This window comes from Anabrus simplex, chromosome 3, assembly GCF_040414725.1.
Source record: "Anabrus simplex isolate iqAnaSimp1 chromosome 3, ASM4041472v1, whole genome shotgun sequence".
In the NCBI taxonomy this organism is placed as follows: Eukaryota; Metazoa; Arthropoda; class Insecta; order Orthoptera; family Tettigoniidae; genus Anabrus; species Anabrus simplex.
The window spans coordinates 441,770,024-441,842,112 of record NC_090267.1 but is presented as its reverse complement, the minus strand read 5'-3'; the positions used below and the strand labels follow the sequence as shown (position 1 = coordinate 441,842,112).

At 41.4% G+C, this 72,089-nt stretch overlaps 1 protein-coding gene across 1 annotated transcript; it reads left to right on the top strand.

Annotated features, from left to right (window-relative positions):
- The first annotated feature begins 40,968 nt into the window (after positions 1 to 40,968).
- Positions 40,969 to 52,768, top strand: LOC136867416 (uncharacterized). The gene is made up of 4 exons (XM_067144614.2): positions 40,969 to 41,021; positions 42,797 to 42,866; positions 50,749 to 51,675; positions 52,575 to 52,768. Exons 1-4 carry the CDS (start codon positions 41,013 to 41,015, stop codon positions 52,586 to 52,588), a joined length of 1,020 nt encoding a protein of 339 aa, XP_067000715.2. The 5' UTR covers positions 40,969 to 41,012; the 3' UTR covers positions 52,589 to 52,768.
- The last annotated feature ends 19,321 nt before the right edge of the window (positions 52,769 to 72,089 follow it).

Genomic DNA, 72,089 nt, shown 5'->3' with positions numbered 1-72,089 from the left:
GAAATTGAAGGAACTTACTAGGAAATTGAATCTAGCACAGAAGTCAGCTAAGGATAACATGATGGCAAGCATAATTGGTGGTTATACAAATTTTAGTGAAAAGTGGAAGAGTATGTATAGGTACTTTAAGGCAGAAACGGGTTCCAAGAAGGACATTCCAGGAACCATTAATGAACAAGGGGAGTGTGTATGCGAGGATCTTCAAAAGGTAGAAGTATTCAGTCAGCAGTATGTAAAGATTTTTGGTTACAAGGATAATGTCCAGATAGAGGAGGTGACTAATACTAAATAAGTATTAAAATTTGCCTATGATAACAATGACATTTACAGTAAGATACAAAAGTTGAAAACTAGAAAAACGGTTGGAATTGATCAGATTTCTGGGGATATACTAAAGGCAATGGGTTGGAATATAGTACCATATCTGAAGTACTTATTTGATTATTGTTTGCATGAAGGATTATATCAAATGAATGGAGAGTTGCTATAATAGCCCCTGTGTATAAAGGACAGGGTGACAGACATACAGCTGAAAATTACAGACCAGTCAGTTTGACATGCATTGCATGTAAGCTTTGGGAAGGCATTATTTCTCATTATATTAGGCATGTTTGTGAAATTAATAACTGGTTTGACAGACGGCAGCTTGGGTTTAGGAAAGGTTATTCCACTGAAGCTCAACTTGTAGGATTGCAGCAAGATATAGCAGATATCCTGGATTCAGGAGGTCAAACGGACTGTATTGCGATTGGCCTATCTAAGACATTTGATTGGGTAGATCATGGGAGACTACTGACAAAAGTGAGTGCTATTGGACTAGAAAAAAGAGTGGCTATGGGTGGATTAACGCATACGACTGTGCTTCACATCGTGAAGGAACGCCTGGGCATGCGAAAATTGCATCACGATGGGTTCTTGGGCGAACTCACGAATCGTCTGGTTTCGATCACTGTCCAGTAACGCGGCAAGAGCATGCACTACTTCTTCACTGACGCTCGTAGGACGACCTGCCCGATGAATGTCCGCCACAGTTTGTCGACCATCGTTGAAGTCTTTTACCCAACGTGCCACTGGTCTGTAAGGCAATGCAGATTTCCCGCAAGCCTCTTGAAGACCTTGATGACACTCTCGGTGCTGTACGACCTCTGGCCCATTCAATCTTGATCCAACTATGTTGTTCCTGTTTGGAAAACATAGTGACAACGTTACGTTAGACCGCTAGCTCACAAGTGACTGTTTCTCTCGCTTGTGCGCACGCAGGTGATGTGGGAAGGGCGAATCCATTTGCTCTGAGGTAAGGTAGGTATGTAACCAACGTGTGCTATCAACGACAATATTAGATTCCATTGCATAGCGTCTCCAAATCAGTGTTGCCACTATTTAAGTTTAACCCTCGTATATCAATGATATGTGTAAAGAAGTGGAATCAGAGATAAGGGTGTTTGCAGATGATGTTATTGTGTACAGAGTAATAAATAAGTTACAAGATTGTGAGCAACTGAAAAATGACCTCGATAATGTTGTGAGATGGACAGTAGGCAATGGTATGATGATAAACGGGGTTAAAAGTCAGGTTGTGAGTTTCACAAATAGGAAAAGTCCTCTCAGTTTTAATTACTGCGTTGATGGGGTGAAAGTTCCTTTTGGGGATCATTGTAAGTACCTAGGTGTTAATATATGGAAAGATCTTCATTGTGGTGATCACATAAATATGATTGTTAATAAAGGATACAGATCTCTGCACATCTGACCCTGTAATAATTAAGAGCGGTATTCCTCAAGGCTGTGTTATTGGACCTTTTTTCAGTATAACTGTATATTCAAACAATATGTTAAAAACGAGTCTACTTCTAACAATGCGATCTGAAATTAATGAACTGTAGAACTTCGGTACAGATAAATGAACGTAATTGGTATCAGGATAATGTGCAACGCTTATTTCGATGGTGAGTTGTGTCCGATCATTGTGTGGACGTCTTGCTGGTAGGAAATTAAAGTCGGAGTAAGGGGACGGGGTGTTAACAATGTTTGTGGCGCCAAAAATATGTTTTGCACGGGTACGAACAGTAGCGGCGATTGGGAATTAGAACTGGAGAGCAAAACAATTTATAGACAACAAAAAGTGTCCAGGATTGAGTGATATAGCGGCCGGGTGTGGGGGACGTAAACATCAAAACTGATAAAAATAGCTACAACATGTTAAAGTTCTTTGACCGAGCACGATAGCTGCAGTCGCTAAAGTGCGGCCAGTATCCAGTATTCGGGAGATGTATGTATGTTCAGTCTTCAGCCCTAAGGCTGGTTGGATCCTCAACAGCTCTGCCATAAGCTGTCATAGATGGCCTAGGCATCACTGAAGAGGCGTACTAGGGAAATGAGGAGTGAGGTAGTTTCCCGTTGCTTTCCTCACCGAGCCAGAAGTTGCTATTACATATCAGTCTGCCAAGCCCACTGAAATGCATGCATCAACCGACCCTATGAGCAACGTTTTCACACCATTCATTGCAGGGACTGGCTGCACAAGAAATGCCATTACTAGCATCGCTCATACCTCCGTCACTTTCATATTGTCAAAGGCAAGGATAAGACAGAGACAGATGAATGAAAGTAACAAAATTGCTCTAGCCCATACCAGAAGACCTAGTGCACTGTAAACACTAGGTCCTGCCAGCAAAGGGAGATAGTGGGTTTGAACCCCACTGTCGGCAGCCCTGAAGATGGTTTTCCGTGGTTTCCCATTTTCACACCAGGCAGATGCTGGGGTTGCACCTTAATTAAGGCAACGGCCGCTTCCTTCCCAGTCATAGCCCGTTCCTGTCCCATCGTCGGCATAAGACCTATCTGTGTCGGTGCGACGTAAAACCAATAGAAAAAAGTTATCTGATGCTCTCTGAGCGAATTTCGACAGAGGCAAATGCTGACAGTCTACACACTGAAGTGCAGTAATAATCGTTTTTATTTTAGATTTGGATTCGATGCTATAAATAAAACTTTCACAAAAGGAACAATAATTAGACATGTATTACAATAAAATAGAAGTATGGCGTGATTATACAATTAAAATCATTTAGTATTTGACTACGGACTAACAAACTAACAGACACTAAAGATACTGCCAGACTGCGGCAAGTAGATGAATTATACCCATGTCCATGACCTTGGCAACAATATACCCTTGCTGCCCTTCCTCACAGTACATGCTACACGCAGCTGCGCGAGTCTGCACTTGACTTTCTTGCTGCTGTGTTGTAAGAATCGGTTAGTTGCGAAGAACGACATTTTGTGCATATTTCAGCAAAGAACGTTTTTAATAATTAAAGAAATGAACTGATAAGACAACGGGGCTTGTACAAATTATTTTTTTAAATAATTCCTATAATTCCTACTTTCAGGCGGCTAAAATGGAATAAAAAACATAGTGTTCTCTCCAAAAATTGGAGGAGGTGGGTCGCCCCTAATCGTTGCCACTGGGTACGAATATGGTCTCGAGCCGCCCCTCCTTGTGATCACAATCTCCCAAGGCCCGTACATGAGGCAGCAGCAGAAGTCTTGTCCGACTCGTTGGCTGAACGGTCAGCGTACTGGCCTTCGGTTCAGAGGGTCCCGGGTTCGATTCCCGGCCGGGTCGGGGATTTTAACCTTAATTGGTTAATTCCAATGGCACGGGGGCTGGGTGTATGTGTTGTCTCCATCATCATTTCATCCTCATCACGACGCGCAGGTCGCCTACGGGAGTCAAATAGAAAGACCTGCACCTGGCGAGCCGAACCCGTCCTGGGATATCCCGGCACTAAAAGCCATACTCATTTCATTTTTCAGCAGAAGTCTTTCTATCAACTTTCGCTCTCTTATTTTCACAAGCGTTACCGTGACGCCTTCGGTTCTAACAAGCAATTACAGAGCACAAGAGTCTTTGTGATTGATGAGTTGCATTTGTTCCTGGCGTTACTAATGTATCATAAATTGTACAGTAATGTGTGTATGAAGCATTTGTGAAACATAATAAGCAGTGTATTAACTACTCACTGTGAGAGGCTTGTGGAGATCTGAGCCAGCACTATACCAGACATCCCTCGTTGGTTACAGTCACTAATTGCACACAATTAATTGAGCCTTAAATAGTCAACAGAGCCGAAATATTACAAGGACTCATACCTGAACGGGTGTGAAAATATTAGTTTAAGTGGAAATCGGTTCACCTGGTCCTCAAAACAGGAAACATGCGGAAGAACACGCCTGTATGCTGGGCCCACGAGAGTTGGAGTCTGACATTAGAGCGGCGAAACCAGTAACTATGAAGTACGCTGGGTTGTCATAGTTACCTCCATCTGCAGCATATCATCCTTTCATACCGGCTGAGTGTTTAATAAAACATATAGGCCTAATGCAATTCAAAAAATTTGACCCATTCCTAAGCTCGTGATAATAATTCCAGCATTTAAGACAGAACACGTCATTACCGATAAAAATGATTTCATAATCACCAAAATCGTCAGTTTCTGACAATAACTTCAACAAATGGTTACATGTGCAAAATATAGAATAGAACTCTACAACTAGCCACTGATTAACTCGCAAGACAAAGAAACTAAGAACGAAAAAATATTCAGAAAATAAACACTTAAATACATAAAGCAGCAACAACTAACACAGTGCCACTCCAAATAATATCACAAAAGCGATTGAGAGCAAGCCAAGCCACGTGGCGATAGCTTCCTTAAATTTGGCATCGCTGTTATCGTTGCCATAGCAACAGAACGTTTTCGAGCAGCGTTAGTCAACTTTTTTCTCGCCGGTGGCGATAAACGTCGGACTCCAGCTCTCGTAGGCCTTAGTATAGGCTCTGTGAATTAACTATTGTCGCGGCCGGCAAATTAGGCGGGTGAGGAAAACTGCGCTGTCGTCAGATATGGGAACGGCAAAGCGACAGATGGTCGAGAGTCACTTATCTCCGAGCACGGATTGGCAACGCTGATCGTACAGTGCTGTCTAGTTGAAGCCCATCCGCTCCAGGCCACCTTACCCATGTCATTCCCTGTCATGCAGCTGTTGAGCTCGCACCCTAAGTGCAGTTAAAATGGATAGTGAATGTGAATTGATTTGGGCTCAAGTCAAGAGAGAGGTGGCAGAGAGGACCAAGACATTCAAAATAAAGGACGTAAAAAAACTCACGTCAGAAGCCATCCACCGTGTGACTGCTGCAAATTGGGAAAAGTGCTTCAATCGCGCGGAAAATCTTCAATCAGACGATTGGGCCAAGGAAATAGTAAGGGACGAAAGAATGGAGCCATTCATCATCAGTGTAAATAACGACTCGACAGATAGTGAGATGTGTGATGACAGTGACTAAGAAATCTTCGACTGCCTTGAAGCTAGGACCCGATTCTTAATTCATTGTAAATTAATGTTAACCTATTCTTTAAAGTAGTTCTTTTTCCATATTACTCATTACAATATACAGTATTCAAATATTTAAAGTTATAATGTAATAAAACTGATACGGATTAATATGTAGTCCGAAAGTATTTACGGCGTCCTGCAGCCTGTGCTGGCGCGCGCGCCCCGAACTGCCCTCAGCCAGCGACATTTACATGATCGCTTTCCGGGCCATTTTCCAGGAAAATTACAAGACTCGCGGAAATATGTTTCAGATAAAAAATATAAGTCAGACAATTTTTTACTTTTTTCCCGCAGACAAAATTTTATTGGCTGATAAAATAAAAACTTGGCCGCTTACTGAAATTTTCAATAACTTACATGATTCTACGGCTTTAAATTTACTCGTTCAAAATTTTATTTTTAATAATTATTTGAAGTGGTTTATATGGAAAATAGTTATACCACTGAAATCAGCAGTCTTTTCTGAATCTTGTAGTATAATTTGTTTTGAAACATTGCATCAAGTAACATCAGGAGCTTGAGAGAGAAAAACTTGCCTCGCGCTCCGAAATGATGTGTTCAGTTAGACATTTCTTCGCCAGTTGCTACATATCCTTGGCAACAGCGTAATTTCTCTGACCCGCCTAATTTGGTGGCCGCGCCAATAAAGGTCTGTTTTTCTTTTTTTTCAAGAGTTGGAGTATGACGTTAGCGCTGATGTTGCGAAAAACGGCGTCTTGTTGTCATGGTATCGTAAGCAATGTTGATATGTTTATGGCGTCAAACCGAGCGTTTATTTTTCATTGCCACTTGGTGTCCTTTCCCTTTTTTATCCGCTTTTATTACATTATTTTTGTCATTGTGTTTGCGTACAGTATTTGTATTGTGCGAGTTTTTATTTCTTTCCACGAGTGGAGTTATTCTTTTTCATCATCATCTGTTTACCCTCCAGGGTCGGTTTCTCCCTCGAACACAGCGAGGGATCCCACCTCTACCGCCTCAAGGGCAGTGTCCTGGAGCTTCAGACTCTTGGTCGGGGGATACAACTGGGGAGAATGACCAGTACCTCGCCCAGGCGGCCTCACCTGCTATGCTGAACAGGGGCCTTGCGGGGGATGGGGAAGATTGGAAGGGATAGACAAGGAAGAGGGAAGGAAGCGGCCGTGGCCTTAAGTTAGGTACCATCCCGGCATTTGCCTGGAGGAGAAGTGGGAAACCACGGAAAACCACTTCGAGGATGGCTGAGGTGCGAATCGAACCCATCTCTACTCAGTTGACCTCCCGAGGCTGAGTGGACCCCGTTCCAGTCCTCGTACCACTTTTCAAATTTCGTGGCAGAGCCGGGAATCGAACCCGGACCTCCGGGGGTGGCAGCTAATCACGCTAACCACTACACCACAGAGGCGGACGTTATTCATTTTACTATTCATAATTAGCTTACTAGTTATTAGTTGAAGGTTACTTTTAGGTTAGTTTAGTTGCAACTGGCAGTGATTGTCATTGAGTAACGAACTGGTTATTTTGGTTGTTCTTTTTTCGATTATGCTTTGCGGTTCCCAGCATTTAATTATGCTGTTCCACGTCAAATATTTCCGTCGTAATTTTGTGATTCACATCTGCGTAACTTGTTGATCGCAGGCAGCTTTTGAGGAAAGGCTATGTGAAATATTTGAACTTATAACTGAGTTTTATTCTCGCTTTAAGCTTAAAAGTGTTTTTCTTACATGTTATCATGTGCTCTAGTATTGAATATGAATATCCACAGCCTGTTTCCAGTCATGCGATCGGGTCAGGAATGGAATGTATTTAGCGGCGAGGATAGGAATTGTGACGGCTGCCGAAGCCTCTCACATTCCTCTGGGGCAATGATTAATGTCTGCCAGATGAAATGCAATGATATTGGAGAGTGTTTCTGGAATGAAAGATGAAAGGGAAAACAGGAGTACCCGGAGAAAAACCTGTCCCGCCTTCGCTTTGTCCAGCACAAATCTCGCATGGAGTGACCGGAATTTGAACCACGGAACCCAGCGATGAGAGGCCGGCGCGCTGCTGCCTGAGCCACGGGGGCTTAATTGCGCTCTAGCATTATGAAAAACTAATAAAGCTTTCGAGAATTAATTATGACTCAAAGCAACGATAGTGCGTGTGGGGGAGGAGGGGTGTGACACTGCCTATTCTTGGCAATGTTTGGCGGTGTTTGTTTTTCTGTAGTTCAGCGCTTTGCCACTTAACTGTCAGACTCCAACTCAGAAAAGAAAAATAGAAAAATGCCTCCCACACGTCTATTTACGACTAGCTCCTTTAGTTGTCCGGCCCCGCGGTGTAGGGGGCAAAGCGTCCGCCTGTTAGCCGGCGGCCCCGGGTTCGATTCGCGGCCGAGTCAGGGTTTTTTAAATGTAAATGATTAATATCCCTGGCCTGGGGACTGGGTGTTTGTGTCGTCCTTAACGTTCCTTTCCTCACATTCATCACTCTACACTTCCGCAATTCTAATTACACGCAGGTTCGTATCTTATGATGCAAGTAGGGGCAAACGATTTCTATAGGTCGACGCCCCTTTAGTTCGACTGGTCTTGTCTTTGAATCATTAGAAACTGAGTCTAACCATCGTGGCCTTGGTCTCCCTCTACTTCTCTTACCCTCCCTGACTGAATCCATTAGTCTACTAGTTAATCTATCCTCCCCCGTTCACTTAACACGACCCCTACACCAAAGCCGGTTTATTTATTCATCAATCGAGTTCATTTTTCTAAGTTATCCTCTATCTCCTGATTCTGAGTACCCTCCTACCATTGTTCGGATCTGTTTGTAGCAGCGATCATTCTCGCTACCTTCTTTACCTTGTTGTTGATGTGGTTGTTGTTTGGGTCATCAGTCCATAGACTGGTTTGATGCAGCACTCCATGCTACCCTACGCTGTGCTAACATTTTCATTTCGACGCAATTACAACATCCTACAGCTACTCTAATCTGTTTGCCGTTTTTTACCGCCTACACTTCCCTTAAAAACTAACTGGACAAGACCTGGATGCCTTAAGACGTGCCTTCTTCTTCTCAAATTGCTCTCCTCTCACGAATTAGATCTGCAAATCTCACCTTCAGCATTCTTCTGTAACACCACATTTCAAAAGCTTCTATTCTCTTTTTCTTCAGAGCTGAAATGAAATGGCGTATGGTTTTTAGTGCCGGGAGATCCCAGGACGGGTTCGGCTCGCCAGGTGCAGGTCTTTTGATTTGACTCCCGTAGGCGACCTGCGCGTCGTGATGAGGATGAAATGATGACGAAGACAACACATACACCCAGCGCCCATGCCAGGGAAATTAACTAATGATGGTTAAAATTCCCGACCCTGTCGGGAATCGAACTCGGGACCTCTGTGACCAGAGGCCAGCACGCTAACCATTTAGCCATGGAGCCGGACATTTTCTGAGCTAGTTGTCGTTCATGTTTCACTTCCATACAATGCCACGCTCCAGACGAAAGTCTTCAAAAATGTCTTTTAAAGTGAGAAAATGTATCTTCCTAAGAAAGGCCTTACTTTAACTTATGAATAAGATATCCCGAGTCCACCCAGCTTTCACTCCTGTGCAGCAAAATGAGTCTGAAAACAGACCGCTGTAAAGACAGTTTCGTCCGGGAGGCAAGTTCTTTCTTACCGAACACTGTTAATCGCAACTGTCTGACTCGTTGGCTGAATGGTCAGCGCACTGGCCTTCGGTTCATAAGGTCTCGGGTTCGGTTCCCGGCCGGGTCGGGGATTTTAATCGCTTCTGATTAAGTCTTCTGGCTCAGGGACTGGGTGTATCTGTCCGTCCCAACACTCTCCTCATCATATTAAGACAGACAACATACCACACTACCAACCTCCACCGAAACATGCAAAAGTGATTACATCCCTCCGTAAAATAGGGCCAAATCCATGTATGTGTGACGCAGTTCGCATCCGCGACCCCACAGGTGTGGGGAAAAGCGGTAGGAAAAGAAGAAGAAGAAGGAAGAACTGTTAATTGCAACTGTGAGTTCACTGCATTACCTATGCTGTACCTTGATTCAATCTTGTTTACTATACTACCATCCTGGGAGAATACACATCCTAAATAGTTGAAATGATCTCCCTGTTCCAATTACATAATAATCAGCTGAATCAGCTCCATTATGTTTTTACAATTTCTTTCCTATAGATTTAACACGTTGCGCACGCGTGGAAGGAACTCTATCCAGTCAGAAATGAATTTCAACAACTAGTACTCGCGCCTGCTTTCTCGTGACACACCGGCTGTGCCGACGCGCTCGTGCGAAGCTTGATGGTGTGAACTTAGCGGTACGTATGACATCACTCCACCAGGCTCAAAAGGAATTCGAGGAAGTCCGAATCTTACGGTAGCAGGTTGCCTTTCCTCTCTCTTTGTCTTCGTCACCTAGCACGTAGGAAGGGTGATGCTTCTGTCTCGTCTCGCCTCCTAACACGCACGCGAGCGAGCTGAATCCGACGTGGAGGAGGTGTGTATGATTTCTTAAACCTTTCTTAAAGTGACATTACTGATAGGAAATACATATTGTAACATATATTGATCGTTATTAAATTCTATTGTCCGCCTCTATGGTGTAATGGTTAGTGTGATTAGCTGCCACCACCGGCTTCGATTCCCAGCCCTGCCACGGAATTTGAAAAGTGGTACGAGGACTGGAACGTCAGCCTCGGAAGATCAAATGAGAAGAAGGGATTCGATTCCCGCCTCAGCCATCCTTGAAGTAGTTTCCCCACGTTTTCTCCAGACAAAATGTCGGGATGGTACCTAACTTAAGGCCACGGCCGCTTCCTTCCATCTTCCTTGCCTATCCCTTCCATTATTCCCATCCCCCTGTTCCCCTATTCAGCATGACAGGTGAGGCCGTCTTGGTGAGGAACTGGCCCTCTTCCCCAGTGCTATCCCTGCACTAAAGGTGGGAGAGGTGGGAGAGGTGGGATCCCGCGCTGAGTCCAGGAGAATAATCAACCTGGAAGGTAAACGAATTAAAAATAAATTCTATTCCGTACAGTGTGGTTCATTTACAGAAAATCTTGGTGGTTTTTTCAGCTGGCATTGGCTCCACTTACTTTCATATTTCCTATCCGACCTCCCTTGGTCAGCTCTTGTTCTCTTCTGATGCCGACGATATCAGGTTTGCGAGGCCTGCGGATTTCCTGTCCTATCGCCACCATAAGACCTATGTGTGTCTGTGCGACGTAAAGCAACTTTCAGCAGCTGGTGTTGACACTGTCACATTCTTTTCAAAACTGGTTCCCTTTTCCACAGATGTGCGCCCTATTTTCCAACCTTCACAAAATACCACAGCAATAAATGAAGCGCGATGAGCCACCTCGCCCTGCGGAGGCCTCGTATTTTGAACGCACGATTTCGCGCACTTAGTACGCTTCAGAGCACCGTACTGAGTGAACGCGTCGACAGATTTAAAGGATTCTTGTCCGAGCGAGTTGGCAGTGTGGTTAGGGGCGCGCAGCTGTGAGCTTGCATTCGGGAGATCGTGGGTTCGTACCCCACTGTCGGCAGCCCTGAAAATAGTTGTCCGTGATTTCCCATCTTTACACTAGTCACATGCCGAGGCTGCAGCCGCTTCCTTCCCACTTCTAGCACATCCCTATCCCATCGTCACCCATCGTCGGTACGACGTAAATAATAATAATAATAATAATAATAATAATAATAATAATAATAATAATAATAATAATAAAGAAAACCTACAACCTGTTTTCCAGTCATTGACCGGGTCAGGGATGGAATGAATGAAAACATATATAGGCTGTTATTACAATGGGGTCGCCAATCCCAAGGTGATTTATTAATGAGTGATAAATGCTATGAAATTATAATGGAGAGTGTTGCTGGAATGAAAGATGACAGGGAAAACCGGAGTACCCGGAGAAAAACCTGTCCCGCCTCCGCTTTGTCCAGCACAAATCTCACATGGAGTCACCGTGATTTGAACCACGGTATCCAGCGGTGAGAGGCCGACGCGCTGCCGTCTGAGCCACGGAGACTCAATAATAATAATAATAATAATAATAATAATAATAATAATAATAAGAATAATAATAATAATAATAATAATAATAATAATAATAAGAATAATAAATCTGGTCCCATTTTGTTCACAAACGGATAGGCTAACAAATTTAACATTTGCAAGAATTTTTTCACTCTTTCTATATCGGCAGCCATTCAACACTCGCCAGTCAGATTATACTCTGTGAAGAGAGCTTGGGAAGGCAAACACAATGGACCATTGTCAATGGTGAATAATCACGGAAATATGCCAATCCAATGAAGTTATGCGACGATGAAGTTATTCGTGGCGCACCGGTAAGTCAATATCACGACGCTTTTGCGTCATCATCGCATTCATCACCGCGAGAGAGCGACACTGAGGCACAATGGCAATATCAAACGCGCAAGAAGGATTTAGTTGATTTTTGTACAATATTTGCCTTCTTTATATGCCAAACATATTTGTAATTTAAGTACTTTAAAGGGTACTAGTCATGTAAAGCCTATTGTCTTTTTATCTTTCCGTACAACGACTTTGGTAAAAAAAAAATAAGTTTCTCATGTTATAGTCCAACTTAATCCTGGTAAAGTTGTTAAACATGTTTTAAAGTAATTATGTTCGCTGTAAGTAGCAAACAAATTCAATTGTAAATCGAATCTATTTTCTTTCAGGCAGACGTTGTCACGTTCCATACACCCGAAGTCGTGTAGAGCTACTTATTCTCTTTGGTGTAGAGTACACAGCCAACTTATTTTCTATCGTCCTTTTTAGTTATTGTGCGTGGATTAACCTTACTTCTTCGAAATTTAATCATTTTATTCAGTTTTTGTGTGTCTCCTGTAAACTTGTATCATTCGGAGCTTTCTGGTTCTTGCAGTGAGCTCTTCAATTCCTTCTTAAGGTAGGGAAGTAAAGGAAAGCGAGTACGGTACCTAATGAGCAGGATGAGTCGTGCCAGCTAAAAGGTACACGCGTGCCGTCAGCGGCTAAGGAGGCGAGTCATCACCGTGACGAAGTGTAGGAGTTATTAGGTAGGCAGACCCGCCACGTATACGTGCTACTGGAAAACTGGCCCGCCATGCACTTACCCTGACCATCTGGTCTATTGTAGTGAAAGTGGTGCCGTTTAACCAACGTAAGCACATGCATTCCAAGAAGCGGATCATTTGAGCATGATAAATCGATGGTATCGGGGTTAATGTCTGGGATTGACCTCAATGTCAATACTATTAATAAAATTATGTATAAATACAAATGAATAATGATAATTTGCATTGTATATCTCGGATTAAAACATCGAGAATATCTGGGCAACCTAACATAAACCTGTTTTTGCACTTAGATGCGTAAGTAGCAACAGGATTGCATATAACTTCACTTTTACTTTTCGAACTCTCAGACAAATTCCTGTCAAAGTGCAAAAAGGATCAAGACGAGAGAGAATCAAGATTTATGCGTGAAGACTGTGACGTAGTTCTCTGTATTGTTCCTTGTTTCAATGCACTGTACAACAACAAACATTCCAAAGTGGTTGTTTAAGAGAAAGTACAACTAGACAACCATCCTCTATAAACAATAAAGAGAAGGAAAATTGAAGAGGTCCAACACTTTGAAATATGTCCGGCTCCATGGCTAAATGGTTAACGTGCTGGCCTTTGGTCCAGAGGGTCCCGGGTTCAATTCCCGGCCGGCTCGGGGATTTTAACCTTAATTGGTTAATTCAAGTGGCTCGGGGGCTGGGTGTTTGTGCTGTTCCCAACATCCCTGCAATTCACACACCACACATAACACTAACCTCCTCCACAATAACACGCAATTACCTACATATGGCAGATGCCGTCCACCCTCATCGGAGGGTGTGCCTTACAAGGGCTACACTCGGCTAGAAATAGCCACACGAAATTAATTATTACTTTGAAATATTACGGTATGGGTAAAAGAAAGGAGAGGGTCACGAAAGGTGTCACAATGAAAGAGTCCCTAGACTTCGAAAACCTAATACTGTTGCGGTAGGAAGAGGACAAGAGGTCGGATAGTTAAGATAGAAGCGGGGAGCCTGGCACAAGTGAAGTCACTCTGCAGTGAACTGGATTTTCAATGTGCCAACTGAACCTAACGTTCCTTTTGATTTGTATTTTCATAGGAAATGTTTATTCTGCTATACTGGGTGATCCAAAAGTTGGCGCAGAACCTGCGTAGCCCATAGAGAGGTCGAAGTACAATACAGTAACTTCGGAAGAGGAACATATAGCACAGAATGAAACCCTGTGTCAAGTCAAGCCTTGGAATGTCTTGTGTGTATGTACGTCAGACTTTCTTTCTTTTGTTCTTTGCTACTGGTTTAACGTCGCACTAATACATCGAAGGTCTTCGGCGACGTAAGGGTAGGGAAGGGCTAGGACTGGAAAGGTACCGGCCGTGACCTTAATTAAGGTAAAACCCCAGCAGTTGCTTGGTGTGAAACCAACCATGTCACGAATGCAGCCTAACCACACAGCTCGGTATATGGTTGGTTGGTCGGTCGGTCGGTCGGTCGGTCGGTCGGTCGGTCGGTCGGTCGGTCGGTCGGTCGGTCGGTCGGTCGGTCGGTCGGTCGGTCGGTCGGTCGGTCGGTCGGTCGGTCGGTCGGTCGGTCGGTCGGTCGGTCGGTCGGTCGGTCGGTCGGTCGGTCGGTCGGTCGGTCGGTCGGTCGGTCGGTCGGTCGGTCGGTCGGTCGGTCGGTCGGTCGGTCGGTCGGTCGGTCGGTCGGTCGGTCGGTCGGTCGGTCGGTCGGTCGGTCGGTCGGTCGGTCGGTCGGTCGGTCGGTCGGTCGGTCGGTCGGTCGGTCGGTCGGTCGGTCGGTCGGTCGGTCGGTCGGTCGGTCGGTCGGTCGGTCGGTCGGTCGGTCGGTCGGTCGGTCGGTCGGTCGGTCGGTCGGTCGGTCGGTCGGTCGGTCGGTCGGTCGGTCGGTCGGTCGGTCGGTCGGTCGGTCGGTCGGTCGGTCGGTCGGTCGGTCGGTCGGTCGGTCGGTCGGTCGGTCGGTCGGTCGGTCGGTCGGTCGGTCGGTCGGTCGGTCGGTCGGTCGGTCGGTCGGTCGGTTGGTTGGTTGGTTGGTTGGTTGGTTGGTTGGTTGGTTCCTCACCAGTTTCCCCACCAGCTGTTATAGAGGTGATGGTGATTATTGTTTTAAGAGGAAGTACAACTATACAACCATCCTTTATATAACACTAATCAAAGAGAAAAATGGAAGGGATCCGACACTTCGAAAAATGAAGATATCGTCCAAAGAAAGACAAGCGCCACGAAAGGCGTGAAAATTAAAGACTCCCTAGGATTCGAAAAAACCTAATACCGTCGGGGTCGGAAAATAATAAGAGATGACCAAGAGAATTTGGATAGGATAAATTAAAGTGAGGAGTCTGGCACAAGTAAGTGGAAGAAATGCCAGGACTCAGCTAAGGGCCCCGTAGTCGCAACTCACGCTCCCAAGTTATGGATGGTCTACTGAAGAAGTGTAGGAACGACAAATAGGACAATTTCGATGGTTCATTTCAATAATAGTACAACTCAAACAAATTGATTTTCCAGTACAAGGTCAGCAGTTCCAATTAAAAAAAAGAGAAATACTGATTTTCAAATTATTTTACTAGGTTAATCCTATATGTAAAAATATGCAGGTGGTCGGTTTTGCCATACTGTATTTGCTTATTAAATATATTACATGGCTGTTGTACTATAAATGAGACAAACATTTCTCAGGTCATCAGAAGTTATATTTTCGGAATTGCTCATTTGCCAAGTGAATACTCGCAGGTTTCTTTACAATGAAGATAAAAAGAGTTGGGGTTTAGGGATATAACAACCTAAAATGGCACTTTTAGATCTGAAACAGTATTGAACTGAGCCGTCTATTTGTTTTATTTATTTTTCCAAAATGCCCTACATTTCTAGACTATGCAAAATTGACAGTTATTTGTGCGCACACACTGAAGTTGGGCGATATAGTAACGATATACAGTAGATTATTGATATTGCTATAGGACATAATAAGATTGAATGGTGCCTGCTCTGTGATGTGAGCCAGTGCTGTATTGTACAGATGATTTGTCATTGTGCATATTTTTCACATAATTTATACCTGTTTGTGTGATTGTGACTTAAGTGATCCGCGTTTTTTTCATTGTATAATTGAGAATTAGCGTGTTATGATATAAATATGTCTTATGACTCGTGGTCATCTGGAATTAGCAGCCGTTGCTGGATGGTCAGGACCGAGAGACATAATTACGACGAAACAACAATACGTCGGCCAACTTTGGGACAGATAATACATTCATAAAGCGGGACTAAAAATGTATGGGGGGTGGGAAATCAGGATTTACTGTTCCTCCTCACTTTAATACAAAGGATTCTTCGGTAGGACGCAGGAAATACATTTAAAAATTGTAAATATTTTCATTATTTATCGTCGTATGCTCAATATTTTTACTGTGCGCAAGATCGGACACTGGAAAGTATCAAATACACTTCATTATGATTAGGCAGAGATTCAGAAACCAGACGTTGGATTGCAAATGTTTCCCAGGAACAGACGTGAACTCTGACCACAACTTGTTGGTCATGAAATGCCATCTGAAGTTGAAGAAATTGAAGAAAGGAAAGAATGCAAAGAGATGGGATCTAAACAAATTGAAAGAAAAGATCGTGAGGGATTGTTTCAAGGAACGTGTTGCACAAGGACTAAATGAAAATGCTGAAGGAAACACAATAGAGGAAGATTGGGCAGTCCTGAAGATTGCGGTCAGTAGGGCTGCTGAAGAAATGTTACGAAGAAAGGAAAGATCACCTAAGACTCAGTCCAGCCCCATGGCCAAATGGTTAGCGTGCTGGCCTTTGGTCACAGGGGTCCCGGGTTCGATTCCCGGTACGGTCTGGAATTTTAACCGTAAGCGGTTAATTCCGCTTGCACGGGGACTGGGTATATGTATCGTCTTCATCATTTCATCATCTTCATCATGACGCGCAGGTCGCCTGCGGGAGTCAAATCAAAAGACCTACATCTGGCGAGACGAACTTGTCCTCGAACACTCCTGGCACTAAAAGCCATACGCCATTTAATTTACGTAAGACTCGATGGATAACTCAGGAGATACTAGACCTGAATGATGAACGACGAAAATACAAGAAGGTAAAATATGAAGAGGGCAGAAAAGAATACAGGCGATTAAAGAATGGATAAAAAGTGCAGGGCAGCTAGGGAAGAATGACTGAAGGGGAAGTGCAAGAATGTTGAAGGTTGTATTGTCCTAGGAAAGTTAGATGCTGCATACGGGAAAATCAAGGAAACCTTTGGAAAAGGAAAACTAGGTATAGCAATATTAAGAGCTCAGATGGCCGTGCGCGTAGAGGCGCGCGGCTGTGAGCTTGCATCCGGGAGATAGTAGGTTCGAATCCCACTATCGGCAGCCCTGAAGATGGTTTTCCGTGGTTTCCCATTTTCACACCAGGCAAATGCTGGGGCTGTACCTTAATTAAGGCCACGGCCGCTTCCTTCCAACTCTTAGGCCTTTCCTATCCCATCGTCGCCATAAGACTTATCTGTGTCGGTGCGACGTAAAGCCCCTAACAAAAAAATAAAAAGAGCTCAGATGGAAAACCACTTCCAGAGAAAGAAGAGAAGGCAGAAAGATGGTAGGAACATATCTAACAGTTGTATACAGATAAAGACGAAGATAATATGGTTCTGGGATAAGAAGAATTTGTTAATGCTGACGAAATGGGGGACCCAGTTTTGAGGTCAGAATTTGGCAGAGCTTTGAGAGACCTAAATAGGAACAAGGCACCTGGCATTGATGACATTCCCTTAGAATTACTGACTGTCTTAGCAGAAACCATCATGCCGAGGTTATTCCATTTAGTGTGTAAGATGGATGAGACAGCAGAGGTGCCATCCGCTTTTCGGCAGAATATTGTTATACCTATTCCCAAGAAAACCGGTGCTGATAAGTGTGAAAACTACCACACAATTAGTTTAGTATCTCACGCCTGCAAAATTTTAACACATATTCTTTAGATAAGTTGAAACTGAGTTGGCAGAAGACCAGTTCGGCTTAAGAAGAAACGTAGGAACACGTAGCAATCCTGACTTTACGTCTGATCTTACAGGATCGAATTAAAAAGGACAATCCTACGTACATGGCGTTCGTAGATCTAGAAAATACATTCAATAATGTTGATTGGACCAAGCTATTTGAGATTCTGAAGGTGATCGAGATCAGATACCGAGAACGAAGATTTTTTTTTTTTTGCTAGGGGCTTTACGTCGCACCGACACAGATAGGTCTTATGGCGTAACGAAGAATTATCTACAATCTGTATAAGAATCAGTCTGCAGTGATAAGAATCGAGGACTTTGAAAAAGAAGCAGCAATCCAGAAAGGAGTGAGGCAAGGCTGCAGTTTGTCCCCCACCTGTTCAATATTTATACAGAGCAGGCCTTAATGGAAATCAAAGAGAATTGGAAAGGGAATCACAATCCAAGGAGAGGAAATCAAAACCCTGAGATATACCGATGATATTGTTATTTTATCTGATACTGCAGAAGATCTAAATAAATTCCTGAATGGTACGGACGGAGTCTTGGATAAGAAGTACAAGATGAAAATAAATAAGTCCAAACAAAAGTAATGGAGTACAGTCGAACGAAATCGGGTGATGCAGGAAATATAAGATTAGGAAATGAAGTCTTAAAGGAAGTAGATGAATATTGTTACTTGGGTAGTAAAATAACTAATTATGGCAGAAGAACGGAGGACATAAAATGCAAACTAGCACAAGCAAGGAATGCCTTTCTTAAGAAAAGAAACTTGTTCACCTCGGACATTGATATAGGAATTATAAATATATTTTTGAATGCTTTCATCTGGAGCGTGGCATTGTATGGAAGAGAAACTTGGACGATAACTAGCTCAGAAAGAAAGAGAATAGAAGCTTTTGAAATGTGGTATTACAGAAGAATGCTTTTTTTTTTTTTTTTTTTTTTGCTAGGGGCTTTACGTCGCACCGACACAGATAGGTCTTATGGCGACGATACAGAAGAATGCTGAAGGTAAGGTGGTTAGATCGAATCACAAATGAATCGAATTGGTGAGAGGAGATCGATTTGGCTAAATTTGACGATAAGAAGAGACATAATGATAGGGCGCATCTTAAGACATCCAGGTCCTGTTCAGTTAGTTTTTGAAGGAAGTGTAGGTGGTAAAAACTGTAGGGGTAGACCAAGGTATGAATATGACTAGCAGATTAGGGCAGATGTAGGATGTAATAGTTACGTCGAAATGAAAAGGTTAGCACAGGATAGGTTGGCATGGAGGGATGCATCAAACTAATCTATGAAGTGATGACTCAACAACAAACAATGTCTGTGTTTATGTAGCATTTATCAGTTGGGCCATCATTACGGAGATATTTGAGAAACAATTTTAGACCTTACCTTAAACTACGATTTCATCCAGCATAAATAAAAGTAGTTGTAACCTAGATATAAAAGCTATACTTAAGATTAATTTTAGATTAGTTGATAATTTTTAGTAAGAAATTCCTGAATGGTACGGACGGAGTCTTGGATAAGAAGTACAAGATGAAAATAAGTAAGTCCAAACAAAAGTAACAGTTCCTCCTCTCCGGACCTTACATACCGATTTTTCATTCAAGTCTGTACAACCATGTTCTCGTGATATGTGCGTATATACAGATAAACATGACCGAAGTTTAGACATCGAATTTCCCCTTATTCTGGACATGACCGACATACAAACACCATTTCTTTAAATCTGACTGAAGTGTAGACAAATTATAACTTTATTATTATTATTATTATTATTATTATTATTATTATTATTATTATTATTATTATTACAATATTGTCACGTCACTTGCCCATGCTGTGTAACTACGCTACTCTAACTTCTCGTTTGCAGGAGGGGAGACGGATTTACTGCGTGTTCTTACACCTCTGTAACGTTTCTTCACCGTCATGTTTATGCCATAAAACGTGATCTGAGAAACGTTTCTCCTTTGGCATTTCATTGGCTTCCGTATGGCGTCTATGATGAGCATGTTGTACTTACAGTCACCCAGTATTTATCAGTTCCCTTCCGATATACTGTAGTTTGCAATCGAGGCTCAATGGCGTTTAATTATCTAATAAGTTTCCTTTAGGTCTTTCTCAGATAAGGGGGAGGTACACTTTCATGAAAAAAGTATCACTTTTATTTTTACGGTCCATACTTCCCTCTTTAACAGGCCTAAGATAGATATGTTTTTTTTTTTTGGCTTCCTTACTTCAAAATACACTGACTGACAGAGCAAATGCAACACCAAGAAGGAGTGGTTCGAAAGGGATGAAAGTTGGGGAAAAAACAGAGACGGCACGGACGAATAATTGATGTTTATTTCAAACCGATATGCAGGTTAATGCGCACGGCATCGACTCAGTAGGATGTAGGACCACCGCGAGCGGCGATGCACGCAGAAACACGTCGAGGTACAGAGTCAATAAGAGTGCGGATGGTGTCCTGAGGGATGGTTCTCCATTCTCTGTTAACCATTTGCCACGGTTGGTCGTCCGTACGAGGCTGGGGCAGAGTTTGCAAACGGCGTCCAATGAGATCCCACACGTGTTAGATTGGTGAGAGATCCGGAGAGTACGCTGGCCACGGAAGCATCTGTACACCTCGTAGAGCCTGTTGGGAGATGCGAGCAGTGTGTGGGCGGGCATTATCCTGCTGAAACAGAGCATTGGGCAGCCCCTGAAGGTACGGGAGTGCCACCGGCCGCAGCACATGCTGCACGTAGCGGTGGGCATTTAACGTGTCTTGAATACGCACTAGAGGTGACGTGGAATCATACGCAATAGCGCCCCAAACAATGATGCCGCGTTGTCTAGCGGTAGGGCGCTCCACAGTTACTGCCGGATTTGACCTTTCTCCACGCCGACGCCACACTCGTCTGTGGTGACTATCACTGACAGAACAGAAGCGTGACTCATCGGAGAACACGACGTTCCGCCATTCCCTCATCCAAGTCGCTCTAGCCCGGCACCATGCCAGGCGTGCACGTCTATGCTGTGGAGTCAATGGTAGTCTTCTGAGCGGGCGCCGGGAGTGCAGGCCTCCTTCAACCAATCGACGGGAAATTGTTCTGGTCGATATTGGAACAGCCAGGGTGTCTTGCACATGCTGAAGAATGGCGGTTGACGTGGCGTGCGGGGCTGCCACCGCTTGGCGGCGGATGCGCCGATCCTCGCGTGCTGACGTCACTCGGGCTGCGCCTGGACCCCTCGCACGTGCCACATGTCCCTGCGCCAACCATCTTCGCCACAGGCGCTGCACCGTGGACACATCCCTATGGGTATCGGCTGCGATTTGACGAAGCGACCAACCTGCCCTTCTCAGCCCGATCACCATACCCCTCGTAAAGTCGTCTGTCTGCTGGAAATGCCTCCGTTGACGGCGGCCTGGCATTCTTAGCTATACACGTGTCCTGTGGCACACGACAACACGTTCTACAATGACTGTCGGCTGAGAAATCACGGTACGAAGTGGGCCATTCGCCAACGCCGTGTCCCATTTATCGTTCGCTACGTGCGCAGCACAGCGGCGCATTTCACATCATGAGCATACCTCAGTGACGTCAGTCTACCCTGCAATTGGCATAAAGTTCTGACCACTCCTTCTTGGTGTTGCATTTGCTCTGTCAGTCAGTGTAAATTTGCCAATATTGATGTATGTGTCTTCCCATGCACTCGTCTTCTTCTGGGCCATTTCTCAATTTCTTGGGATCAGCATTAGTGCGAATTTGACCCAGTTTTATGGTCGGATGCCCTTCCTGACGCCAATTCTATTCGGAGGTATGTATTCACTATTGCGTCTTTCTGTGATGGTTGTGGTATAATATGTTGTGTGTAGAAGAGATGTGTATTAAGACGTACACACACACGCAGTCCCCAAGCCCGAAGAATTAACCATGCGCAGTAAATACGCCCAACCCAGCCGGGAATCGAATATGGGACCCTCTGAACCGAAGGGAACGACGTTGATCATTCACCCAGGAAACCAGACTTCTCTTACAACGACGCAATCTGAAATAAAAAGTTTGTTGTTCATTTTCCGTAACTTTTTTCTACAAGGTTTTCATCATAATTTTTTTAAAAGCTATTGAAGACATTTGTATGGTAATGTATTTCCTTTAGAACCTCCCTGGCTCGGGCGGCCTCCCATCGCTGGGTTCCGTGGTTCAAACCCCGGCCACTCCATGTGAGATTTGTGCTGGACAAAGCAGAGGCGGGACAGATTTTTCTCCGGGTACTCCGGCTTTCATTTCAGCAACACGGTCCAATATCATTTCATTTCATCTGTCAGTCATTAATCATTGCCCCAGAGGAGTGCGACAGGCTTCGGCAGTCGGCACAATTCCTATCCTCTGTGCTAGATGGGGCTTCATTCATCCGATTCCTGACCCTGTCGAATGACTGGAAACATGTTGCGAAGTTCAATTTTCAATGTATTTCCTTTACATAAATAACACATTCTAGGCTATTTTCTTTGACACAAGTAATTTAACTTTTAAAAATTAGAAAAACTGATTGAAATGTAACGATAAAAAATAGTTTCTGAAGATATATCATAGAGATTCTTGAGTATGTTATGTTATGTTATGTTATGCTGAGTACTCAACCCGAAGGTTGGTTGGATCCTCGACCACCGGGCGAGTTGGTGGTGCGCGTAGAGGCGCGCGGCTGTGAGCTTGCATCCGGGAGATAGTAGGTTCGAATCCCACTATCGGCAGCCCTGAAAATGGTTTTCCGTGGTTTCCCATTTTCACACCAGGCAAATGCTGGGGCTGTACCTTAATTAAGGCCACGGCCGCTTCCTTCCAACTCCTAAGCCTTTCCTCTCCCATCGTCGCCATAAGACCTATCTGTGTCGGTGCGACGTAAAGCCCCTAGCAAGAAGAAGAAGGATCCTCGACCACCGTCGTCGTCATCATCATCTCTCTCACTCTCATCCTTGACTTTGATAATATGAGAGTGACTGGGGTATGAGCGATGCTAGTAATGTCATTCCTTATGCAGCCAGTCCCTGCTATGAATGGGGTGACACGGTTGCTCATAGGGTCGGTTGGTGCATGCATTTCAGTGGGCTTGGCAGACTGATATGTAATAGCAACTTCTGACTCGGTGAGGAAAGCAACGGGAAACTACCTCACTCCTCATTTCCCTAGTATGCCTCTTCATTAATGCCTAGGCCATCTATGAGAGCTGATGGCGGAGCTGTTGAGGATCCAACCAGCCTCCGGGCTGATACTAAACATGCATACATTTACTCGAAAACAATAATTATCTTCAATTTAAGACAGATGTAATAATGAAATTCTATGGATACGATTCATTCACATAACCAAAGAATCACGTAAATATTCGATGAACTGTTGCATTTATAACGCAAATCTCATTTAACTGGAAATAATTAACATGGAAATATATTAAAAACAATTACATTTAATTAGTAGTCATTTTGAAAATGTGAACAGTGTTTCACGAATTGTAATAAATTGTGTTACGTATGAAAAAACCCTGCAGGCAAGCAACTCAATGATGAAAAACATCCTAGGGGTATGAGCTACGAATTTTAGGCAAATAAAATATAATACAGTATGAGAATATATTCTTTACTTATTCCTAAAAATTACAATCCTTTTCTTAATCATCGTTATCCGATGATTAGATTAGCAAGTTGCCTTTTTCTACCACTACGAGCGCTAATGTGTGTCAATGCATTGTTTAACTTAAGCCCTTATAACTACATTCGGTGTGGTCATTAAAAAAAAACAAGGAACCAAGGAACACATTACAGAAATAATTTTGCAAATAAGTTAATTTGGCTAGGATATGAATAAGAAAAGAAAACGAGTTTAAGAAACGATTTTAGGCTGTTTTTCCGGAGCTGCATTTAGGCCGGAAGTAATTTTCGAATTTTTTCTTAGTTTTTTAGAGATGTCCAAGACTCACAATTTGAAACCTTTCCAGGCCCTTTACCCCTTCAACTTTTGCCACAATTGAGGAAATTATTTAATGTTACGTTTTTCATAGTATGGGGAGTCCTACTTTGCTATGAAATTTTTTCAAAATTAAAATTATGTATTTAACATTTATAGCTGCTGAGCTATTAAAAAAGCACCCCCCCCCATCATCCCCCCTAATTCAATTTTCCCCATCCCTATCAAGGAATATTAGACTTGCATTCTCTTATCTATTCCAGATCAAGTCCTGTTTATTTCGTACAAGCTACTGTAACACTTTCTGTCTTCCGTCTGGTAGTATCAACTTAATTCCTCTCGTGGTATGCGTTGTTGAAAGCTATTACTTCATAACATTTATAGTCTATAACAAAAATCGCAAGCTTTTCTGTGTGGTAAACCTCGTTAACGAACTTTCACTGACATTTCGAGAACCGCAGCCCACAGTGTCATAGAGTCTCATCTACGAACCATTAACCCAGCAACATAAGAGGCAGTTCCTTGCTGAAATGAATTTACCTACATATTTCTGGAGGTATGTTGGACAAGGGTTTAGTAACACTGGAATAGGATTCTTAGGCCAGAAACTCCATTTCACGTGTTAAATGGCAATCGATATGTTTTGTACCAACAAGAAGCAAACTGTTCTTGTACACTGAGGGAACAACAGAAGAATAGAATTGGCCAAAAATCGAATGATGAATTCGTCCCATCTGTGTACGGATCGCTCTTTCGTTATTACTGAAGATGGCAGCAATATGCAGTCTGGTATTTAGAGTTTTCCTATATGGAGCCGAAAAGAAGACACTATGTGCTACATGCCCGAGGAAAATATGTTCTTTTGAAATGCGGTGCCGGCGAACAACAGTACGCATACCATTTTACTACTACTTTCGTTATTCCTACTAATTATTTTATCCATGAGAGTTACTCATTTCTTCCATCTGTTCATTCCTATTTTCGAGTAATTCTTTCATGTGTTTATTCCTACTTTCGTAGAGCTCGGTCATTCTGGCCATGAACAAATTAACAAAATCTTGGTTCATCCCCGCCCCCGCGACTTCCTTTTGAGTTTCAGTATGCTTCTCAACTTCTATTCACCTGCTCCCTACTCCCAATTTCACCTTGGATATCCTTGGAAGCAACAACCTCGTCGTCACATGACTTCTTATTGTCTTCCTTGTCCATCTTTGGTTCACTAGTGATAGTACGCGATCTCAAATTAATTTCCCTCTTCAAATCCTTTGATATATCCCCAAAATGCACATATATATCACAAAATTACACTCCTGACATTTACCGGTAATACTTCCGCTGGCTTTAGTTGTGCTACTCCTCCCAAAATGAACCTATGATATGCTGTCATTCGGAACAAGTTCTGAATTTATTCGTGCACCACGTTGCGGAGACAAAATGTAATGGTTCCTAACTCGCTGACCATCTTTTGAAACATATAAAACTGCATCTATAATGAAAAATATGAAAATTAATATTCATTGAATAAAATACACAATCGTCGAACCTTGTACTCACACTTACTTCTTACATGCTTACTTACACATACGTCATTTGATGGGCGCCAGCTACAACTCAGTGCAGCAATAATAGAATGAGAATCTTGACTATCTCTAGAGTGTGGGGTAATAAGCTTACTTTTGACAGCATACCATATAAGTTCTAGGAAAAGGAGATTGACGTTCGGTTTCCCCATTAAATTTGAGGTTAATTCTGTTATTGAAATAATACGATGAATTCATGTGTTAGAACAAAATATATTCTTGAAATAATTTCAATAAAATAGTGAGAACTGCTGCGATTTAAAACAGATGAGAATATGAATTTATGACATTGCAACTGAAAGAAACTAGGCATGAATTTGAATTCTTCTTGACCGGACATTTAACAATTTATACGAAATCTATCCCTCACTGGTTCACTTGACTGTACCTTCAACCCTTTAAGTGTAATTACGACGTATTCCTTAGATCTGGTGTTTACTGTAGATGTGTCACGTCTAATTTGGTGATGTATCCATGTGACTGCTTCCCATGTCATGTGACTTATTGGTAAGTCTGCACGGTATGACTTCATTGCAAGTGTATCCTTCCATGACTCCATCACTGTTCACCATCCACTTTACTTCTTCTCTCTTCACCTTCCGTTTAACTAATGACTCCCGTTGACCGACTGAGACCACTCCATCTCGTTCACTTAATGGCCAACTGTGGCCTCTCCTTCCAGTAGAATAATGACTGACGCTACAAGATACAGCCACCTTTTATAGACATTGGTTGACGCATCTACGTAATCTTCAGAAATAACTATGATCTACTCCCACCTCGCGACAAATATTACACACTATGGGGCTCACTACGTAACTCCAAGACCGTGAGCGCATCACTAAATAAGCACGATGACGTAGCCATGACGTAGCGATGACTTGCCAGTAACGCCAGCAGTATTGCACAATGTAGCAATGTCATATCCAACATCTGATATGTAGCAATTCTCACTGTACATGTTTTTAGTGTTAATCTACACACATGTATATATGCATACATTTAACTACAATCACGCAAGCGACAAGCATTGCAGATTGAATTGAATAAGAATGATAATACAATAATAGTAATCTCAAAAATAAAATAATAATAATAATAATAATAATAATAATAATAATAATAATAATAATAATAATAATACGGACATAATAATAATAATAATAATAATAATAATAATAATAATAATAATAATAATAATAATAATAATAATAATAATAATAATAATAATACAGATATCACCTTGTAACGGGATTTGAACCGTTACAACACACATAACATACCACACTAGTAAGCACGAGAGAAACACGTAATAGTGAATACATAAGTCAGGAAGGGCATCCAGTCGTAAACCACGGCCAAGTCCACATGTGCGATGCCGTTCGCATCTGCGAACCCGGCAAGGTGTGGGGGAAAGCGGCGGAAGAAGAGGATCAAAATAAAACTTGGATAGTTGTGGGACAACGTATTTTCTTAATATAAGTCAGTGGACCTACAGTTTTATTTGGATTCAGAATGACAAAAGGTGTAAATCTCATTTTGGAAATTGCACATTAACCAGCATTCGAACCTCTGTTCCACTTCAAATCAACCACTCAGCTATCACGCACACATCCGCAGAAAACATGAATTCAGATTTATAAAATAGAAACGTGCTAAATATACTGTATTTAGTTCGCACTAGCAGTTAGGGATTCTACGGGTATTCGTCCCAGTTTTTCCAGTACAGTTCAGTTTTCATTTAAGTGTCCTACTGTCTAGACATGCCTTTGCTGGCAGGACCTAGTGTTTACAGTGCACTATGTCTTCTGGTATAGGCTAGAGCAATTTTGTTACTTTCATAGGTCTGTCTCTGTCTTATCCTTGGCTTTGACAATATGAACGTGACTGAGGTATGAGCGATGCTAGTAATGCCAATTCCTTATGCAGCCAGTCCCTGCTATGAATGGTGTGAAAATGTTGCTCATAGGCTCGGTTGATGCATTTCAGTGGGCTTGGCAGACTGATATGTAATAGCAACTCTGGCTCGGTGAGGAAAGCAACGGGAAACTACATCACTCCTCATTTCCCTAGTACGCCTCTTCAGTGATGCCTAGGCCATCCATGACAGCTGATGGCAGAGCTGTTGAGGATCCTACCAGCGGAAGCGCTGATGGACTGAACATACACTGTCTAGACAAACTTCATGCGGGACGTAAATGGTCTCTGTTTTTCATAACTATCGGTTTTAAGTTTGCCGCTACATGTGACATAAACATGAAAACAGCTAACATATCGATCTTTATTAGGTCGAGATCGAATAAATCGATTGTGAAAGTATTATGAAGAAAGGTGGCTACAGTTATTCAATGTGATGAAAAACGAACAAATTAGCAGTGAAAATATAAATACAATATTGTTAGTTTCCACTTGACAATATTAGGACCAAATGCTTCAGTAGAAAGAATGTTTAAGTTGTTTAAGAATGTTAAGTTTAAGTACGCAAACCTTTTCTTGAGCCCTAGTTCCCATTCTGCACTATGGAGCTCAGGGCTCAAGAAAAGTTTCGCGTACTATATGTGAAGTGATGTAAGAAATATACAATAATAATAATAATAATAATAATAATAATAATAATAATAATAATAATAATGGTCCGCCTCTGTGGTGTAGTGGTTAGCGTGATTAGCTGCTACCCCCGGAGGCCCGGGTTCGATTCCCGGCTCTGCCACGAAATTTGAAAAGTGGTACGAGGGCTGGAACGGGGTCCACTCAGCCTCGGGAGGTCAACTGAGTAGAGGTGGGTTCGATTCCCACCTCAGCCATCCTGGAAGTGGTTTTCCGTGGTTTCCCACTTCTCCTCCAGGCGAATGCCGGGATGGTACATAACTTAAAGCCACGGCCGCTTCCTTCCCTATCCCTTCCAATCTTCCCATCCCTCCACAAGGCCCCTGTTCAGCATAGCAGGTGAGGCCGCCTGGGCGAGGTACTGGTCATACTCCCCAGTTGTACCCCCCGACCAAGAGTCTGAAGCTCCAGGACACTGCCCTTGAGGCGGTAGAGGTGGGATCCCTCGCAAAGTCCGAGGGAAAAACCGAACCTGGAAGGTAAACAGATGATGATGATGATGATGATGATAATAATAATAATAATAATAATAATAATAATAATAATAATAATAATAATAATAATAACGCAAAGAGTTAAATTCTATGGACATATTTCAAGAATGCCCGACGACAGACTCACTAAGAAAATTTTGAATCATTTCAACAAACCCAATAGGAAAGACAACTCTTATAACAAAGGGTTTGTTCCAAGAAGGATCTGCAAGAAATGAACATCATGGATCAAGACATCCGTAAAAGAACCGCTTTCAGAAAGAAGATACACACATTTGAGGGGACCCTAGAGCGAGAAACAGCGACCGAGAAGAAACAGCATCGGATGGCTAAAAAGAAAAAAGCTGTAAGCAAGAGAATGAAGGAATAAAGCGCCGAAATCATGAAGAGTTATTTTAAGTGGTACATAGTTGGCCAAAAATCGAGTGTGAATAATAATAATAATAATAATAATAATAATAATAATAATAATAATAACGTCCGGCTCCATGGCTTAATGGTTAGCATACTGGCCTTTGGTCACAGGGGTCCCAGGTTCGATTCCCGGCAGGGTCGAGAATTTTAACCATCATTGGTTAATTTCGCTGCCACTGGGGCTGGGTGTATGTGTCGTCTTCATCATCATTTCATCCTCATCACGACGCGCAGGTCGCCTACGGACATCAAATCAAAAGACCTGCACATGGCGAGCCGAACATGCCCTCGGACACTCCCGGCACTAAACGCCATACTCCATTTCATTTGATAATAATAATAAATTATTACAATTAGTATTTCGTGCGGCCCTTGTAATGCAGACCTTCTGACACCAGCCGTGTAACTGCGTGTTATTGTGGTAGAGGATAGTGTTGCGTGTGGTGTAGGCCTATGAGTTGCAGGGATGTTGGGGACAGCATAAATACCCAGTTCTCAAGCCAACGGAATTGATCATTTTAAGGTTGAAATTCCAGATTCGGCCGGGAACCGAACCCGGGACCCTCTGAACTGAAAGCCACTACACTGACCATTCAACGTAAGAGCCAGGCAAGAAATACGTTAAAACCAGAAAATAATTATTTCTTTATTATTCGTGAAAACTTGTTTTAAGGTCATGCCATGTTCTGAGTTGTTTTTTAATTTTTTTTTTTCCTCAAGATAGAAGGTTCCTCGAACAGATTCATTCTTCAGATAAATAAAATAAACCGAGCGAGTTGGGCGTGCAGATAGGGCCACACAGCTGTGACCGCTTCCTTTTCACTCCTAGCGCTTTCCCATCACATCGTCGCCGTAAGACCTACCTCTTTCGGTGCGACGTAAAACAAATCGTAAAAAATAAATAAAAATAATGCAATATAAGCAAGATAATGTAACTGCATGTAACTTCTGATATGTGTAAAACAAAATAGTTTTAATAATTTCTCTTTCTTAGTCCGTTCACCGTCCAGGGTTGGTGTTTCCGTCAGACTCAACGAGGGACCACACCTCTACCGCCTCAAGGGCAGTGTCCTGGAACATGAAATATTTGGTGGGGGATAAAACTGGGAAGGAGGACCAGTATTTCGCCCAGGTGGTCTCACCTGCTATGCTGAACAAAGGCTTTGTTGGTAATGGGAAGATTGGAAGAGATAGACAAGGAAGAGGGAAGGAAGCGATCGTGGCCCTAAGAACAAGTGGGAAACCACGAAACACCACTTCAAGGATGGCTGAGGTGGGAATCTAACCCCCCTCCCCCACTACTCAGTTGAGCTCCCAAGCCTGAGTGGACCCCGTTCTAGTCATCGTACCACTTTTCAAATTTCTTGGCAGAGCCGGGAATCGAACCCGGGCCTCCGGGGTTGACAGCTAATCACACTAACCACTAGGTACATTACAGAGGCGGACACAATTTAATATTATTGTTTTATATTTGAATTTCGTATCTGTCTGTTAGGTCATCAGCCCAGAGACTGTTTGGATCCTCAAATAGCACCACCAAAGGTTATGCGGTTATAAGGAAACGCCCAAAACCAATGGCAGCACCAAAATGAGGCGTACTAGGCAAGATGAGGAGTGAGGTAGTTTGCCATTGCTTTCCTCACTGGGTCAGAAAGTACTATTGCAGCACGACTGACCCTATGAGCAGCACCCTTCATAACACTCAGATGCACTAGTCGTGCTCTGAATGTCATTACTCAGCACTACCCATACCCCAGCAACTTCCATATTGTCACAGCCATGGATGTTGACTGGAACTTTGGTGGAAGCTGCACTTTACTCTGGCCTGTGCCAAGAGATGGATGCAAAAGAACTGTATCCATCAAGAAATGACAATTTGTACGTTCTATAATTCCATACGCTGAAAATGTTCCAGTTTTTTATTTCATAAAATGGAATTCCTATAACTATCTACACTATCTGTGCCTAGGTTACTGATATTTCGATGTCAGTGATGCGCACTGTCGATGGACGGAAACCAGCCATTCCCAAACTATGGTCCGCGGACCCCTGGGGGAGGGGGGCGGGGGGCGATAATCCAAGGGGTCCGCAATAATAATGTAAGTTGTAAGTTCTTAAAGTGCTAGTTGCTTTACGTCGCACCGACACAGCTAGGTCTTATGGCGACGATGGGACAGAGAAGGGCTAGGAATGGGAAGGAAGCGACCGTGGCCTTAATTAAGGTACAGCCCCAGCATTTGCCTGGTGTGAAAATGGGAAACCACGGAAAACCATTTTCAGGGCTGCCGACAGTGGTGTTCGAACCTACTATCTCCCGAATACTGGATACTGGCCGCACTTAAGCGACTGCAGCTATCGAGCTCGGTAAAGTTCTTAAAGAGGGACATTTTACTGTACACACACAATCCATAGACCATTATTCTAAATTTAGTAATTATGTCTTCACTGCTGTATAGCTTACATACAGTAACTTGGCCGATAGATAGGACGAGTTAGCAGCGGAACAAGAAGAAATACTACAAGGCAGTATAAGTGATGTAACTGAGACACACTTGGAATTGCTAGTATCCACACTCAGACCATATTTTCCGCCTATGGTTGAAAAAATCTCGTGAATCAGAAATCCCTTCTTTGAAACTGAACATGCACTGCCTCCCTTGAGGAAGATCAACTAACCGAAGTCTTGGCAGGAAGAATGTGAAAAATAAATTGAAGTATGACGTGTGTGAAGAATCAGATGGAGTGGCAAGTTTAGCTCCAGGAAGTTCCATGAATAATTTCGTGTGGCTATTTCTAGCCGGGAGCAGCCCTTGTAAGGCAGACCCTCCGATGAGGGTGGGCGGCATCTGCCATGTGTAGGTAACTGCGTGTTATTGTGGTGGAGGATAGTGTTATGTGTCGTGTGTGAGTTGCAGGGATGTTGGAGACAACACAAACACCCAGCCCCAGGGCCATTGGAATTAACCAATGAAGGTTAAAATCCCCGACCCGGCTGGGAATCGAACCCGGGACCCTCTGAACCGAAGGCCAGTACGCTGACCATTCAGCCAACGAGTCGGACTTTTGTGTCCATGACATCCCCTTTACCCTACAATTTCTAGAAAGGAAATGCTGAGTTTAATGTCTTTCATGACAACATACCTGTGTGAGTGTACATTTTCTTCTCTCATACAAATGAAAACGAAGAACAGAAACAGAGCTAATGTAGAGGCTGATCTTCGGCTCGAGTGACTGTGCTTGTAAAACGTTTCGTCTTTGGAAAACAGCACCATAGATCCATCAACCGCAACAATGGAATTGTTTTATAATGTCTGTGCATGTATAAAGTATCTTTACGTAAACGAAATTAAATTAAACGTTGAAAGGTAGTAAATACTACTCCTAAATGTATGTGTATAAAATAACAGTTTTGTCTGTACATTGCTAAGAATTTTTAAAAAGATGGTAGGGCCTATTTCTGAATTAGTCATGTCCACAGTAACAAGGAAATGCACTTTTTAATTTTCCGCAATTTCTGTCTCTGTCTGTACACGCATCACCAGAAAACAGCTGAAGAGAATTTAATGAAAATCGGTATGCAAAGTCAGGAAATAAGTCACTACAATCTAGGCCATAAATAATTGTATTCACGCTGAGCGAAATGGTAGTTTAGGGGAAGAACTAAAATTTAATTCTTAAATATTTATGTTATTAGTGGTCGTATCTTATTGAAAATCGGTAGGCGAAGTCGGGGAATAAATTGCTATAATCTAGGCTATAAATAATTGTATTCACGCTGAGTGAAATGGTAGTTTAGGGGAAGGCCGTAATTTTCAAATATTTATGTTATTAGTGGTCGTATCGTAACGAAAGTCGGTAGGCGAAGTCGGGGAATAAGTCGCTTCATACTAGGCCATAAATAATAGTATTCACGCTGAGAAAAATGGTAGTTTAGGGGAAGGTCTAAAATTTAATTCTCAAATATTTATGTTATTAGTTGTCCTGTCTTAATGAAAATTGGTAGGCGAAGTCGGGGAATAAGTCGCTATAATCTAGGCCATAAATAATGTTATTCACGTGGAATGAAGTGGTAGTTTAGGGAAGGCCTAAAATTTAATTCTCAAATATCTGTTATTCGTGGTCGTATCGATAAATACTACATAATTAAAGTTAAATAATACTATTTTTCTGATCATTTAAGTCGTATATATTGTTACCGTACCGGCTATGATCACAGAGATGTTCATGAATTTGGATTTTGGTTTCTAAGTCCATATCAGCGCCGAGTCACGAGAAAATGGGTAAACAGAATTTAATGAAAATCGGTATGTAAAGTCGGAGAGTAAGGAAACTACAGTCTACGATATAAATAATTTTATAAGACGCTCTAATATCACAGAGTCGAAAGAAAACTACATGTGAAGGCCTATAATATAGAAAGCTCATAAAATTGATCAACAACAACATTGCATTGGCCATTGTTTGTTGTGTTGTGCTTTGTGTCTTCTGTTGCCACTCATCTTAGATAGATAGGATTACTGCTGCGTACAGAGATATTTTATTTTTATTTTGCCATACGTCGCACTGACACAGATAGGTCTTACGGCGACGATGGGATAGGAAAGGGCTAGGACTGTGATAGAAGCGGCCTTGGCCGTAATTAAGGTACAGCCGCAGCATTGGCCTGGTATGAAAATGGGAAACCAGGGAATACCATCTTCAGGGCTGCTGACAATGGGGTTCGAATCCACTATCTCCCGGGTTCAAGCTCACAGCTGCGCGCTCCTATCCACACGGCCAACTCGCCCAGTCGTACTGAGTGTAACAGCCTGCCTGAATACTGGCGGAAGGTAGCTGGGTAGTTAGATAACTTTCTTCTTTAGCATGCCATTCCCCTGGTTCATAAATTTTCTGATACTACTGGTACGTAACACACTGGTTCATCATAGCATTCGAGCTATTCAAATCCCTACTCTGAGGCACTGACTGGAATGCGCAGTGTGCATATTTAACGGAATCATGGCAGAGGAGTGTTCACGGCAATCTACGGCCTGGTCAATTTCAGCTCTGGAACTGTGGACTGTTAGATCGGCACCGTAGGACTGTTCGTTAAAAGTGAGAAAATGTGCGGTTTTTCATTTGATCGAGTATTTTGTATGATAACATTGCCTTTAATCGCTACTTTCCTACTGACGTTTTTGTAATGGCCTATGTTGACTTCAGTTAGGAAATCCACAAGGTCAGTCTTTCTGAGAATCCCGTAACGAAGCACGGGTACATCAGCTAGTTATACGAATAAAATCAAACATGGTGTCATTACAAAATTCTGTTTTTTGTTCTGTGGCTAGGGGTTCTTGGACATGCCTGCGATATGCTCAGGGATAAAAAGTTTTGGGAAACCCTGGACGAAGCAATAAAAAAATTTATATGTCTTCATCTCCGTTATCACAGCTCATACCGTAGAAATGCATGGGACATAAAATATAATAATTGCATTTCATAAAACTTTAGTCCCGTACAGATAATAGATAGAACTGATTTCCAAAGATAAAATTGGACGTATGTGAAAAATATAATAATCTCCGTTGCTATTCCTCTTAGGTTAAGAGCACCTCTTCTTAATCTATTTACCCTCCAGGATTGGTTTTTTCCTCGGATTCAGAGAGGGATTCCACCTCTACCGGCTCAAGGGCAGTGTCCTGGAGCGCGAGACATTGGGTCGGGGATAAAACTGGGGAGGAGGACCAGTACCTCGCCCATGTGGCCTCACCTGCTATGCTGAACAGGGGCCTTGTAGAGGGATGGAAATATTGGCAGGGAGAGGCAAGGAAGAGGGAAGGAGGCAGCCGTGGACTTAAGTTAGGTACCATCCCGGCATTTGCCTGAGGACAAGTGGGAAACCACGGAAAACCACTTCGAGGATGGCTGAGGTGGGTATCAAACCCACCTGTACTCAGTTGACCTCCCGAGGCTGAGTGGACTCCGTTCCAGTCCTGATACTACTTTTTCAAATTTCGTGGCAGAGCCGGGAATCGAATCCGGGCCTCCGGGGGTGGCAGCTAATCGTGCGAACCACTATACTACAGAGATGGACCGTATTAATTATTAATGTAGAAATTTGACACTGTTTTCGCCCCTTAATATTGTTATACCAACTAAATGATAGACAGTGTTATTCAGTTAAGTTGTCCACCTAAAATTTGTAACTCGTGAACGGTGAAAATATTGATATTCTGTTTTTATTTTCAGTAATGGTACCAAGGGGCTCATCATCGGACTTACAGTACTTCTTCATGGTCTAAGTCCGGCTCCATGGCTAAATGGTTAGCGTGCTGGCCTTTGGTCACAGGGGTTCCGGGTTCGATTCCCGGCAGAGTCGGGAATTTTAACCGTAATTGGTTAATTTCCTTGGCACGGGGACTGGGTGTATGTGCTGTCTTCATCATAATTTCATCCTCGTTACGACGCGCAGGTCGCCTACGGGGGTCAAATCCAAAGACCTGCACCAGGCCTCCCCGGAGACCACACGCCATTATTATTATTATTATTATTATTATTGTCCGACTCGTTGGCTGAATGGTCAGCGTACTGGCCTTCGGTTCAGAGGGTCCCGGGTTCGATTCCCGGCCGGGTCGGGGATTTTAACCTTAATTGGTTAATTCCAATGGCCCGGGGGCTGGGTGTTTGTGCTGACCCCAACATCCCTGCAACTCACACACCACACATAACACTATCCTCCACCACAATAACACGCAGTTACCTACACATGGCAGATGCCGCCCACCCTCATCGGAGGGTCTGCCTTACAAGGGCTGCACTCGGCTAGAAATAGCCACACGAAATTAAAAAAAAATTAAAATTATTATTATTATTATTATTATTATTATGGTGTCAAAAATCTCCTGAGATAATGGTACTAACTGTTTTTTAAATGGAACTACACGGTTTTCTACACATACCCTCAGAATTTCGCACCGTGATTATTTTGAAAATCGGACAAATACTTCTCGAGGAAATGTAATATGTTCAAACGTGTTTCACTTGCCAGCTGGGGACTGCCCTGTTCGATTCGTACCGAGCGAGTTGACCGTGCAGTTATAGGCGCGGTAGATAGTGGGTTCGAACCCCACTGTCGGCAGTCCTGAAGATGGGTTTCTGTGGTTTCACATTTTCACACCAGGCAAATGCTGGGGCTAAGCCACGGCCGCTTTCTTCCCACTCGAAGCCCTTTCCTATCCCATCGTCGCCATAAGACCTATCTGTGGCGGTGCGATGTTCGATTCGCACTATGAATGAAACATGAGGTAGCTGTTGTCATAAGAATTACCTTCTTCTGACAGCTGGTGGTTATTCGCTATATTGAGCCCAAAATACACCATGATAACATGTATGACTTAACATCTTTAATGTTATGATAGGTAACAGATAAAATAAAAATGGATATGTGACGGGTTCTGTTCTGCAGGATGTGATATTAAACCACATAGGAACGAACGAGCTAGCTGCGCGGTGTGGGCCGCTCAGCTGTTACCATGCGTTCGGGAGTTGGTCGGTTCGAACCCCACCATCGGCAGCGCTGACGATGGTTTTCAGTGGTTTGCCATTTTTCACTTTAATTAAGGACATGGACGCTGCCTTCCCAGTTCTAGCCCTTTCCTATCCAGCCGTCATCGAAAACCCGACTAAGTTAGTGCTAACACTACGAAAAGTATCGCGTAGATATAGACGTCAGGAAGGGCATCTGTCCGTGAAACTGGGCCAAATCGCCATATGTGTGACACGGGTCGCAATACATCCCCACTATGGTGTGGGAAAAGTAATAGAGAGAGAAGGATAAGATTTATCTGTGTCGATGCGACGTAAAGCAAATAACAAAAAAAAAAAAGTATGTACTGTTTCCTGTCTTCTAAAAAGTTACTATAATAAGTGTTATAATTAAACTGATGGCGTACAATAGAGAGAAGGAGAAACATTAACAAATAAAAAGAGCTGAGTACAGACGACCGGTTTCTCAAAATTCGAGTTACAGACTATTTTTGACAGCTAGCTCATGTTTCATATGTAGCGCGAATAGAACAGGGCAGTTCCCGGCTGGCAAATAAAGCAAATTTGAATACATCACATTTTCTCGAGAAGTGCCAGTCCGATTTTGAAAATAATCACAGTGCTGAATTTACAATATTTCTAAGTTATAGTTCAGGTATAGAAAATACCGTAGTTCTATTTGAAAAATCAAAGTTAGGGCCATTATCTCAGCAGATATTGACACCCTGAAAAAGTAATGCAAGTTCATTAAGAGCTCCTTGGCATCATTACTGAAAGTGAAAACAGAATGTACCGGGCTGAGTGGCTCAGACGGTTGAGACACTGCGGGAAAACTTGACAAGCTCGAACCTGGCTCAGTCCGGTGGTATTTCAAGGTGCTCAAATACGTCAGCCTCGTGTCGGTAGATTTATTGGCACGTAAAAGAACTCGTGTGGGACAAATTTCCGGCTCCTTGGCGTCTTCGAAAACCGTAAAAGTAGTTAGTGGGCCGTAAAAGAAATAACATTATTGTTATTATTATTATTAATATTATTATTATTATTATTATTATTATTATTATTATTATTATTATTATTATTATTATTATTATTATTATTATTATTATTATTGAAAACAGAATGTCGATATTTTGAACAGTTCACGAGCTATTGGAGGTTGATATCTTAGATGAATAACACTGTACAGCTAAGTGCACAACCCGGCCGTCCCCGAACTGACATACTAAGTTTCGAGACGTTTTATTCAGCCATTTTCCCGTGATACCGTAACACATCAACAGACTGATCAGGGGCGAAACGAGCTGAATATGGGTCTGCCAGCTAAAATAAAAATTCGAGCATCCTCAAATAAAAATGTAAAACCCATGAATAATTAATATAGGCCTGCCGGTAAGTGTAATTACAGCAGGTAGAAATAATGTAATATATTGTCAAATTATATAAAACTAAGCCAAACTAAACCAAACCCCATGGCACTACAGCCCTTGAAGGGCCTTGGCCTACCAAGCAACCGCTGCTCAGTCCGAAGACCTGGAGATTACGAGTTGTCATGTGGTCAGCACAACGAATCCTTTCGGCCGTTATTCTTAGCTTTCTAGACCGGGGCCGCTATCTCACCGTCAGATAGCCCCTCAGTTCTAATGACGTAGGCTGAGTGGACCTCGAACCAACCCTCATGTACAGGTAAAAAATCCCTGACCTGGCCGGGAATCGAATCCGGGGTCTCCGGGTAAGAGGTAGGCATGCTGTCCCCCTATACCACGGGGCCGGCCAAATTATATAAACAAAGGGACTATTCATTATCTAAGATTATTAAAAAATGTTTAATAGGTTTTATTTGACTGCCTCCTTGGTTTAACGGTTAAGCTGCTTAGTTGTTCGTAATTAAAATTGGTTTCATTTTTCAGTAACTTCAGAACTATACACTGTAACCGATACCGACGTCTCAATTATAATAATATATTCAATGACAATAGAGAAAAACGAACAAAATTAAAACAGTTCAAATAAAGTTTGAAAAACATCAAACAGCATAACAGATAAGCCTTCGCGCAAAAAAGGCTTGTTCGAAAATGAATTGACTGAGTGTTACTACACCATTATTATTATTATTATTATTATTATTATTATTATTAATATTATTATTATTATTATTAAACATTGTTGACGAATAATTGTGTGATAAATGTTCAGCAAAAGTTGTGCATGATACGATCTCAGATGCACTACACATAAAATAATTATCCTCTTCTAACGAAAATATGATCTTTTGATATCAATTTTCATTGCTGTGATTATTTTACGTAATTTGGTGCAGTTCTTTTCTGAGGAAAACGTAGTGGTGTTGCGAGAGACGGCAAGGGCAAGCATTTTGTTTTCAGCTGTGCTGGGTTACACTCAGTACAATAAACTGCTGCTAAATACGACCAAGTGGCAATTATTCCTCTACCTACAAATTATAAAACAAACTATTTCGACTGATTATACAAAATTGCCCCAACCATTTTCGTGCAGAGTTACATTCGGCTAAATACATAACATTTTTTTTTTTTTTTCCGAGGAGTCTGCGGAGTTTCTTAAAGGACTGGGCCCGTCTGAAATGCAGGCCCTGCAGGCCCTAACGTAACGCCCCTAAGACAGACAAAAATGAACTAAACCTAGTTTCGACTTTAGTATACCCAATGCGAGGAAAAGATAGATACTGGGTCATTTTCCATCTACAATGTGCAAACACTACATAGATTGAAACTAGAATTGTATATTTGGAACCGTACACTAAATATATTTAATGTAGATTTTGGAAAATACGTATTCGGCCATTTTAGTTCAGGATCTCAGATATTCCGTTTTACACTACAGGGGCAGAAATATTTAAAGTGTAATTTTTAAATTTGCCCTCTCTCCAGGCCTTGTCCATAATCGCAAACGTTTACACACAATGGAGCTTTGAACGTTATATGGATATTCGAAACTACTGTTTTTTCTGTTTGAGTCTGCCGGGCTCAAATGTTCTCACAGAGGTTTTTCTTATAGATGAATAATTTGAGGAAAATGGACTTCAAGTAAAAGACTATGAAGTAAATTTTGTTGTCGAAATTTTTTTACAAGGATCTTACTTGCCCAAAGGAACTTGTCCTCGGACACCCCGGCACTAAAAGCCATACGCCATTTCTTTTTTTACTTGCCCAAAGGTTTGAAATGATGTCTTCTGATACCAAGCTCTTAAAAACTATTGTCTTCAATATAAAATAAATAAATAAATAAATAAATAAATAAATAAATAAATAAATAAATAAATAAATAAATAAATAAATAAATAAATAAATAAATAAATAAATAAATAAAATGCTAGCCTTTCAATCTCCGCATCATCAACTTTACCTGAAGCTAAGGGCTGAGATTGGCCCATGGATCGCGAATGTTGAGGACTTAAGAACACTGGGTTTACTTTAGAAAGGTACGTTAATGTAAGTATTTTTTTATTCTGAGCTGAAGTTATTTTTTCTAGTAGTTTACAGGTTGCTTTATGTCACACCGACACAGATAGGTCTTATGGTGACAATGGGATAGGAAAGGCTGGGAGTGGGAAGGAAGCGGCTGTGGCATTAACTGAGGTACAGCCCGAGAATTTGCCTGTTGTGAAAATGGTAAACCACAGAAAACCATACTCAGGGCTGCCGACAGTGGGGTTCGAGCCCACTATCTCTCGAATGCAAGCTGACAGCTACGTGACCCAAACCACGCGACCAGTTGCTCGTTTGCTAGTGGTTTACGTTTAACGTCACACTAACACGCTGAAGGTTTTCGGCGTCTCAAAGATGGGAGGGTAGCGGGCCATAGCCTTAATTACGGTAAAACCCCAGCATTTTCCTGGTGTGAAACCACGGAAAATCATATCTAAAGTTGAAAATAAAAACATAAAATTAACTAATTCCATTATTTTGCATTTAGAAAGTATATCCTACACTATTTCAAGGTTTGTATATAATAATAATAATAATAATAATAATAATAATAATAATAATAATAATAATAATAATAATAATAATAATAATAATAATAATCAAAACAACATACCTTCAAAACCCAAACATTTAAATATAAGCCCATATATTAAATGGTAAATCATTTTGCGAACTTGCAACGAAGTGTACCAGTTTTGCATTTTGAAAATCTAGGATCATCGATCATTGAATACACTCACACTACATATATTTAATTCATATTTTTAAAAATCGGTATTGGGCCATTTACAACACACACAAACACGCACCTCCGCTAAATATTTCAGTTCAGACTTCGAAATTAGAGCTGGATCATTGAACACACTCACATTAAATATATTTAAATCAATTCTGGAATTAATATCAGATCAATTAAAATACGCACACAAAGCAGTAGCATTTATTCTCCACAAGTGGGCTAAATTGTTCATACACTCACGCCGGCCGTAATTGTAACAATCTGTTCACAGCCAAACCTCGTAATCTGCTCTAGGCAACAACCCGGAGCACGGAAGTTATTTGGGTGTCGAGCTCTTCATTAGTACCTGAGTCATATGCAATGGTTTCGAGCGGTTTCACTTTTCATTTAGGATGACTACACATCCTGCCGAGATGGAAGTGAAGGTGCGATGCCTCTTCCTTTCGTTTTCTCCCACGAACAGCTTAGGCGACCGGGGGTTAACACGGGAAAAGAAAGCTCACGTGAGATAAACCTGGAAACCAGTTCAGTAGTCCGTATCCCTGCCCTCACCACGTGACCCTAGGCAACAGAGGAAAGGGAGGGGAGCGCACTTTCCCTCACGTCATACTGAAGATGCGTTCTCCGCAAGGTCAGCATATATAATCCAGTCCGCCGTGTATGGCGGCATCATTCGAGAGCAGTAGCTCCACACCGAAACATTTCTAACCAGCTCTTTTCTTCACCATGGGACGGGTAAGCATCTGGTTAAATATTCTACAGCGATCTTGACAAAGAACTGAGTGGAAGTCTAGCGACACTTCGATATAATAGGTTTGTTTTGGTATTTTTAAACGTAAGCCGTGTTTCGAGTAATTCCTGGGAATCATCAGATTCTCACAATTTTTGTCGTAAGAATGTCAATTTAATATCCCGTTCTGAGTACTCCAGCCGGCAGTTTTGAGTATCTTTTCCCTGACTTTGAATAATAGAGAACTCTATCGTGAAGGTTTTCTAACCGACAAGTAAATATACTATTTTCTTTCTATTACCTACAAGGAGTCGTACACAAGAAGATATTCATGCGTTTCATCTTCCGTTTACCGAAGTTATTTCTGAATTTGCTAGAGCTATCATGGTTTGTTTTGGGTTTAGATCAGAATTTTTAAAGGACAGCTGGCATTCTTGATCATTTTTAGGGATTCGACTACAGGTCATCAGAGTGAAAGGCCAGCTACCTAGGCTTCTGAGCTAACCGCGTTCTCCATTCTTTGAATATCAAAATGAGTGAAAAAACATAGCAATAAGAAAGCAGTAACATTTAGAAATGATCAAAACTATTTTACTGCAAGGAATGAAATTAACAATAATTTAGCACAATATGCTTTTGTTGTTAAGTAGTGTAGAACATTTAATTTATAAGCTCAATCCTGTTGACGTATTGCGTCCAATGAAGTTCCATTAAGAAAAATAATTTTTAATAGATTAATTTTCTAATTGCACAGATCGGAAAAGAGATACCTACGTCTTTTAAGTACGTTCAAGGAATATAATCTTCTTAGAGACTGTATCTCCTAATTAATTCTTATAAAATGACCACTAGTTTCATAGAGTAGATTAAAATACTAACTTCCTCTAGCAGAAACTGATGGGAGAGTATTCGTTTTTCTGCAAACCAAATTGTTTGATACATGCATTGTATAACAATGTTTATTGTTATAATGCAACAGTTTTATATTTGGTTACTGACACCGAATTACGTTTAATTCTTTACACAGTTTAGCCATATTTGTATCTTCAAAATGGTTTCGAACATAAATTAAAATTTTCATTTTATAAACACTACGCGTTTGCAAATGTATACTGTTCTTTGAGTGAAAAAAAAAAAGTAAGCTACTTAACAGACTTCTCTCTTTTCCAGTCTCTGCAACCTATATACGCTTATGCATAGAGAAATCGGTAGAATGCCATCATTCTAATACCTGGAAGCCTCAATGTCATGCCTTACAAAATACAGATAGTCTCCTTAACATTTCAGAAAGTGTAAACGTCATTGATAAGATATTTTCATAAACAGTTAAGGTAAACCAATTAATATTGCTACGAAAAGTACTATTTTAAACAACAGAGTTCAATTATTGTAATTTACGAGGAAAGTCGAATTTAGAATCCCCTCCTTCAAAAATCTGCAGTTTTCCTAGATTTAAAAGCAATGTTGTTAATTCGTCACCATTACCTTGCAAACTTTAACTAAACTTCTTCCACAATATCAAATTCGAATCCTCTCCAAGAGATTACCGTACATAAAACTGTCGAGGTAATCAGCTTGGTTCTATCCAAAGACCCTGTAGTAAATACGATAATGATGCCGACAGTTCATTCAACAACTAGTATAGCTTATTTAATTTTTTGACTTGCATTTTAAGGTAAAAATTCATCCCTCACTTGTATTGTTTCTCCTGTGTCTTATCCCAGGGTAACTTCAAGATGCAAGTTATATTTACGGATATGCAAACCCTGTATTGTTGCAGATATCACTGGGTTTAGTCTGCATTGCTGCCGTTATCAACTGGGCCGCTTCGGAACCTCCATCTCACCATGGTAAGTCTTTTAACATCCCAAACAATATGACTAATAGCAAAAATGTAAGAACTAATTTATGATCAAAGCAAAGATATCACCAGGTATTACACTGATCTGGTCAGACGGCAGCGCGTCGGCCTCTCACCGCTGGGTTCCGTGATTCAAATCCCGGTCACTCCATGTGAGATTTGTGCTGGACAAAGCGGAGGCGGGACAGGTTTTTGTCCGAGTATTCCGGTTTTCCCTGTCATCTTTCATTCCAGCAACACTCTCCACTATCATTTCATTTCATCTGTCAGTCATTAATCATTGCCCCAGAGGAGTGCGCCAGGCTTCGACAGCCGGCAAAATTCCTATCCTCGCCGCAAGATGGGGCTTGATTCATTCCATCCCAGACCCGGTCACTGACTGGAAAACAGATTGTAGGTTTTCATTTTCATTACACTGACCTGCTGCAGTGATCGTAGTTGATTCTTATTATTTTATACCGCACTATATGGTCAAGATGGACAATAGTTACAAGTCGAAAATACTCCTGGAAGCATGAATTTCTCTCGAATATATCAAAATACACAGCCAATTGAACAAATTTTCACTTTTAGCAAGTCCTTGGCTGCAGGTTGAATTTTCACGACTCCCAACAGCTTTCATAGATAGCCTAGGTGTCACCGAAGTACCAGGTGGGCAAAATAGAACTGGACGGGAAAATATTTACAATAGGACTGACCGTTGTTAATGAACATCACAGAAGATATTGGAAATGGCATCATCTGAAGAAGTGAAAAACTGAGGATCCTAAAGTCCTGACTCCACTTCACTCAGAAACCACCGGCAGAACTCAAGACGCGACGGTTCGTCCGGACGCTTTAACGCATATACAACAATAAATTTGTAAGGATACGGTTTCAGGTCCAATTTGATAATGTTTCGAGACAACGATCTCTTCATTCCCACTTGCACAGATAGACGGCGTTGATATTTCGTCAACTTTCCTTCACTCAAGCAATATTTTCTGCTGTTCGAACTCTTTTCGGATAGTTACTGTTCTTATTTGCCACAGAGCAGGTTTCATGCCATTTTGCCACAAAATTTTGCATTGCAGACTTTGCTGGAAGTTTTGCCAAACACTTCCAGTCTTAAACTCTTGTTCAAACAGTTCCACACAGGTTATCCACGAATCGTGCATCGCATAAAACTCGGCAATGAACACGCACTGTTTTATCGTGAGCACCATTTTGTGTTCGATTCAACTGGTCGCTAAATACGTCTGTTTATCTCACTCACTCACACGTAATGATACAGTGACGTACTCGGGAAATACACATGCGCAGACATGTCACAGCAACCGATCGGTGCATCGAAATCATGGTTCCCAGCATTTCCTGTGATGGGAAGTTCTCCTACTCATTAACAAGGGTCAATTCCGCGTCAGTCTTGTTATTCCGGGCCAGTTTTATTTTGCCCAGTTGGTACAAAGGAAATGAAGAGTGAGGTAGTTTCCCGTAACGTTCCTCACTGAACCTAGTATTAGGCCTACAGTATTGCGTATCAATCTGTCATATCACTGAAACGCACACACCAACCGATCCTATGAGGGAAACTTCCACACCATTCATCAGAGACTACCTGCATAAGGAATGGCATTACTGTTATAACATTGATCATACCTCAGTCACTTTCATATTGTCAAAGGCAAGGATGAGATTGAGTCGGGCCACCGAAAGGAACACATTTGTTCTTGCCCATATCACAAAACATCGTGCGCTGTAAACACTATGTCTAACCAGGAATGAACAGGCCAAACTCTTTTTGAGTTCATAAATCTTAATTCGGCAATATATGCCAGTCCCTCTTTTTTTAATATTTGTTCGGGGCGTCGACCTATAGAGATCTTTTGTCCCTACTTGCACCATATGATATGAACCTGCGTGTAATTGGAATTGCGGAAGTGTAGAGTGTTGAATGTGAAGAAAAAAAACGTTAAGGGCGAGACGAACACCCAGTCCCCAGGCCAGGGATATTTATAATTTACAATTCAAAACGCCTGACCCGGCCTGGAATCGAACCCGGGGCCGTCGGGTGATGGGCGGACGCGTTGCCCCCAACACCGCGGGGTCGGACATGCCAGTCCCTTACAGCGAGGAAAGATTTTGAAGACCAAGAAATTTAGTACGCTGAATTATATATAACACACTGAGACAGGCGAATCACGGTCTGGCAATTTAGTTTCCTTCTAACGAACGTAGCTGGTGATCAGTCCAGTTGCCAATTGTCATGAATCTAGTTGTAACGAAAACAGAGAGAGCACAGTATAGCAGAGCAAATTATCATCACAGATGCAAAAATCTTCGTCCCATTGGTATTTAATCATGAAATAAACTATAATATCGATGAAAGACATTTTGATTGGATAATACCTTCACTCACAGACTTTAAACAAAGAAGTCTTCAAAAGGTGACGTAGCCAGAACCATTTCGAGGTTGTTTAAATTCGCTAACTCCTGTGTTGCTTGTTTCCGCCGGGTTAACGAACTCCGGCAGGACAAAATTCCGACATCCCAACGTATCTTAAAATCTATAACAATTGAAGGTATGTTACACAGATGTAAACAGCCAAAAAGTAAAAATGTATTAAATTGAAATTATACGCGGATGTAGATTCTGTGAAACTGCTTTTAAGAAACATATTCTTGGAGTGAAGTCGTATTTGATAAATCATGTACCGTATGTTGTCCTATATCCTATACACAGTGCAATAGCTGCGATGTACTTCATGTTAAATTTCGAGTATCATTTCCCAGTTACAACTCCACGTAACTAGAAACATAAACACGTCACGGATATGACTAAAATGTCATAGCGCTTACTTTTTTTTTTTTTTTTTTTGCTAATTGCTTTACGTCGCACCGACACAGATAGGTCTTATAGCGACGATGGGACAGGAAAGGGCTAGGAGTTGGACGGAAGCGGCCGTGGCCTTAATTAAGGTACAGCCCCAGCATTTGCCTGGTGTGAAAATGGGAAACCACGGAAAACCATTTTCAGGGCTGCCGACAGTGGGGTTCGAACCTACTATCTCGCGAAAACTGGATACTGGCCGCCCTTAAGCGACTGCAGCTATCGAGCTCGGTATAGCGCTTACTCGAACGTAAAGTTTGTGTTATGCACGTGGTCTGAGATCAAAATCACGAAAGAAATCTCGACTGGTCATCCAACTGTGAGTTAAATTGCGATGTATTCCAGGATATTAAATAAGACAGTAGGCCCTAACCCAATATATGCCACGACTAAATATGGAAAATTGTAAAGAGAAACCAACTTAAGATGGTCGCGGTCAGACTGGAATTCGGGCCTCCGAACGATCCAGCTTCCTCATTCGAGTGCGCGACAGGAGCTAAAGCAGTAGGGTAAGAAGAGGTGTCATCTTAAATATATTAACTGGGGTAACTATAACAGGCGTACAGGCAGCATTTCGCCTCCAGTGAAAGGTTTTCGAGTCGGCATTTACTTGGGATAGGTTGGACTTCGACTACCTTTGCCAAAACACATGATTGGTCGTTTCCAGTGAGATCGCATGTGATCCGGAGTTTCACCTTTGCATTTTGATTCAAAACTCCTGAGAGACGAGACTGCTGACCTGAAGTCAGAGAAATGTAATTACCTCCACTCTATTATGTGAGATGGATAATGAAAGGATATCGTGCTCTCCAAGCGTAAACAATGCCCATCCCATAACTTTCGCTTTCTCTACCACAAGGTCAAGGAGCGAGTCTGCTTTCCCCATCGACTCTTCAGTGGGTTAGCTTAGGTTAGGTTAGGCCTATAGGGCAAGAGTACCTGTCTCTACTTTCCCGTAAGAAAGCGCCACCACTGGCCAAGATTGATCACCACGAGTTGCATTATACATATTACCGCTACTTCCTTCCCATCCTCACTGACAACGCTCTTTGCATTCCAGGATTTATATTTTCCGATGGTTAAAAGTGCCGTAATGAGTCTTAAGATTTTTTATTGGACTCCAAACTAGGTCATCATTCCCAAATATTGAAATACACAGAATTAGACTTGGACTGATCCACTTGTGTAGCTAACATTATTTTATACGATAGTACAAGATGGGACTTGGACCTGCACGGCTTCGGAAGCCCATGACTCTCTCACCGAAAGGTTTCTTCAACAGCCATTCCAGACAAGACTTTGGAGGGTATTAACTCAACCCATCTCACCCTTCAAAAAAAGTTTTACGTCCCACCGACACAGACAGGTCTTACGGCGACAATGGGAAGGAATCGACCGTGGCCTTAATTAGGTACCTACAGACCTGGCATTTGCCTGGCATGAAAACAAGAAACCACGGAAAACCATATTCAGGGCTGCCGACAATGAAGCTCGAACTGATTATCTACCGAATACAAGCTCACAGCTATGTGACCCAAATCGTTTGGCCAACCCGCTAGGTAAATGATAAGCCTAACCCAATTCTAAACACAAATACTTACAACACCTCGTAATAACACAGCCTCTCATTCATTTTACACAAGCAAACGCATAGAGTTGATCAAAGATATTCCGAGCCCAACAAAGATAGTAATTGGAACACAGCCAGGTGACTGAAAAAGAAAGGACATATTTTTTAACTAGGCAAGTTTACAAGGCTTAAGTGCTATCATTAAGGGCATTTCTAGCAAAACTGATTTTTCGCCATATTGAAATTTATGAATATGTCCCAACATCCCATTTTAAGATACATAGCCTATTTAAACAAATAAGGTATCTAATGTGTAGACATCTGTTTGCTGCAGTTGGTATACTATTCTGCCCAATAATCGATAGCCTTTTTTTAGTTGATTACTGTAATAAAATCCAACAAAATTGTCACTGGTCACTAAACAGAAGAAATACTCACCAGACCGACTTTTTGCAAAGAAACCAAATTAAAACGGCAACTCTGTGCACACGTGTCTTCTTACGAAAAAAGGCACGAGATACTACAGTGGTGTGGCGCTTATACAGTATTGTATTGTACGCTTCTCTACTGGATTACACGCAATCGCCATGTCGAAATTGGAGCGTAAGGCCGTCTAAATTGCATCAATTCAGAAGGCCTACAACCCTGTATCTGAGGTCATACTTATAATTGTTATCCCCGACCTTTCCCTCGATTTATTAGGACTGCCACTAGACGTCAATTTGGCGCAGTTTTACGACCAGATGGTCTTCTTGACACCACCCCTATATTGTATTCAGTATAGCGTGTTCCTATGTGCTTGTTGACAGTGTAGTATGCAGATAAGAGAAGTGTATTACGATGAGCACAAACACCCAGTCCCTAAGCCAGGAAAATTAACCATACGGTGAATTAATTCTCGTCATTCCTGGAAATAACTCACCAGCGGAAATGATCCCCCACCCAACCACTTAATGAAAAAAAAAAGCAAGCTCGTAGTTTTACGTGACAGCTCATATCGTGATCATAGCCACGGGATCTGAAGTAGTTGTTTTATGTTGGATCCGAAACCACAGGGGCATACATTTTCATTTTAAAAATTCCACCTTGATTGTCGGGGATTCGAACCACAGCCGCCTTTGTGAGCGGCCAGTGGACTATGTCCTCCTTCCCCCTACTTAGCACGTTCCTTATTTCTGTGCATTTTGGAACAATGTTCTAAGAATAACATTATTGGTTTTACGGCCCACTAACGACTTCGACGGTTTTCGGAGACGCCGAGGTGTCGGAATTTTGTCCCACAGGAGTTCCTTAACCTGCCAGACTGGCACATTTGAGTACCTTCAAATACCACTGGACTGGCCCGGATAGAACCCGCCAATTTGGTCTCAGAAGGTCAGTGCTTCTACCGTCTGAGTCACTCAGCCGGGCAGCAATCAAGAACTTCACCGGCATATTTCAAAGCGCTTAGTGACATAGGGTGGACCAGTACCACAGTAGGTCAAGTTCGACCACTTTCACAGTCAACTGTATCGAAAGAAAACCGTGAAGATAGCCGGTAAAAGTGGGAGTGACTTAACAATAGTGACTTTCAATTCAGCAGAAGACATAGATCGGCTAATTGTAATTTTCTCTTTGCTCACCAGGTCACAGCAGACGACGATTATCTCAATCGACTTTCCACCTAGAAGTTAGGAGTTCCAAACCGGTGCATGAACTAACAGCCTAATGCACGTTCAAGGTAGAAAGTTACTTTCCCTACAAACTTATCAAGTACCGTACACATGCAGCGCCCACCCACCTGCATTCACACTTTTTAACGCTAAACTCTTTAAACAGAACTTAGTGACATGTGATGCGTGGTTAAGAGAAAGTCGGTACTGAACTCCACGAAGTTGCTGGAATATCAATTGGGTAATCACTCTAATTGGAAATATTTCTGCTCTGCTCTCGTACGATTTATTGTTATTTAAAGAAAAGAGGTGGGGCAGGAAACTACGGTCTCTTGAACAAAGAATGTATCGGAATACGATCCCCTTGAAAACTTTCGCGCAAATTTTCTGCATCATTCCCAGAAATTCCGGAAAAACTCTTCAATGACCGAGCCTGATTTCAAGCTGTGAAACACTTTTTTCAATCCTGGTTGATTACCATGAAGTTTATTTTTTAAACAAAGAACTAAAATAAACAACAAAGATTTATGGCATGAGAGCCCTCGGAAACTTAGTAATGTCGAGGTTCAGGTAATAATAATAATAACAACAAAGATCCCTTAAACTGGTACATATTTTTTAAGGATACTGTGTTGTCAGAATGTTATCCCACAAGAGTTCTTGTATGTATTAGTAAATCTACCAGCACGAAGCTAGAGAATTTGAGCACAGTCAAGTAGCACCGGACTGAGTTGGGATCCAACTCACCTACTTGTGTTCAGAAGCCCAGCACTCTACCGTCTGAGCTTCTCAGCCCAGAATGTAAAGGCTTCTTTTAGGTTTCGTATCTGTTTAGCTCCTTACAAGGAATGAAAATGCCTAACAAATCTTAACCAATCTCACTAACCCACGCTACCAAGTTGAAAGTAAGCTTATAATTTTATGTGACTACTGATATTGTGCTCACAGATACGAATCCTCCAGTTTTACGTGGAATCCGAACCTCAGGCACGTGAATTTTCATCTAAAAAATCCCACGTGCACTGACTGCGATTCGAACGACGATCACCCTGGTGAGAAGTCACTCGGCTTTCATGCTTTCCTACCAAGTTGAGAACACCTGGGGAGTCCCCTTCTAGTTGCATCTTACAGAAGGAAGGAGATACCATGGATGTATTCTATCTCTCACTCATAGGGGTGATATTGCATTAAAGTAAGTCTCAATGGGCTTCTTCTTTAACAGTTTTCATTCCTCGCCCTGAGGGGTGAGGCGGGCCACCTAAAGAGTTACGCCCTTTCTCTGGCCAGGTCGACGGGCAGTCAGTCAGAAACTGCATGTGATCAATGACGCTCTTCAACCAGCAGTGCGTCCAGCTCTGTAGCTATTTGCTTCCGTCTTCAGAGGTCTGGGTTTGAGTCTCTGTACTGCCCAATATTTAAAATTGACTGCTATGAGATTAAAAAGTATATGCAGTTCACCTCCATCAGGGGTATGCCTGAAAAGGGCTGCAACAGCGCAGCATGAGGATATGAATCTGTTCATCTCCGTACTGTAACGATTAGTGTTTTTTAGCTGGTGTCCCGGTACTGACAGAGATTTACGATTGGTAGGAGGGCTGGTATGTTGTTAAAGAGGTATACACAGCTGCACCATTTCGAGGAATAAGAGGACACAAGATTGTTGTTTTTTTTTTTGTGTGTGTTTTTTTCCAGCAGTGCAACTGCAAACTTATTTGAAAATGAAACATTATTATAATGTATTTAATTTATTGTACTGTATAAACCCTTTCTGTCTTTCTAGGTGGAGGGGGAGGAGGTTATAGCTACAGTGGAGGAGGAGGAGGCTTTGGAGGTGGAGGACATGGAGGATTCGGGGACAGTTACAGCTCTGGCGGGGGCTATAGTGGAGGAGGATTTAAAGGCATAAGCAGTGGAGGATTTGGAGGATACAGTGGAGGTGGAGGTCATGGAGGAGATGGAGGAGGATACAGTTATAGCAGTGGAGGTGGATACAAAGGAAGTGGAGGTTTTGGAGGAGGAGGCTACAGTGGTAGTCTGAAAGGATTCAGCAGTGGAGGATTTGGAGGAGGAAGTTTCAAGGGATATAGTGGAGGAGGATTTGGAGGAGGACATGGAGGAGGTAGTGGCGGCTATGGAGGTAGCAGCTATCTAAGTAGTGGTAGTGGAGTTTACAGCAGCGGTGGTCATGGAGGAGGAGGATTGGGTGGTTACAGTGGAGGAAGTGGATACAGCAGCGGTGGTCATGGAGGAGGATTGGGTGGTTACAGTGGAGGAGGTGGATACAGCAGCGGTGGCCACGGAGGTGGTTACAGTGGTGGATTAAGTAGCTATAGCAGTGGTGGACATGGGGGAAGTAGCTACAGCAGTGGAGGAGGATTTGGAGGCTACGGTGGCCTTGGAAGTGGAGGATTTAGCAGTGGAGGAGGCCATGGGGGTGGAGGATTTAGCAGTGGAGGAGGCCATGGGGGTGGAGGATTTAGCAGTGGAGGAGGCCATGGGGGTGGAGGATACAGCAGTGGAGGAGGCCATGGGGGTGGAGGATACAGCAGTGGAGGAGGCCATGGGGGTGGAGGATACAGCAGTGGAGGACATGGAGGAAGTGGCTACAGCAGTGGTGGTGGTTTTGGAGGCTACAGCAGTGGTGGTCATGGAGGTGGTGGTGGATTTGGCGGCTACAGTAGTGGTGGGCACGGTGGAGGAGGCGGAGGTAAGTTCACTCGCTATCCAGGCATTCTTATTGCTCTAATAATCCAATGGTGGTTGGTCATACATATTCAACCACAAGAAAATGCTAATCAAAATAAGGCTTCCAGGAGCAGTGTAAGCAGTTTCTAACGGTCAGTGTACTGGCCTTCGGTTCAGAGGGTCCCGGGTTCGATTCCCGGCCGGGCCGGGGATATTAACCTTAATTGGTTAATTCCAATGGCACGGGGGATGGGTGTATGTGTTGTCTTCATCATCATTTCATCCTCATCACGACGTGCAAGTCACCTATGGGTGTCAAATAGAAAGACCTGCACCTGGCGAGCCGAACCCGTCCTGGGATATCCCGGCACTAAAAGCTATACGACATTTCATTTTTTTTACTGCAAGAACTGAAAATGAAAAACATCTGTCAATTGCAGTTTACTTTACTCTTGTATATTTTGCAATAAGTTGGCATTTTTCTAATTAAAATGTGATAACCTTATGATTTGATAATTGACTCACTCATTTCTGAATTTGTAATTTTTATTGCATAATACTTTTTCTTTTTTTTTTCTTTTTTCTTTTTTTTATTTACAAAATGTCCCAGGTTTATAAGTTAAAAAACTGGAAATGTCCTGGTTAAAATAACATAGATTATGGGAACCCTGCTCTAAGATCACAATCTTCTTCTTGAAGAGATGTTTGGTTCATCAAAGAAAATGCTAACACACGAGTTTCACTTAACTATTTGAGATGGCATAAAAACATGGCATGAATGGCAAATAATTTAGCACTGAAATATAAAATGGAAATTTCAAAACCTTTTCTATCCTTTACTGACTTACTGATGTATGAATATTCATCAAAAAATTATGTTCTGAAATATCTTCCTTCCTGATTTGTAATTTCCTGTTTCAGGTGGCTATTACTGATATGTTCTCAACAAAGACTGAAGATATTACCGTCAGCGCCAGCCAAGTTCCAGTGGCCACCATATCTCAACTCCTATCAACACTCACAGTATTATAATTCTATTTATTACTTTTTCATTTTACATACCATGTACTTTCTACATACTGACATTGTACCGGTCTACAGTGCAGTCTTACATATACCAGTTTTTTATACATTGTTTATTTTGATAATAAAATTTTATTTAAAAAACAAGATATCTGTGAAGAACTAACTGCCTACTTTCCTTGAAATTCACCTATTATTTTTTATCATAAAACATCTAGTAAGGTTACAATACAATAGTAAGTATTTGATACCTGTATAATTTTCAATGTTTGAAACTTGCAAGCACTCAACAACATTAATGTTCCTTTTTTTTTAACAAGTTGCTCTTTATGTCGTACCGACACCGATAGGTCTTATCACGACGATGGGACAGGAAAGGGCTAGGAGTGGGGAGGAAGCAACCATGGCCTTAATTAAGGTACAGCCCCAGCATTTGCCTGGTGTGAAAATGGGAAATGCCGGACTGAGTGGCTCAGATGGTTGAGGCGCTGGCCTTCTGATCCCAACTTGGCAGGTTTGACCCTGGCTCAGTCCGTGGTATTTGAAGGTGCTCAAATACGTCAGCCTCGAATTGGTAGATTTACTGGCATGAAAAAGAACTCCAGTGGGACTAAATTCTGGCACCTCGCCATCTCCAAAACCTGTAAAAGTAGTTAGTGGGATGTAAAGCAAATAACATTATTATTATAAAATGGGAAACCACGGGAAACCTCTTCGGGGCTGCCGACAGTGGGATTCGAACCTACTATCTCCCGAATACTGGCCGCACTTAAGCGACTGCAGCTATCAAGCTCGGTGTTAATGTTCTTAACTCATAACCTAGTCCCTTATGTCAGTCTACAGCGTCAAATTTCAAGGCGGCCCGTTTATACTCATACTTCCAAAACCCATCGTGCAACAGTCGCGAAAGGCCTCGGCCTACCAAGTGACTGCCGCTCAGCCCGAAGGCCTGCAGATTACAAGGTATCGTGTGGTCAGCACGACAAGTCATCTTGGCTGTTATTCTTGACTTCCTAGATTTTGATTCAAAATTAAACTAAATTCAAACTCTTATAACCAAGCAGTCGCTTTCCTGTCCATCTTGGAGTGATAACTCTTATACTGTAAAACAGAAGGTAGAAGTACCAATTCTGGATCTGCTTAGAATATCACTTCCAGTTCTGTTTCATCTTTGTTTGAAACATGAGTTTGTGTGTATGTGGATTTCACTGCAAACAGTTCAGAATTGAATTTCTATAGAATAGGATAACTCTGTTGTCCATTAGGGCCATTCCTGACATCAAATATAGCATGTCGCATAAATTTTATATGCAGTGAAAAAGAATGAAAATACATTGAAAAAGCACAGTCTCGTAAAAAATATGATTGATATAATAAGAAACATGAACACAAACTCACACCAGATCGACAGAGAACTGCTGAACAAAAACCGAGATCAGTACATGAAGAACCTGACAGTGGAAAGTAAATGGGAAAACTTAAAGGACAAGGTTAAAGAAGAATCCAAATGATTGGCCACTAATAACAAGAGAAGGAAACATGAGTGGTGGACAGAAGAATGTGAAGAGGCGGTAGAGTACAGGAGGAAGATGTGCGTAAGGTGGCAGACTGCCAAGAAGGAAGAGGACCTGTCAACATTCGAGACAGCGAGAAAGATGGCTGCCAAAATGATCAGGAATGCCAGAAGGAAAAGGTGGAATGAGAGGCTGGAAGAAGCTGATCATGCGTTTAAGAAAAACAAATCACGATCCTTCTTTAAGGAGATGAAGAGCAAGATAAAGGGTTATGAGGCGAGAGAAGCTTTTGTGAAAGGACAAGATGGCGTGTTGAAAATAGGTGAAAAAGACGTATACAAGGAAATGGCAAGATATTTCAAAGATGTACTGAACACAGAAGCACCCACAAGGAGTATGACTCTACAGTACAGCAGAGACATCAACCAAGGACGAGCACCCACCAGAACAGAAGTTGTGAAGGCAATCAAGGATCTCAAGAACAACAAAGCGGCAGGTAATGATGGTATATGCGCCGAGGAGATCAAATGGGGTGGTCCTGCAATGGAAGAAAGCATGTACAGAATAATAATGGACATCTGGATAAATAAGAAGATACCTAGCGACTGGAAAGAAGCCATAATTATACCAGTACATAAGAAAGGAGACAAAAGAATACTGGATAACTATAGAGGTATCTCACTGCTAAACATTGGGTACAAGATAATCTCGAGATTATTGCTGAACAGAGTGGAAGCACAGCTTGAATCAACCATAGGAGAATACCAAGGTGGCTTCCGGAAAGGGAGAAACTGCGCAGAGCAGATCTTTGGACTCAAGAGAATCACAGAACACAGACACAGGAAAGGACACAATAGTTACATTTGTAGACTTCGCAAAAGCCTACGACTCAATAGACAGGAACACACTACTGAACATCCTACGAAACAGAGGATTGGATTCTACAACACATGCATTGGTGGGGGAAACAATGAAGGCTACAACCGCTAGAGTAAAATACCGGAGTATGTTGTCAGACAGCTTTGAAATTAAGACAGGAGTCCGACAAGGGGATGGTCTGTCGCCAATATTATTTAACCCAGTTTTGGATGAAGTGGTGAAGCAGTGGAGACAGTTGAATAGAACCATGGGAATTGAGGGTGTACAGATTGGATATAAGATCAAAAACAATGTCATAGTGGATTGCCTTGCCTTCGCAGATGATATAGTGTTGTTACATGAGAAGGAAGAAGACGCAAAGTTGGCACTAGCAAATCTAGCTGAGACTGCAGCAAAGATTGGTCTAAAAATAGCCTACAACAAGACGAAGGTACTGAATATGAAGACCGATTGGAATGTAAAAGGCCAAGTGGTAGAGAGAGTTGACAGCTTCTGGTACCTAGGTGAGAACATCACGGGTAAAGTACAAAGCAACAAAAGTACCACAGACAGAGCTCACCTGCTGCTGAAACTACGATATGCAGCCATGACTACATATGGAAAGAAGAACCTCTCGAGGAACGCCAAACTGCGACACTACATGATAACCATCAGGAATGCTGCGTTATATGCAACTGAAACGCTGACATTGGGCAAGAGAGCATGCATACAACTGGAGAAGGAGGAAAGAAGAATCTTCAGACATATATGGGGCACCAAAAAGCAAGGTGAAATCTGGGTACACAGATCAAGGCAGGAACTATATGCGAGTATAGAACCAATCTCGAGTGTGATAAGAAAAAGAAGGTTGGGATTTGTTGGACATCTCATGAGGATGGATGACAGTAGGCTGATGAAGAAGATATGGAATGCAACCTACTTAACTGAAAATAAGTGGGTGAAGGAAGTCAGAGAAGATTGGGAGACTATTGGCATAAAGGAAAAATATCCACTGATGACAGTGCAGGATAGGTCCAAATACCAAAAGCTCGTTGAAGGTCACAGATGGACAGACACCAGGATCCAGATTCAGATCACGTAAGCCGAGAGAAAGAGGAGGAGTTAGAGAATGAAGAGGTATTGGGAAGAAAGAAGACGCACCGAACAAGTCACTCGTGATCCTCAGGGGTCGTAACGAACCTAATTTAAAAAAATAAGAAACTATTCTAAATACAAGCACCACAGTATGATAAATGGATGTACTTAGTGTGAAAGATTTTTTTTACCTCTGCCATTATACTAGGGTTGCTTTAAAAAAAGGTATTTTCCCAACAATCCGTCAATTTCTGTCGTGTATACTGTCTGTAAAAACATCGTCTAATGTTATTAGAATACAGAGTGATCCATATAAACCTGAACTACTTTAATAAATCATAACATTTGAATCAATAATAGGACACATGTGCAACTTTGGGAGATGATAATACGCAATTGGCATATTACATACAGTACGTACATACATAAAATAAGATAAAGTTGGTGATCCAGGGAGGGCACAAATATTTTGAGATTATTCGGTCAGCAAAGAAACTGGTTACAATACTTTGTTGGGAGATTCCTCACAGCAAATGTTGTAAGTGCCTTCCACCAGCATCCATACACAACTGTACTCATTTTACCATATTATGCGACGTTCTGAGAAGTGTATCCTTACCAAAGTGGCTTATTTCGTGTCTAATGGCCTCATGGAATTCAGCAGTTGTTTGAGGTCTATTCTTGTACACTCTCCTTTTAAGATACCCCATAAGAAAAAGTCTGGCGAGGTTAGGTCAGGTGATCGGAGGGGGGGACACAAATTTTTGGCAATTATTCGGTCATCAAAGAAACTTGTTACAAGTTGCGTGTAAACATTAAATGTAGAACAAATCGCTCCATCTTGTTGGAAATAACCTTCTCTCAGTTCAAAATCATACAGCTGCTCAAAAATGTATTGAAGATGTCCATATAAACTGCAGTGTCTACATTCATATCAAAGAAAATAGGCCAACAATCCTGGAAGCTGACACTGTGCACCACACAAGGAGGCACTTCCGTGTATGTGGAGCTTGTCCTTTCTCCATCTGTGTATGTTCAGTCCTCAGCCGTAAGGCTGGTTGGATCCTCAACAGCTCCGTCATCAGCTGTCACAGATAGTCTAGGCAACACTGAAGGTAAATAATTAAATAATAATAATCTTTTCAACACACAGTGGTGTTTTGTGGATGATATGAGGGGTTTACATCAGCCCAATATCTGCTGTTTTGTGTGTTGATGTAACCTGACAGATGAAACCATGCCACACCTGTAAACCAAGTTAAGGTGAGAATGTCTGGATGAAACCATTGACAATAATGCATTCGTTGCTCATGATCTGCTTCTTTCAATGCTTGCATCACATGCACTCTGTATGGTCGCAACCCCGATTTCTTTGCAGCTCTCTGACGTGCCATATGAACTGCCTGTCTCCTGGCTCAATCAACGCAATGATTTCTTGGGAGAATTCTCAAAGCGTCTTTGAACATTAGCAATATCTTTGCACTCAATGATGGTATATGCTACTGTCACTGTTTAGTTCACCAGTTGTCTCCAGCTTCCTTACAATCGATAAAATTGTTGCCTTCGTTAGAACATAGCGAACATTGAATTCTCTTTGGAATGCCTGTTGTGTTGTAACCAATGATTCTGTCTTCCTCCAGTATGTTTTCACAATAAACACATGTTCTCGAAGTGTGTAATGCATGTTTCCATTATGACTGCCAGCTAAAGTCTGGTAAGGAATTATTAATTTGTCAACAGTGCTTGTTATTGTCACGACAAAATTGAGAACAATGGGCAGCGGAACTGATTCTCCCAGAGCTACCGAGATCATTAAAACAAATTTCTAGTTTCTACGGGTTTTCAGAGTGAAATCATGACCTATTAAAATAGATCAGGTTTATATGGATCACTCTGTAGTTTATCTATATATTTAAAAAAATTGATGAAAACTAAAATCAGTCAGTCCGGCCATTCTATCCAGTCAATTTCCTTCATTTATTTTTTAACTGAAAGGTATTCATGCACAGATTTGTCATCAGGTACTATAAATCACTTAACTTCTGCCTTCCTCAAATTATTTGATTTTCCAATTTTTTGTCTCTTTGAAGCAATTATATCTTTGGTTCTAATTGAGGTACGGAGTTCGTTTTGGCCTAAGAACACTCAGTGGATGAAGCTCTTTCATTTCAGCTCTTAACTATTCAAATTGGTTGATTCTGAGGAAAGTTATGAGTGCACATTCAATTTGACGTCTCATTTCTTCAACATTTTTTCTCATTGAAGCAATCATATCTTTCGTTCTAATTGAGGTACGCAGTTCGTTTTGGTCTGAAAACACTCAATGAATCAAGCGCTTTCTGAGGTAATAACTACTTAAATTGGTAGATTCTCAGAAAAGTTATGAGTACATTTGTCTCCATGACGAAGACCTTTGAAGGACTTTTAAACAGTTCGGGGCGGATAGTTTTGTTCCAAGGAACGTTTAATTCAATTTCTTCGTGTGATGTATTTTCAAGTGTTCTGTTGACATAATATTGCATTCTATTACCACAGCAGATCATGTGCTTAATTTCATTAACTTGAAAGTTTGCAAATACATCCGTGAGGATAGTAACGAACAACACCATACTTTGTACATTGCGGGCGGAGCCAGCGGGAAACTGCTAGTAAAGTTTGGAAATGAAAATGAAAGTCCACAGCCTGTTTCCAGTCATTCAACCGAGTCAGGAATGAAATGAATGAAGCCCCCTCTAGCAGCGAGGATAGGATATGTGCTGGCTGCTGAAGCCTGTCGCACTCCTCTAGGGCAATGATAAATGACTGATAGATGAAATGAAACTTTAATGGAGAGTGTTGCTGGAATGAAATACAACAGGGGAAACCGGAGTACCCAGAGAAAATCCTGTCGCGCCTCTGCTTTGTCCAGCACAAATCTCACATGGAGTGACCACGACTGGAACCACAGTATTCAGCGGTGAGAGGCTGGCGCGCTGCTGCCTGATCCACGGAAGCTTCTTATAAAGTGTGGAAATATTGACTTTAAAAAGTACTTTCAAGTGATTCAGTATAGAAGGAATTTTGTTTTCTCCATCAAGGTGTAAATTAATCTACTGCCTTTTGAGCTTTATGCCAAACAATATATAATATTTGGAGCAGTGGGAAGAAAAAAGAAACATTAAGGTGGTTGAGTTGTAAAAGTGGTAACATGAAGTAAATAAGAATATTTTAAATACTTTCATTTTTAAAAATACGTATGAATAATGTTTACCTGCTGTCATTTCTTGATGGATACAGTACTTTTGTATCCATCTCTTGGCACAGGCCAGAGTAAAGTGTAGCTTTCACCGAAGTCCCAGTCTCATCCATGGCTGTGACAATATGGAAGCTGCTGGGGTATGGGTGGTGCTGAGTAATGACATTCAGAGCACGACTAGTGCATCTGAGTGTTATGAAAGGTGTTGCTCATAGGGTCAGTCGTGCTGCAATAGCACTTTCTGACCCAGTGAGGAAAGCAATGACAAACTACCTCACTCCTCGTCTTGCCTAGTACGCCTCATTTTGGTGCTGCCATTGGGTTTTGCGGTTTCCTTACAACCGCATAACCTTTGGTGGTGCTATTTGAGGATCCAACCAGCCTCTGGGCTGATGACCTAACAGAAGATGAATAATGTAACTGAAAGGCAAACTAACAAACAGCAAATTAGACCTGCGCTGCAGGCACATTAGAAACAATGAGAAAGAGACAGTAAACAATGTGTTGAGTGTCATTTCTTTATGTAGTTTATTGAGATTGTGTTCAGTTGTGATATTAGCAGAAGTACAGAAGATTTATTTCATCATAAGAAGGTATTTAATGGCAGTAAAAAATTAAAAGGAGTAATTACAAGACATGATTAATCTCGCACACCGTTCGAGTTTCACATATCCTTTTCGTCTAATTTTCTACCTCACAGAAGGCTATCGTGACATATTTGCTTTAATTACTGTAGTTATTGCTTATGATCATGGAATAGGCTAAATTAACTTGGCATATTAATGTCTTATTACAGGTTTCAATTTATTAACCTTTTCATTGCTGAGATAAATTCTCTTTTGTAAAAGCCCTGTGCTGAATTATTTTTAATAATTAACTTCAATACATAAAAGTCGGAAATAAGATGGGAAAAACCAGAGGGTTCTTGCCTGCTTATCATATATTTTTATACTAAATATGCAAGGTCCTAAAGTGATTTTTCTAACATAAAATTAGCTATATGTTGCACAGGAAATTCAAGGTTGTCCAACATAAAAGGCCAACAATTGAACAAAAATCAAACTAATAATTAAAAATAACAGTAAAAAGCTCAACTTACATGTTTCAGTGGCTACAGGTGGTCCTAGCTGTCCATGTCCAAGCACCAATATATAAATAAACTGAAGACAATGAATGAATGAATGTTGTATGGCTTTTAGTGCCGGGATATCCCAGGACGGGTTCGGCTCGCCAGATGCAGGTCTTTCTATTTGACGCCTGTAGGCAACCTGCGCGTCGTGATGAGGATGAAATGATGATGAAGACAACACATGCACCCAGCCCCCGTGCCATTGGAATTAACCAATTAAGGTTAAAATCCCCGACCCGGCCGGGAATCGAACCCGGGACCCTCTGAACCGAAGGCCAGTACGCTGACTGTTCAGCCAACAAGTCGGACACTGAAGACAATAACTTCAGGGGTGTCTAAAATGAGTAAAAATGTATCTAAATTTTACGGTAAAATATTATTCAAGATAAAACACTGAGAATGTATTAAAAATTCCTATACATCTTGGTTTGATATCAAAATAAAAAATGGTCCAGACCAGTTAATCAAGGGTTGTACAAAACTGGTAATTCCAAAACTGTGGGTAGCCTACATTTTTTCAAATCGCATGTCTTCTTTGGAAGTGTTCATTTGCACGAAATAAGTTCATCTCCTTCAGTACCTTACTAGGGTATGATAGTTTCCGAAGCAGGGGTGTACACAGAGTCCAACGTCGCATTTTTCACACATATATCTACTTTCTTTCCTCTTTTTCTCATCAAGCGTGGTGTTTGAGTACCTAGAGTAATACCACTGTCTGTGTCATCAAAATCGTGCACAACTGGAGTAAACATATTATCCTGCCGTTTGAACATAGGAGAACAGGTACGGCTTCTGTTTCTCATGCTTTGCACAAGTGGTTGGACAACTTCCGTACTTTCATTATAATCGGTGTCATCACTATCATCATTATTCTCGAAATTACTAAAATTGGAATATTCATCTCGGATTCGGTAAGATCGCGCGCTTTACTGGCAGTCGACATACTGTAGCTTATAATACCAATATAATGGTCCGTTATTGGACATTATAAATTTTCCAGCTAACTCATTCTTGGTTGCCTGCGTTTCGCCCTCTAAGTTAGGCTCATCAGTTGGGACTTAGCACACCACCCAAGACGCAAGGCTAGTGCATACCGTGGAGGCCACTGCATAGGCTACTTGAAGCCACCAGCAGTGCCAATGCACTATGAGAGCTATGTCTCATTTCCAAAATTTGATGCCTGCCTGGCCATCAGATAATACAGATGTTGATTCCCAAAGGGAATTTAAAATATTTGTCCCGAATGAGTAAATTTATAATTTAAAGTAAATGATAGGAAGCTTGTTAATATAAATATAACTGAAACATAAATGTGGACCGTTTGCATGAGGTCGCAGCTTGCTTTCTTACATTTTTTTCTGATTTATTTAGCTGAGTGGTTAGCGTCATTTCTTTTACAAGTCAGTTTCTTATTTTAGCCTCATATGTATATATTTGATTTGTTTTGCTTTGCTTTGATGTGTGAGACGCAGTGTACGTCTCGGGGCTTAACTGTAAATGTAAATAAGGAATCAAATTAAAATCAGGAAGGACTAAATTAAAGTATTATTAATGGGAGCTCAAGGTGTGTGGAAACATGCTGTCACATTTTCTGGGATTTATTGCATGATGTGTGAATGAGAGTGTGTGAGATGGTGGATTTTGGATCCACAAATTTTGATAGCATCATCTTCACAACTATTTTGTATATCAAGATTGTAAATTAGTGAGTGATTCACGAGTTCTGCAAATGCAGTTTCGTATTTTGAGTACCGAATATTAGAATAAGTTTTCTGTAAAATTTACTATTATCAATGCGAGTTTCTTGAGATGTAGGATTGAGATATTTCAGTAACTTCCCGATGTTCAGACATGATTGATTGTCTATGTGGAAATTTCCTAGTGTCCGTTAATCATATTTATTACAGACTTGGCCACTTTTCTTTTTTTTATTCATGTTTAATTTTGAGCGCGAGTGCTTTGATATGCGACCAGTGTGGTCTTGTTTCTTTTCATGCGAGCGTATGTTAGACGACGTCATTTTATAGACTTTTCCAGATTCGGCAACTTTGGACATGAGATTTTATTTAGTGTGATTTTGAGTAAGAGGACGCAATCCTCATCTGAAAGGCCTGCATTTTTCTTGATTGTGTGACTTGCCTCAGGTAGACTGTTGAGCAGCGTGTGTAAAGGGTTGGACCCTGTGTTTTAATGATTGCTGCATTATTTTGAGAGACATGATTCTCCGCTTTGCGTCATTCCACTGTGTGTTGGCGAGGGTGATATGTTTGTCTACCGAGGAGAGTTTTATTTGAGCGGCCTATACTTCGTGATGATTTTATGGGTTTTTGCCCATGTCACTACGTGTTGCAGTAGAGGAGATTTTTATATTGTGACATACGTTTGGTTTTTCTTTCATGATATAACTGCGCTGAGGAACATTTGTGTCATGTAATTTATTTCAGGAACCAGCACTGAATTATGTGTTGAAAGTTAAAGCCTCCTCTGTAATTTTTTTTGAATTTGTGTCATATAATTTATTTCAGGAACCTGCGTTGAATAGGAAGTGTTGCTTAAAGTGTAATTTGTTTCCTTATATTTTCCATTGAGGCTTTGAGCGAATGAGAGTTGCGTGAATCCTGCATGCTTTTCTTGGTGATCCCTGGCAAATATGATATCATGTTTCTTTGAATGTGTATATTTGCCATTTATGTGATTTTGATTTGTGTGGTTCCGATCCACATGGTTTGTTGTGCTCATGAGATTGCTCATGATACAGGGTGTATATATTTGTGCATAGGATGTTTTACCACTCAGTGTGTCATATTTTGTACAGTTAGATTAGTTTTTGTCTCCCCATTTTGCGCATTAAATCACGTCTTTTCTTAAGGTTAGGGCCCCCACTGCAATGTCAAGTGTGCAGGAAAGGGGAACGTACTCATCTACAGTTCAAAGTGTTACCAAAAAGTAAAGCTAGGAGCATGGTGCGAGCACGCAAGCCCAAGGTGTAAATTTAATGAAACTTCAAGATTTGATATGTTAAGTATGTGTGTTGGCATACATTGTACATTTGTAATATATTTTTGATTCTGAAGATGGACTTTATCAAGCTGAAAGAAAAAATTCTGAGTCATGTTAAAAGAATTGGATCAATTTTTTTGCTAATGTTTTTTCATATTTATCTTGTTTATTTTAATAAACAGATTATCCTCTAAAAACTGACGCCGTGCTTTGCCTTGCTTTATTTTTTTGCAAGTTGCTTTACGTCGCACGGACACAGATAGGTCTTATGGCGACGATGGACAGGAAAGGGCTAGGAGTTGGAAGGAAGCGGCCGTGGCCTTAATTAAGGTACAGCCCCAGCATTTGCCTGGTGTAAAAATGGAAAACCACGGAAAACCATCTTCAGGGCTGCCGACGCCTTGCTTTATTTGTAGTTCATAGTTGACCTCACCGTGTCCATATTTAGTTATATGTTCCTCATCAAATCCAGGGTGTATATATTTTTAGGGCATTATTTTTGTCATAGTTCAGACTGAGCACGCCTGGGATTGGCTGACTAGTCTGGGACAAATTACCTTGATGGTAGAAACGGAGACACTATTGACCTGGATTGGAAATTAAGAAACTGTAGGATGCTGCTGTTCCCTTTTCATCCATATTACAAAGTCCAACAAATGAAACCAGAACGTAGACCTATTATAAAACATTCATTCAATGCCACAGGTCATCATCATCATTTCCCTTTATCCAGCTGTAGCCGGGTAGGGGCAAATATGGTTCCTCTCCACTTTCTTCGGTCTTTCCACCACTCCTCCTCCAACACTGTGTCCCAGTCCAGGTTTCTTTCTATAATGCTACGTTGGATGGTATCCTTCCATCTCAATCGTGGTCGTCCACGGCCTCTCCTTCCTTGGATTTGCATTTCCATCACCCTTTTTGGCATTCTTTCGTCGCTCATTCGCTTTATGTGCCCAAACCATCTTAGTCGGCTCTTCTCTATTCTATCATTCATTTTTTCCACTCCAATTTCTTCCCGGATTTTCTCATTCCTTATTTTGTCTCTTCTACTCTTTTGTATCATACTCCTCAAGAATTTCATTTCGGCCGCCTGTATTCGACTCTCATCCTTCTTTGTCATTGTCCAAGTTTCTGCTCCGTAAGTTGTTATGTGTACGTAATACATCCTGTACATAGTATCCTTGTCCCATAACATATTTCTTACACTATGATAGAAACAACTTCCAGCTTGAATCCTTTTACTAATCTCAGCATCCAGTCGAGCATTCTCCATTAATTCACTCCCCAGGTATTTAAACGTTTCCACTACTTCCAGGTGCTTGTCTGCAAGTCTAATCTGACCTTTCCCTTCTTTCTCCCCTCTAGTCACAACAAGAGTTTTACTCTTTTCTACACTTATTTTCAATCCACATTCTTCAATCTTCCCATTCACCAAATTCAACTGTTCTTGAACCTTCCTGTCGTCTTCTCCCCAAATCACAATATCATCTGCAAATAACATCATGTTCATTTCTCTTCCTCCATATGCTGCTTTTGCTGTTCTCATGATGTCATCCATGACTAATGTAAACAGGATTGGTGATAGAACACTTCCCTGTCTCAGCCCACTAGTTATTTTGAACCAACTTGTCCTGCAAACTTGTGTTTGCACGCAACTACAACATTCCTTATACAATGCCATGATCATTTTTATTAATCCCTGTCCAATTCCTTTTTGCACCAGACTGTCCCAAACTTTCGTCCTAGGGACACTGTCATATGCCTTTTCAATATCAATGAATGTCATCACCATATCATTCCCGTACTCCCAATGCTTTTCCATTAGTTGTCTCATAATGAAAATGGGTTCTATTGTTGACCTTCCACTTCTGAAACCAAACTGTATCTGCTTCTCAACCCTCAACCTTATTCTACTTTCCAGTATCCTTTCCATTATCTTAGCAACATGGGATATTAGAGTAATTCCCCTGTAGTTCTTCAAAACTTTCTTATCACCTTTCTTGAAAATTGGGATGATTATTCCTTTTTGCCAATCCTCAGGGACCTCCTTATTCTCCCAGACCTTCCTGAGAACCCGATATGTCCAGCTCCAGCTGCCTTTATCATTTCATCTATTCCAGCAGTTTTTCCATTCTTCATCTTTCTTACTGCCATTTCATTTTCATTCATTGTAATTTTTTATCCATTTCTTCGTTAACTAATTGCCTTTCCTGATCGTCCATTGAATGACTGTCATCCGTTCTTATGTTCAGCAGCTTCTGAAAATATTCTCTCCATCTATTTCTTATTTCTTCTGGCTTTGTTAAAATTATGCCACCTTCATCCTTCACAAATCTGGTGTTTACTTGATCTCTCTTTTTGTTTCTTAAGATACCATACAGTAATTTCTTGCTGCCCTGCATATCATCTCTCAATGTCTATGTAAATAAGGCCCAGCTTTTCCTCTTTTCTTCCTCCACTACTTTCTTGGCCAAATTCTTTGCCTCCACATATTTTCTTCCACTTTCTTCAGTCTTAGATGTTTTCCATGCCATGCCATTTTCTTTTCCTTCACTTTAATCTTTACCCTATCATTCCACCAGTGTGTTTCTTTGTCTTTCACATTTCCTGATGTTCTACCACACACCTTTTCTGCACATCCAATCAGTGCTTCCTTAAATCTTTTCCATTCCTCTTCAACATTCCCCACCTCTGTCCTGGGTACCAAGGGTATTATTTCCCTTTGAAATTCTTCTTGTATGCTTTTCTTCTTCAACTTCCATACTTTAATTCTTTTCTCTCTTCTTAATTGGGGTTTTTCAATCTTTCCAACTTTCACTTTTCCTATCACAACTCTATGATCTCCACCAAAGGCTTCTTCAGGCATGGCTGTTACATCTACAAGGTTCTTCCGGTGTTCTTTCTCTATGATTATATAATCAATCATGGTCTTTGTTCGTCTGTCTCCCCAGCCATACCTTGTAATCTTCTGACTGTTCTTCTTCCTAAACCAGGTGTTTCCAACAATCATTTGATTCCTCATGCAAAAATCCACCAACAACTTGCCTTCTGGATTTACATTTCCATATCCAAAGGGCCCTACAACATCTTCCTTTCCTTGTCTTTCCATTCCAACTTGTGCATTTAGATCTCCCATCAATAGTACTTCCTTATCTTCTATCTCTCTCTCCACTTCCTCTAAGAAGTCCTCTAGATGTTCATCTATGCAACCAGTTTGTGGGGCATACAACTGAAATAGATCTTTCACGCCATTTTCAAACTGGAGTCTCATCATCATCATCCTATCACTGACGTACTTTGTATATTCCAGATATTCTTGGACTTCTCTTCTAAGTATGATGGCCACTCCATTTTTTGCTTCAGATCCTCCGCTGTAATACAGCCTGTATCCTTCTCTCAGAGGGATCTCCCCTGTACCCCTCTTCTTGGTCTCGCACAGTCCAAGTATGGCTATATCTTTTTCTATCATGAAGTCAACCAGTTCTTCTGTCTTTCCTGTCAGTGTCAGTACATTAACTGTTGCAATTTTGATGTAGTTTGGTGCTGGTTGCCCATTTTTCACAGTTCCCCCAGCACCTGAAGAGCTGCGCGTCGCTTTTAGCAGGGGACGCCCTAACCTTTTCCGAGGCACCATATCTGCTTTGTCCATATAGGCTATTGTTACGATGGGCTCGCCACACCCAAAGGCATTTTATACCTACTACCAGGTTCAAAATTAGACCGCCCCTAACATGGAGACAGACGCCTTTCGTAGCCGCTCCTCTGGAGTACAGACGCTACAGGTATGCCCCTTCCGCCATCTCCGCCATACCGAAGTCCACCTTCTCCGCCGTAGATGCCGTTGAGGTCTTCACTCGTAACCCTGAGCTGGGACCCATACCAGATGTTACACACCGGGTCAGTGTGCTCTGGGACTCTGTAATAAGTTGATGAATACTAATAAATAAAATCATGAATAAAAATATATGAATAAAATTACTCAAAAACTTAATAAAATTAATAAGCATAATTAACCAAAATGTCCGTAGTATGGGCGCCAGAGTTCACCAGAATGGATCCCTCGAATTTAGATAAGAGCATGATAAACTTTATATCCCAGGGCGTGTACATAATGCTGCGTACTGGTACATCTGCTGCAGGCCTTACCTAACCTCCTGAAAACGACTAATTAGGTAGGAACTGCACCTAGGTTCATCAATAACACTGATTCTAAAATAGCTAACTATATTCTTAACAAATTCCGTGCATGAGCACCTCATCAACATACAACATTATACATATAATACACACATAAAATATTGCTGGAAGACTCCATATTTACAACAATAATGAAAACCGTGGGAAAACGAAAGCGAGAACTAAGCTACCATTTGTAGATAGTCCGATGAACAATGTACATGTATGAAGATAAATACCCTTCACTGTCTCTATATCAATTCGACTTACCGATTCTCATAATCGGCAGTTATCACATCACACAGATACTGTACCTTGTACTACTGTGTTCACATATTTAACACTTGTTGTAAAGATCTATACACACGTCTGTCGATCCTCAACATAAATGTATGGAAAGTCTGAGATAGCTTTCACCAACATATAATGCTAGGCCACCACAAGTGCTACAATACTTAATGCGCAAGCACTCTCTACAATCAGCCACTTTCCACAAACATAACTAGACTACGCTCCATGAACGTTTGAAGTCCAGTCCATTGCTGCCGTGTCACTCCAGTACCGTGTATCAGCACCACTTCCTTCCCGTACAGTGCGTCAGTTGTAGTTGTAGTTGTCTTCCTTCTCGTTCCTTCATACAGTGTTACTGCTTCTAGTTGTAGTAGTTACCTTACAATCACCTTCACAATCACTCTTACAATGTTTCTTCACAATGTCCCATACAATGTGCCGGTTGCCGCCGTATGATCAACCTTTATACACATCAACATCCCCCTCCTCTCAGATGATACGTCTGGATTGGTGCTTGCCAGCCAATCATGAGTGAACCTCTTGTCAAGACATGCCCTGAACTTCTCCTTTCTCCCAAGAGATAAACAAACACTCGGGAGTTTTACATGAATCACCAAATTTTCCCTGGTACAACAACAAGCTTATCTCAACAGGCTGGGATATATACATGCCTAATGGAATTTCCCGACACAAGTACATCACAACAAGCACTGGGGCAGCCAGATGACTCATTCAAATTACCAGAGTTATTAAAGCAATGTTTTCCCACTCATGCAAAACATATTACTCATACCTACATATGTGGATATCTTCCAGCTTACCAATATAAATGGAAAAGTGTACAAATGAAATAATAATAATAATAATAATAATAATAATAATAAAAATAATAATAATAAAAAATAGAATACTGACAATAATATCTCTAACTTCTACATATAATTCTGGGGTGTGATATATGTACTATCACATAACGCCCCCTTGGTGAATCGATGATATCACATATTATGATTCACCATAAAACAGAACTTCATACATAACCTTATATTGGCATAACTGAACACATAATTTACTGTAATAATGATATATACATTGCGTCTACTGCATTGTATTCGCACACACGAAATACAATTTGTCCAAACAATAATAGTAATAATAATATGACTATGTACACACAACTCTGATTGTTTCATATAGCATTGAACACAATCCCTTCTTGCTACTGTACACATAACTCAAAATTGATAATATATACATCCAAGGTGCAGATCCTATCTCTTATATCTGCGAAGGCTATAGATATTAAATGTCCCAAGAACCTTATTTTCAGCGGTTAGGAGCCTATAAGCACACTTGCCTATTCTACTGTCCACAGTATACGGACCCTAATATAAATGAAAAAACTATACATAAACTTAACATCAGCATCGATAAGCGAGGAATGCGTACCGCATTAAAATCTAACTACGTCTAGATTACAATCTATCTCACACACAAACATTCATCCCATCCAGTCACACAAGAATCATACAAGCTTTCATTCGGAACATTCATAACCAAGAAATCCCTATTTCTGAAATGCGCGGGAATCTCACAATGTTTACTCTTCCACAAAACCATAATTAATGCAAGTAAACAGATCACATACTTTTTCACACATTCCACCTCGCTATCATTCAACACGTCATTCAAATCATTCACACAACTCTCAGACTTAAATAAAACATTACACACTCGCTTGAATAGACTTTCTTTCATCTCACGCACACTTCCATTCTCACACACGCTCACTCCATTACAGAAATTCTTACCATAATACACTTCGAAATTGCTGTCATTACTACTTAATGACTCAACAATCAAGTCATCTTCACCACCTCCTACTTGTACCACTTTCATGCCAACAACACTGCTACTTTCGACTCTCTTATCAGAAGTTTCATTAATCTCAGAGTCACCATTTTCACACATAATGGTCCTAACTTTACTCTCCTCACGTACACTTAAATCAACAAAAACATCCTCATGATGTATACTCCGTGAACACTCTTCACTTACAAAACAACCTTCATCAACTTCACAAAAATCTTCACTTTCAATTTCAGAAACTTCTGTAGGATTATCGATCGCAGCACCGCTATTACCATCACCACTAGCACAAAGTAAGATATCCGACACATCTTTCTTACTTTCATCACGCCCCCTATACACAAAATCTCCCTGAACACAAAACACAGGGTCATACAATAATTCCTCTTTCACGTCTAAATCATAACTTACCTGTTTCATCACGTGAATAGGAATTTCGGTATCGGACTGCCTATCTGACCCAACTAAGAAGTCCGATTCCGGTTTAAATTACTTGACGTGGACTGTTCACTATTATCATGTCTCGGCACTTGATCTGGAGGTCTTTGATCCGTACGCCCCCTACTTTCTGATTCCTCTTGATTAGGACTTCTGCTAAAATATTCCTGGTGATTAACTCCCTGATTAGACTGTCTGTTTCTCCTTCCGGAATTACCACCCTGATTCCCATGCCTAGAATGACTGAAATTCTGATTATTCCTATCTCCCGCTACCTGATTACCTTGTCTCCCATTATCCCCGTAATTTCTACCTTCACTTTGCCTAGTCCTCCCCTGCCCTTCCAAAGCATCAAACCTCTCTAACAGCTGCTCTAATTCCTTGATCGTAACAATATTCTGCATACATGCAGCTAATCCGACCTTCTCAGGAAAATGTCTCAACATCTGGCGGACTGTATCTCTTTCCGATGCTAGACCTTCAATATTCTGGCTGATCAGAACATGCGCCAAGAAATATTCCGTCATAGACACACCTTCCTGAGGTCTATATTTGCCAAATAGCACGCGATCTCTTTCCCTTCCCTGAATAGCTTCACTCCAAAATTTAGAACTAAATTTCTCCCTAAATTCCTCCAAACTCGAAATACCCTGTCTATAAACTTGAAACCAGGATCTCGCTTCTCCAACAAATGCAATATCCAACATCTCATCAGCCATACTCCACTCGATCAAACCATCGTCAAGATTCTTGGAAAACCGTTTCTCCACCGTTTTCAAGAATTCCATCGGATTAAACTGCCGACCATTAAACTTGGGTAATTCAGAGTCCTTCGTACAAGATATGTACCTATTACATATGCTGCTACCTACTTGGATTTGACTGATCTCCTGCCTTAACTTTACATGACATGCTTTAATTCCTTCTTCAACTACTATTCTGGCATTTCCTTCTACTGACTTGAGGTCTTTCTCCAATTTCTCAGTCTTTTCATCTATTCGCTTCGCTAAAACATTCTGGCTGGTTTTAATTCTATCTATTTCTTCGACTTTATCTTCTACTATTTTTATTCTCTTATCACATTCCTTGCTGTTTTCAACAAATTCCTTCCTAACAACATTAAATCGGCATTCGATTTTCTCAGTCAATTCCAAGCGTTGAGATTCAACCTTATTATTGACTTCCTGAATTTCCCTGCTTTGATGGTCAAACTTCTGGTTCAATTCATCTATTCTACCATTCACAGCACTACTTAAACTATCAATTTTACTAGACAATTCCACACTCACTAAATTTAACTCCTTACTTTGATTCTCAATCTTACTGGACAATTCCGTACTAACTGAATTTAATTCACTATTAATACTGTATATTTCATTACTTAAAAAACTCAATTCACTCTTCAACTCTTTACTCTGACTATCAATCTTGCTAGACAATTCAACATTATTATTATCGATTTTAATGGACAATTCATCACTCTTACTATTAGAAACAACACACTGATTATCGATTTTACTGTTAACAGCATTTAATTCACCCTTCAACTCATTACTGAACTGATTAAATAGTGATTGAAGCATACTAAGAGTTAAGGTCGCCCCTTGATCCCCTACATTCTGAGTTTGAGACGGGTTACTCTGTTCCTCACCCATCGTTGCCAATAGATCCTTCCTACTATCAGCCATTTTGCTACTCTCACTTAAATTAGATGAACTCAATGTGGTGGAATTCTTTTGACTTCTCTTATCCTGATTCATAGTACCAACAACTTTAACAACCTCTCTGCTTCTCAACTTTATAATACT

What these genes read in the sequence shown, in the direction of transcription:
- LOC136867416 (XM_067144614.2), top strand. An exon ending in GGAACCTCCATCTCACCATG is followed by an intron (nt 42,867 to 50,748) that starts GTAAGTCTTTTA and finishes CTGTCTTTCTAG; the next exon opens with GTGGAGGGGGAGGAGGTTAT.